Below are 72,089 nucleotides of genomic sequence, written 5' to 3' on the forward strand. Positions count from 1 at the left end.
ATATTAATGCAATAATCTATCGATATAGCCTGTAATTCTTTGTAGTCGACAAACTGCATCCAAAATAACTTTCTCGACAGTTTATTAGAAACTAAACGCTGCTTACAGCTGCTCGGTCAAATAAAATACATAAAACATCCTCACTTCCTATTTAGCACCACTGATGCTGATACTCTGAAGAACTGATTCATTTTTCTGAGCAGGTTAACCAGCAGGTCCGACCCTGGGCCGTCTGACAGTCTTGTGCAAAAACAAAAGTTTTGTTTGTTTTAAAGTCCAGGAGGAAAGGTCTCTCACAGCTCTTATGGATTATAAACACATTCAGTTAATATACATTATTATTATAATATCAGAAAAGCATTGATGCCATATTTCAATACTACTGCACGTGACGAAACAATATTGAAATATGAACAGATTGTACAACATTTAATATTAAAAAATACATAAAAACGGACTAAAAGCGGGAAGTAGCTTATTTGTTAAACAGAGGAAAACATGATGTAGTTCAGACCATCTGTAACAAAACACACACATTATGATTACTGATAACTTTATTTAAAAACCAAATATTGGGGTGGGGATGATCAAATCTAGTGTTGTGAATATACAAAATTGGCAACTGATTGAAAAACATGTTAAAGACAAATTAATATAAAAAAATCAGTATAATTTAATTAACACTTTCTAAAGCACATTAATCTAATTTTAGTCAACACTGTTTTAATGGAACGTGACAACAGAACTGTAATATACTCAATGCAAAGTCACAAAACGTTACAAATAGTTTAGGGGGGGGTTCAGTTGGCGTGGTGTGTGGTTGAGAAACACAGCTTCAGTGTGTAAGGGTAAGGCCCACCTGCAAGAGAGAAAACATGTTTAAAACGGAGACAATGTAAAAGACATTTCATGTATCTCAGCTACTGAGGTGAAATTTTTATTAAAAAAGAAAAAAAACTTACTGGGGTTTTTCATCTGATAATGGTTCATCATAGCTAGAGCTTCCATGGCATCATTGATGGATTCCCACTCCAGCAGCCCAGATGAACTTCTCTCACCTGCCAACACAGGATCAGGACAACAGAAGTGAAGCTGGGTTGGATTAATCGATTTAAAATGAAACCCGCTGCTTGCGACTGGCAGTGTGTTGCATGTAAAAACACCTTCCGTAAAGCTTCAGGGAATCCCAGAGCTTTATGTGGACTGTGGAGGTCCAGAAAGAACAAAACGGGCTTTCCAGAGCTCAGGTTTACAATGGAAGAGCAACAGCGTTGCTGCAAACTGACAGTCTGATAAGCAGAAAAGCAGAAACTAGAAGCAGTCTCAACGCACTGCGCCTTCGCAGCTGATCACAGCAACACGAGTCAATGCCACTGGTTCCACCAGGTGTGCCGCGGTGCGTTTCTGAAGCATCCTGGAAGCGCCGCCGCTTCCCGTTTCTATAAATCAGGGGTAGGCAACGCCGGGCCTCGAGTAGTCCTGCAAATGTTTGGAGTTTCCCTGCTGCAACACACCTGACCATCAGCAGACTTATGCAGAGTTTGACGTCAAGCTCTGCTAATTAGGTCTGATGTGTGTCAGGTGTGTTGCAGCAGGGAAACTCCTAACATTTGCAGGACTGCGCCACTCGAGGACCGGAGCTGCCTACCCCTGCTCTAAACACGTTGGTTCTATTTTTGCCGCTTTGAAACCACGTCAATCTGGAGCAGAGTGGATCGTTCCTCCAGGAAATCAGTCAAAAACCAAAGTGGATCCGGAGGATTTCACACGTAGACTAAATAGCAGAGGTGGGAAATTAAACTGAAAAAGAAACAATTGGTGTTGACACATCAGATGCTGAGCTCAGCTCGATGGCAGTTTATCGCAGATACACACAATCACACACTTCTAGCTGCTCTTATTTAATTGGTTTAGATCAGGGGTTCCCCAGTCCGATCCTGGAGATCTACCATCCTGCTGTTTTTAGGTGCAACCCTTCTCCAACACACCTGGATCACGTAAGTGGCTCGTTGTCAGGCCTCTGCAGAGCTGAATGACATGCAGAAGAGGAATTCAGCTGTTTGACTCAGCTGTGCTGGACAGGGGTTGCATTTAAAGGTTGCAGGACTGGACTTGGGCACTCCTGACTTAGAGGAATTACTTGGCAAGAGTCTTAATGCTGTTTCCATGTAGAAAGAAAATCATGTTTAGTGTCAAGGAGTCAGAATCCTGATCAGGAAGATATTTACGCGTTAAAAGTTTAAACACGTGGTACATACGATCGTTATGGATTATTACTCACTCTTCCCAGTAAAAAGTTTCACACTTGTAGGACTCTTGATTCCCAGTTCATCGCAGATCTAGATGGACAGAAACCAGTTGCCGTGAGAACGTGACATAACATTTCGGTGATGCGCGTGGAGCTCGGACGGCTCTTTCTACCTGGTTGAAGATCTCTTCGGAGATGTCGGGCTGAGCGTTGAAGAAATGCAGGACGTTGCTGGGGTGCTGGATTCGGTTTTTGGCCGCCTGCTCCGGCGAGGTGAAGCGGTTGTTGCGGGATCCGTGGAAGTCCTTAAAGCTGCTGGTGTTGTCCTCCAACTGGTAGCACTGGCCTGGTACGATAGCCTGCTGTTTGGACACACTGCAAGGACAGAGGATTTAGCTTCTTTCCTCAAACGGGCGACGCTTCAGACGTTCTCAGAGCGGCTCTTACCAAACATTTAGTTTCTGTCCGAAGAGGAAGTTGTTGTTCAGGTGGGTGATGGCCCGGTCCACAGAGTAGCAGTCTCCCATTTCCACCATCGCTGCTCCAGGTTTACTCTTCATGAACTTCACCTGGAACGTAGGAGGGGAGAAAATATGAGAAAAATACAAAGCCAGCAAGTCAAACTGCTGATGCGCATCTTTTCTCTCACCCTCTCCACGTTGCCATAGAGACAAAAGATGTTGAAGACCTTATCAGCGTTGATTTTTGAAGGCTCGAGGCCATACACCATAAGAACTGGCGAGTCAGCGTGAGGGCCATACTCGGGTGGCGGCGGCCCGTATCCTGCACTGTACCGCTGGCTACCCCGACCTCGGCCACCCATACCAGGCCCCATGCGATGAGGAGGAGGGGGGCCGTACGGATCATCGTTATAGCCGTGATAACCACCTTGTGGGCCTCCTGAATTAGGAGGAAAAAAAATCCCAGTTCAAATGTTAAGAACCAGTATGCGATCATTTCTCTAACAAACTTTTAGACGCGAGCTTTACCGTAATCAGGTGGGTGGTCTCCCAGAAGAGCCGGCTGCCTCTGCCGTTTGTTGGAATTGGCATTGGGATCTTTCCAAAAAATAAAATAAAAGCAAAATCTCCAATCAAAGAGTTTGTTAGCTGACCGAACGAACAGGTGACTCACACGGGCATGCTTTAGAACAAGGCTGGGAATTGCATGCAACACAGTCTGCAGGCTTCATTTCACTAATCTAACAGGGACATAATGGAGATTTTACTCTGTTGGAAAGATTTTAGCGTTCAGAGCATTTATAAACATCCTACATCTGCCATCCTAGGACAAACACTCACACACCTTGTGAATTGTTCCAATTGCCTTCACCATCAGCATCTGTGCAAGTACACACACACATGTCAAATCCAAAGGAACAGGAAACGGAGTTAAACACATTTCTTCACACGTTAGAGACATTCATGAAGAAAATAAAATATGCATCGATGCAATGAACAGCACCATTTTATTGAAATCTATGAGAACAGAAGTTACAACCAGGATAAGACAGAGGTATAACACATGAGAAGGAGAAAACACAAAGTGTTTGGACTAATTACACAATAGAAAGCAAAGATTAAAACACTTCCAGACTGACTTAACTTTGCCAACAAAGAAAACTGATGTTCATAATAAAGCAGTATGTATAGTTAATAACAGATCGATGAGCGATTAAATATAAATGTTGTCATTATAAAAATGTGGAAGTGGTTTACTGTAAACCAGGGGTGCTCAATACGTCGATCGCGATCTACCAGTCGATCGCCAAGGTACTACTGGTAGATCGCATGACAATAGGATTTGATCCAGTTTTATCAAAACAATCCGTTTTACCTGCGACAGAAATAACGCGGAGGTAGCAACTGTCCGCTTCACGCTTTAACAACGCCCACCTCAAATGTCCGACCAATCACACAATACTTCTCGGAGCCCTGCAAGAAAAGTTCTGCCAGCCTGATGTGTCGAGAAATGTCTTTAAACACATCCGTATGTAACAAGCTTTAGGTCACTGTGCATGCTCAAACAATGGCTCTAAGTGCAGCAAAGCCAACAAGCTACTCAGTTACCTCCAATTTTTCACTTTTCAATTCAGTGCAAATTATCAGAATGAACTCGGGTAATGTAAAAGAAATGTACATAGTTAATTATGTTTTGTTGTGCAGCATATGTGGTTATGCAACATATATCAACATAAGTTGTAAAAATCCTCAATATATTTCTCAATAACTATATGGGTAGATCATTTTGACTGGTTAATTCAATAGTAGCTCGCAGGCTGAAAAAGTGTGAGCACCCCTGCTGTAAACCATCCAGGCAGCGACTTCTGGGATCATATGCAATAACATCTCACCATGCTGCAGAAAGCATCATGTTTATACGGAGTAACTCGCCCTAACACTGCAAAAATCTGATGACATCACAGTAAATTTACTCACAATTCTTCTAATCTTTCTTCTAGTTCCTTTCTACTGTAATATACTGCAGAGTTTATGAAATCTATTTAACTTTTCCTGTTTTATGTTGACATAAACATCTTTTCTCTTTGTTTTTACAGTGATTATCTCTAATATCACACAGATCTGTCCTGCAGTAGCTTTCTGGACACAGACTGAGTTTGTTTTCTCCGGGTTGAGCCTCCAGCTGCAGCTCTGACACTGCTGGTCTGATGGAGGATTACCTCGTTTTCTGAAAACACTCTTTGTTGTTTAACGTTTCACCAAAACAAAGGAAGCAAGTTTTTAAAAATATTTTCTAGACACACTTAAAGAAGCGTTTCTTCATTTCTTGAACATGTTTAGTGTTTGTGTTGGTGTCCCAGTTGCTGGGGACTTTCTGGGGGAGACGCCCTGCCAGTTCAGGAGACATCAACAGGAAGCTGCAGCGCTCAGAAAACCTTTGACTCGAGTTTCAATTGTCATGTTCATTTGGATTTCGCCTCCATTTTCTGCAGAAATCACAGCGGCCTGCGATTGGCTGCCCTGTTTGTGTCTTAAAGCCCGCTTTGCTATCGATCCTGAGGACTGTCATTTCAATCCTTACGTCAAACAAGGCGAATGACAAAAATATCTTGATGCTTTTGCTTCATATCTGTGAAAATTTGGGCCTTTCCATTTACACCGACACAAACGAGGCACAGGGTTAAAAAAAAAAAAAAAGGAGGGAAACAGGAGTCTTCAAGGCTGAAGACCAACCAAGACTGCCGAGTCAACCTGGGATAAACGTTGTAAAGCTCAGGAGTAGAATGGCTGCCGCTGATCCAACTCCCCGCCTCCACAGTCTGCATGTTAAACTATCCCATCTGTTTTCCTCTAGTGCAGATTTCCCAGACTGCAGGGTCATCAGATCAAAAGTAGCTTTTATCAAATAAGTTTGGGATTTTGTTTTAGGTTTGTCCAAAGCAACATGTTTATGTAACGAGATTCATCTGTAGAATAAACACATTAACAACAAACCAATAACTTATCCCATATTAACATCCCAGTTTGACCAGAGGAGCTGATCAGCAGATTGGTGCATAGCTGTTAACATGAAACACCAAAAAACACTTTATTCTCCTTATTTAGAAAGTTTCTGACACCAGTGTACAGTATCTTGGGTGGGGGGTCGTGGTTGTAAAAATTTGGGAACCCCTGTTGCAGTAGGTTGTTTAGCTGCTGCGCAGTGATCAATTAGTTCTGATGCCAGATAAAATCAACATCTGTGAGATAAAACTAATTTAGGTAATGTAACGCTCAACAGGAACCAAGAAAACATGGACCATTTTAAATCAAATGACATCTGTCACCAAAATATCTAAAATACATGTCATGAAAGTGGGATGTGTTGCAGCCGGGGATGTCTAGTAGGAGAAAAAATAGCTTTAAATTGCAGACTGATTGATTTGATCACTGAAGACAGACAGGCTGATAAGACGTCTGGGATCGGTCACCAACGGGAAACTCTGTTACAAGTATCGCTCTTCAACAGAAAAACATAATATATTACATATAATGTAACATTAAATGATCTGGTTTTGTTTATCAGAAAGTGAACATTCATTTTAACTTCCATTAAATTCTTCCAGGAGAAACAAAACTTCCCACATTTATGTCTAAAAGCATCATGGGGGTGAAATTTTAAGTGAACACCAGCCATTAAACAACAAAAAAAAATCCATATTTGCAAATTAAAATTCTGCCTCATTAATTATAACATGTCGATAAATTATTCAGTTATTCTGATTAATCTATGGAAAGAAATCTTTGACAGGAAATAAAACAGAGTCTGAAATGGGACTCAGCCAAGTTGATCAAATCTCACATAAACTCTCCACCATCATGTCAAATCATTCATTCATTTCAGTACTTACAGCACCACACATGAAGCATGGGACACAGTGGGCAGGTAGGGGGCAGTCTTCAGCAGGGATGCTACCCGCCAACCTCTGACTCCAGCCTTAACTCATTCTCCCTCTTCAGTGTTTTGTTTCTTCTTTCCTTCCTTGCATCCCCACCACCAGAGAGAAAAGTACATTCTGAAGTCCAAAGTCGCTTTTGACTCGCTGCCGGCCTGTTTTGGAAGTTGCTATGAGAGGCTCGTTTCCGTCTTACCGTGCTCTGACCACAAAGCAGGGCATTTGCACCATTTGAGAGTGGGCTGTCAGTCCACAGACACACTGAGCCAAACCTGCATCACACGGGAGGCGTTAAAGGCATCACTATGGGCCAGTGCAAAAAAAGGGGGGAAAAAAAACAACGCAGAAACAAGACAAGAACAGCACAGAGAGAAGAGGAGGGAGATGGGGAGGAAGGTACAGGGAGAAACAGAACACCAGAGTCCACAACTGTAGAAAGCTTTGGGAAAGGATCTGTGAGCTGTTTGCCTCTGTGCTTGTATGCTTGACAGGTGTCTGATGGTTGTGTCTTCGTAGGCCCCCCCGATGGTGTTTCTTCTCATGTAAAACTGGCTGCTCACATGATGCTTGTCTGATCGCTTTAATAGCTGTCCGCCGCTTGCAAAAAAAAGCATCTAGCGCTTGACAGTAAGTCATCTGGAATATCTGTGTGGTGATTTTCTGTCACGGCGGCTCGGCTGTGTGTTGCCATGTTGTGTTCGGCGCAGGAAGATCGAGGCGAGGAGTGTTAGCGTCTGACAGACAGAATGGCCTCTTATTTGTTTACTGCCCCCAGTATGTGGTGTCGTCTGTTCCCTGGTCGGGCTGAGTGTGTCTGAAATCTCCTCTGTCGCTCCCTGTGGTTGTGTTAAGGCAGGCACATCCCAACAGCTAGGAGGTGTGACTTACGACCACACACCTGACTCCCGCCCGCATCATCAATGTGTTGTGTCAAGGTGGTGGCGGCTCCTCGGGGTTCTGCAGATGAGATGTGCTGTACTGGCCGAGAGGCTGCGGTAGATGCATATCAATCTATCAACGTCAGACTGTGGCGGATATGCGAGGTGTCTGTTCGCATGGTCTCGGAGAAAAAGGGGCTACAGTCTGCCACCCCAAAAATAAAATGACTTCCAAGTCAGGTGATGGAGGTTTGGGTGACGATGAGCTCAGGATAAAGAAGCGCCGAGCCGAGCTTGTTTTCCGGTATTTGATGCCCCACTGTGTCCAATGTGCGCCACAGAAAAGACTTAAATGGTTTGAGATGGTGGTTGCTGTTGTGCTGCAGCTGTAAAGCCCACTGTGTCTGCATAGAGGTTCAGGCAAGTCTGTATGAGTTTGTAGAGTAAGGACACAAGGAGTACCACTGGGTTGCAAAGTAGCACAAACTACAGAATACAAAGAAATATGCTAAAAATGATGTCAAGCCAAAAAAAAAAAAACTGCATTAAACCTGCAATTTTCATGTAGAAGTCCTGGTTGTGCAAAAGATAAATGACTTTACCTTTCACTAGATGCATCTAGACGATGTAATGACGGTAATTTTGCAGAGGAGGAACTTAATATAAAATCTAGCTTTACAAGTCTGACAACCAGAGGTCGAGGTCATGACAGTGCTTCATCCCCAACTTGGAAAGGGAGAAACAAATTGCATTGCAACGTTTACAGATTAGCACGTTCTTCCAGAGTCAGTCTAAGACAGGGGTGCCCAGTTCTGGTCCTCGAGGGCCACAATCCTGCAGGTTTTCCATGTATCCCTGTTCCAACACGCTTGACTCAAACTATTTATTTGTTGTGCAGAACTTCATCCGCCGTTGGATCTATTTAATGGAAGCCAGGTGTGTTGGAGCAGGGATATACCAAACAACTGCAGGACAGCGGCCCCCCGAGGACAGACATTGGGCAGCCCTGGTCTAAGAACTGTTACAATGCTTTGGTGTTGAGATACAGCATCCAAAAACAGAAGGTATTTTAGAAGACAGTGACCCCAGAACAACACTGCAACAAAACCACATGAAGAAGTGGAAATAAGGAGGTAGGATGGCGCCAACGTGCTGCGTGTCATACTGGTCCAGGACTGTACAGCACTTCAGGTAACTGGCTGATAGCATCATGTCATGAGCTCTAAACAAGAGCAACGAATGAGAGTAATCCTGCAGATTACAGGAGGATGTTTGTCAGAATTATGTGATTTTTGTCAGTGACTCAGAGCATTTTGACGTCTGCAGTAACTCTGAGACATGTCATTACAAATTTGAGACAAAATTTTATTTAAATTCAATTTACTCTATTTTTTTTTTAGATTTTATTGACTGATATATTTTGCATTATCTATTATTATATATTAATTGTCATTGATTTATTTATTTTTTAATTTTATTTTATCCCAGACATTTTCCTGTTTTTTTTGTTTCAATATAATTGTATATAAATTAAGGTGTTGAGGGGTTAATTTTCTACCAGTATGTGACTATAAAAACATTTTTCCCATTCTGTTGGTTTTATTTTAATGCTAGAAAAGATCAACTTTTTTGTTAGCTTAATTAATAGTAATAAAGATGCATTAGTAATTACTTCTTGATCTTCATCACAGCTTTCTGACTCAGTTTTTTTTTTTTTTTTTTACATGTGACGGTCAGGAAGGAAAAAAATTAAAACTTAAAATGAAACAAATGTTAAAACAGATACAAAGCTACACAATAAGTAAATTATGTCTGTAATAATTTGAAATAATATCATTAGTGATTAATATTCCTTTTCCAACGAGGATCTGACAACGAAGCTTCTGGTTTGATGCAGAACTGAAAGAACAATGGACCGACTTACATTTAATTTAAGTTCTAAAGCCAAGAATATACCTGTTTTTAATTACTTTTTGATTACTAATTAATCACTTTTTTTGGTTCATGTTTACAAGTTGCAGTATTTGAGAAACCATTAGGGGCTATGTAGGGACCAGTTTGCCCTGAAGTAAAGTCATGTGGTCTCCACTGGAACAAATGATGTAAACTTTCAAAGACAAGACATTTACGATGCGGCTGCTGTCATTTTACTGTCCTGATCTCAAAATAACCAAATGCTAGCCTCCTCTGTTGTCGCTGCATTTACGTCCTACAAATCCAGTAACTTGATCCAGTCTGAGTTCTCTCAGCGTCAAACACAAGGAGGCCTGAACAGTAGCGCTGAGACAGATGGACACCAACATGACATTAAAAGGCAGGCATGTTCTCGGCCTAAACCCCGCCTCATGACCCGGCACTGACCCTGATAAGGAATAAACAACAGATGGATGAAGTTCTAACATCATCTGGTTGAAGCAAACGGCCGCTTGCCTGAACCTGGTTCTGCTAGAAGTCTTTCTTCCTATTAAGCTGGTGTTACACTCGCGCGGCGTCTGCGTCAGGTCCACGTAGCTGACACTAGGGGTGGGAAAATTGGAACAAAAAAATCAAAAAGGATTTGTTGCTTCACAATTTTAAAAGAATTAATTTTTTGTTAAAAATCTGATTTTTTTTTCAAATAAATAAAAATAATCCATTATAAAATATTTGTAATTTTTATTGATCTTTTTACTTGTCTTCTTGGACATTATAGCAGCAGAATGATGGTCTGGCTACTGTGTTGTTTTTCTAATTCAAATCAAGAAAAATAACGAGCGAAAAAAAAAAAAAAGTTTTATAGATTTTTTTTGTTTTTAATCTACAAAAATCAGCAATATGAAAGAATTGTGAGAATTGCAATTCAAATTTAATCAGCACCCAAAAAATTGGAACTGAATCGAATCGGGACGAAAGCATATCGTCACAAGCCTAGCTGACATGTCTACATACTCCAGCACAGGGGTGGCAGCATCACGTGCGTTTTATTTGGTAAATAACGGCACAAACATCTTTCCTTAACAGAAAACAAGTTTGTTGTAGCAAACTGATCCTGAACAGCGGTGTGTTGTTTCTTTTCTGGATCTGAATCCAAAACCACATCATCACAGACTAACAAACGATTGTGGGCTTCATTTGCCCACAATCGCCTCAATCACAAGGGTTTGCATAGCCAGACTACACATCTGGTCAGCATACAGCGGTGACGGCGCGCAGGTGTATCCGAACCATTAATAGGAAGTTGGTTTTCCTCATGAACTGGCCTGCGTGGGCACTGCTGCTATAAATTAGGACTCATGTGGATTTGAACTGGATCACATTATTTTTGCTTGATTTTATTTTGCCTGTAAGATGTCTTGATGACTTTGTTGTGAATTGGCACCACAGTAATAAAGCTGAACAGATGAGCATGTTAAATGGCAAAAGCTGTGTTTTCCCTCCCAAAATGAACAGTAATACCTACTGATGTACTCCCTGCTTCTAAAAAGTGCTTTTCTTACACAAAGAGATGAAACACATCCAAACCATTTTAATTTGTTGCAATAAAAACGTTGGTCTGAACCTGTAGGCGGTATGCTATGGAGGTGAAATAAATGACAAAGTTAAGTAGATAACCCCATCAAGTGTATTTTTCTTCTACAATAATGGTCCCATGAAATCAGTTTTTTCACATTTACATGAACTTTTTTTTTTTTTAAATGTACAATAAAATGAAGCCAGATTAACCCACAGATCACAGCACACAGGAATGCACGTGTATTTCTGTGCTGATCTCAGGTGTTATTTCATGGGACCTTTACCTAAAGGTGTGTGTAGAGTCTCGAAAAGGAAACCGAGTAGTGCAACGTCCAATTTAAGGCATGATCAAATCTCCACTATGTTTGAAGGAAGGCTAAAGGGTGTGATATTCTGTTTCCTGTAATCCCACTGTGCAGGGATGTGAGATTGTGCAGCTGTGCCATGCTTCACAGGACATGTGAAACTATGTGAAGAATGATGCATCTGCTAATGTCACCGTGATGAGTGATTTGAGCTAGTCACATGCATAAGCCTGTAACTCGGGTTGCCCTCCAGGTTGCTCCTCATGCCCTTACTTTGAGCCTGCTGTGTGGTGAGAAAAAATGCATGAAAACTGTGACAGCATCGCAGGGATACTGCCTCTGAGCACGGAGTTGAGCTGCATGGTGGTACCATCAGTTTGTGCTCTAAGGCAGTACCCCCGGAGGCAGAGAACCCTACCCGTCCCATGTAGTCTGCATGAGAGGAAAAGAGGAAGAAAAAAAAAAAAAAGGAGGGAAGGATTGGGGATTGCATGTTACCTTGGCCACTCAGGTTGGGGTTTGTGTAGTCCCACGTGTCCTGGTCATTCTTGAAGACATTAAGGCGTGCCGGCTGTGGTTAAGATCACATTTCAATTAGGACGCTGCTGTTCTCACTTGAGGTTTAGTCTTCACATAAAACAATCAGAAACTCACCTTTGCATATTCAATCTTTAGAGTGCAACAGCCAGAATAGATGTCTGCTCCATTCAAAGAGGCTTTAGCCCTCTGAGCACTTTGGACTGAGTCAAATGTGGCAGCAATGAGTTAAAGTCAGATCTGATAATATGTAGAGATCTGAGGGTGAATGTGTGATCTAAAGTAACTCATCAGACTATCATACGTCTTAAATATTCATTCTTACAGACAAAACTGTAACTTTTTGTAAAGGATATTCGACCATGGCCTGAACGCCATTCTTTCTGAAGATGACGATCCTCTGAACAGGACCGCAGTTGTTACAAATAGTGTAGAGCACATCCTGTAGACGCACAACAAAACAGGTTAATAACACGGAAACACGTTGCTCATTTCTCTCCTTAATTTCATTCAAACTCATCAATATCTGAAGTATCATGCTTTCCTTGTTTGCACAGCTTTGTCCTGCTAGCATATGCGTCAGATCCGCCCCTTGTCACTGACACAGAGTGTGTTTATACTAGAGTGTAGGGTCTGCAGATGGCAGTAAGGTTGGTAAACTTCACACGGTGGAATTTTTTTTTTATTGTTTGCTTCGGTTCTGACAAGTATTTCCTGTCTGAGAAGAACAATGACAGCACTTGGCATTTAGCCATAGACATAAATACATATGCAGACATATAACGTGCGTTTATATGTCTATGCTGTGACATGTAATCGCACAGACCAATCACAAGGAAGTGCTTCCAAATAGCTGCGTTTGCATGTCAGGTCCGAAGAGGTGCGTGTTGCCACTCAGCGGTTACGGCGATAATACTGACGCAGACGCTGCGCGAGTAGGGCTGGGTATCAATTCAAACTTCAAGAATTGATTCAATAAAGATTCTGAACATTTAGAATTGATTATCACAACTGGATCTGATTAGTTTGGATCGAATATGGTTTTAGGTCGGTATTATTGAAAGGTGTTTTTTTTTGTTTGTTTATTTTCATGACTATGTTGATATATGCAACATATTAATACTAGTATTATATTAACATTCAGCAACAAATTAATGAAGTACTGGAAGTCAAAGATGGCTGTGAGGAGCAGAATGACTGAAGTTTAATTTTCACATTTTCTTTTACCGACTGGTACGTGTTTTGAACGACTTCTTCAGAGAGACGTTTGCGAGACACCATAAGGTAGTGCGGTTCCACTACTTTCATTAGCGGCCTGAAGCCCTCTTTTTCTGCTACAAAATACGGCGCATACTCTGGCAAATGAAGCCCACAATCACCTCAGTTATTTTGAGAGAACGTGCAGAACTGGCTGGTTGTTGTAAAGTTTGCTTGAGTTTCATCTGTTGCGGCCCGGCGGACGGCTCAGACATAAGATCTTGGTGATGTCTCAACATGCGGTTCCTCAGGTTTGTTGTATTTCCGCAAAACTTCACCTCCACTTGGCATGTCTTGCAAATCGTTTCGCTTTCGTCGAGTTTGTCTTTCTGTTAGTCTTTTCTGAGTCCGAAATGTTTCCCGATCTCAGCCTTAAAAGTTTCAGCCGTTTACAAAAGCGGGGTTTGGCTAACAGTGCTAGCGCCTGACACAATGTTCATTGTTTTAAAGTCGTCACACGTAGCGTGAATTCAATGCAAAAAGCCAAAAAGGTTAAAGTTCACTCAGGAAAAATTTCTTTAAAAAAAACTATCTTTAGACTTACGGGTCGATCTTTAGGGATTATTCTGAAAATCGATTCAGAATTGCTGAATCGATCTTTTCAACACACCTCTATGCGCGAGTATTAACTGTCCTTTAATGTGGTGCCCTGTATGAACAACATTTGGAGTTCAATTAAAGATATTGATTACAATAAAGATGGATAGAAATTCCACAGCGATGAAGACAGCTTAGTTTTTTATCAGCCTATCTAGTTTTATGGAATATGAAAATGCTGCATAGCCATGAGCGTATTAATGAGGCTGTTATCTGTGTTTGGCCATCTATTGAAAAGGTAATTTGGTAGTTCGCTAAAATTGTCTAAACCCTTGGCTTTCTGTTTAAATACTCAAGAAATTTATAAATAAATGAACTGACTGTTTGCTGCTAAACTACAAAACACATGCAAATTGATTCCTATTGTATAAATCTAAAATAAAGTTGCAAATATCAGCAACTTAATCAGAAAAAACTATCATTTTACTTCCAATTGCCTTCAAATATAATACTGACACACCAAAAACAAGTTTAAGCTGTCCTGAATTTCAGAAATCTGCATTTTAAAAATATTTCAAAAAGTTAAATTACAAGTATGGGAGTGTTAGAAGCACAAATAAAGTTTGGCCGCCTTAACTTTCATTCTATGTCTCTATATTTATAGAAATAAAGCTGCACAAAATGTCATACTAGTTCAAAAAAGTGAAGTAAATTTGCCAGTGCACATAGTAATGTCACAAGTTAAGGCGGTGAAGCGGAGCAAAGCCTCCGAGTTTAAACATGTCATGACATGCAGCTGCTATAAATCCTGAGTTGCAACAAATCAAAAGCAGCAGTGAAAGAACGAGCCCTTGTTTCTGTCATATAGCGCCAGTAAAGCTGTAATCAAACAGTAATGTTTCCGCACCTTCTAACAATAGAAACAAACCTCTTCACTACTATTTATGTGTCATTATGACACACATGTTAAGTTATTTATGATCACTTCAGTAATATTTTTATGAGAGCATCTGTGCCACACCGCTACATAAACAACTGAGTCACTGCATGCACATTACCGTGGTGATAGGATAGATGGGGTTTATGATTGTGAGCAGGAGCACATTGTTGACGCTCCGGGTGTCATCCGAGTCTCCTGGCCGGGAGATCTTCTGACTAGTGGAGTAATTGATGAAGGCAGGGTGGCCTGCAATATAGACCTGGTTCTCTGCTGCATAAGTAACAGCGTTGCAGGAGCCGTTCACGTCTTCGTACTCCACCAGGGCCTGGCGCTTCTTGGGCATCATGACCACAAAACTGCAAAGACATCGTTTGAGAGGAACTGGTATTAAAATCTGCAGCACTGCACAGCATTTACTGCTCGCATATATCCACATATATCCTTTCACCTGCACAGCAACCTTTATGTTTAAGATGTAAACAAACATGTTGTTCCCTTTAAAGTGAAAGAAAAGTTCATATCTGAAACATTCCTGGAATTTGAGTGCTTGGAATAAAGTCACGCAGCAAAAAATATTAACTAATTACAGTTGTCATAAGTCCTTATGATTGATGCTACTGAAAAAGCTGCTCCACATTCATTTAAATAGAGTCTTTGATAGCTTTTGGCAAAAATATGTGACCCCAAAATATTTATGGACGCCTGTGTAGTTCAGTTTAAAGAGCATAAACAATTTGCACAACATTCTGACTGTATACATGGTATATGGCACAATTAGATTTTAAAAACAGGACAGCTTTGTGGTGTAAAAGCTGACATATTGGAGCGATAAACAAGCAACTTCCATGTTGTGAGTGTGGATAGAATATTCATCATCTGGCAATATGTAAAGTTACTCTTTTATTATGTTTACACTTTTAGTCCTAGCTAGATTGACAACATTAACAATATTTGTACAACCTTTTGTTAATCCTACTATAAAAGAATGAAACAACAAATCATATTTTTGTTCTTAAAAGAATAGGTCTGGGCGATTAATCGGATTTTAATCTCAATTACAATCTGGGTTCTCAAAGATCATAAAAATAAACGGGTGTGATTATTTTTCTCTCTGCAGTTTCCTCTCCTGCTGTCTTCAGCTGCTAATCGAGCGTCTCTGGCGTTGCAGCGCTGTGCTGTAAACTCCTCCCACAGCCGCTTTGCTTTCATTCAGACACTGTTGCCAACTTGGCGACTTTCTCGTTAAATCTGGAGACTTTTTTTGTTAAAAACGACAAATCTATCAACTTTTACTGGAGTTATTAGAGACTTCCTGGTGTTTTGGCGACTGACTTGAAGGCACATATTGTTCTGCAGTTACTGTAAGGAAGGAGCAGCGGGAGCTTCTCCCGTCCTAAAGCACTCCCAGGCGGCCAGTCTCAGTCGGCTCCGGCTGCAGGTCAATGTAGAATAACTGCAGTAGGTTGTGGAAGTTCACCTAAACATAGTTTATACCATTGTCAGTGAGAACTGACCGCATTATTTTTATATAAACGCACACGTAGTTCGATGAGTTAAATCACTGTAATATCCCTCCATTGTGAAGCGTTACCATAGCAACGTGTTATTCAGCTGGTTCAGATCAGCTGTCTTAACGGGTGAATGAGAAAGACGCGCTGTAGTCTGACAGCGGTTGTTTGGCATAAAACGTACATCAAGGCCATTCGTAAAATAGTTTCTATATAAGCGGTAAAAGCAGATTAAACAACTGGGAACCGTGCATAAGACGGTTGTAATGCGTGACACGGAGTTGAGAACACCACGATGCGCAGCTTCGTTTTAAAATAGTGGATAACCGTGTTAAATAATCAAGATCTCAATTTCAGTCAAAATAATCATGATTATAATTTTTGTCATAATCAAGCAGCCCTATTAAAAAATGCTAATTATCTTTCTGCAAAGTCCTGAACAGGATGTGACAAATATAAAACTAAGAATGACATTTGTGTTAAACTTGAAATCCTTTTAATGGGGGTGGGAAAATCTAGTTGAAAATCTGGATTTTTTTTTCCTTCACAATTTTAAAATAGATTTTTCGTTAAAAATTAGATTTTTTTTTTTTTCAAGTAAACAAAAATAATCCATTGTAAATTTTTGTCATTTTTATTTATCTTTTTACTTGTCTTTTTGGGCACTATAGCAGAAAGTGAATCAAAACAATGAACCACAAACTTCAGCAGCCAACCCAGAAGTAAAATCCACAAGTGCTTCCTTTTCTATTTGTAGCACTTACTGTAAATCATGAAATACAACGTGTTCTACAAGCTTTACCAGATTTCAAATGGTTCCTGAAAGCACAAACATTGAGACTCATACAAACCAATAAGACCTAACAGAGCATGGTTAAAAGAGCTTTTATGTGTGTTCAGATTTTACCTTACAGCCCCAAACTCCTGCAGGGCCTCCACCAGGTCTGACTCCATGACACCATCCACCAAACCCCTGATGTGTACCACCGGGGAGGGCAGCGGCTTATGAGGGTCATCGTAAGACTCCTGAAATAAACAACATGTTTCCAGAGTTGTTAGATGAAAAGTTGGTGGAAAAACATATTTTTCTGAGAGGTAGAAGTTCGAAACAAATAATTTAAACGTGTTTTTCACCCATCTCCCTTTAAAGCAATGGGTGTCAATAACTATCGCTACCTTTAAAAAAAAACAAAAAAAAAACAACTTAGTTGTTGTGCAAAAGAGAAGTTATTTGTGGTATTTGCGCACTTTTCCACCGTGCAAAAGTGATATATATTTGTTTCAGCATTGGTAATTATCATTTAAAGAACTGAAAACGATCCCAACCACAAGGCTAGCCGTGTTAGCTGAAGCTAATGGCTAAGCTCTGAGATACGCGCCGCTTTTTACACTTACTTCTTGACTTAAATAAGTACAAACGTGCTTTTAAATGCAGGACAGCGAACTTTCTTCAAGAGAAATAAAGAAAGCCTCACCGTTGTCATTCCTCCGTCTTCAGTTTTCTGTCTTTTGGTAGCTCTGCCGCCTTCTCCGTAGTATCGGCCCGCAGCAGCAGCCATGTTGTCCTGTCCCCTTTGCCGGGCTACTGCTGCGTTCACGTACTGTAAGGAAAATAAATACTACTGGCATAGTTTGGTGTTATCCAAAGTTGGGAGTCTTGAATCTCCAGTAGTTAAAGAGAAAATATAAATCTTCATTCTTTAGATAGATTGGACATGAAAAGAACCAGTAATCACATATCAATGTGGTTTCTTCTTATTCTGATCAAACATTTTCCATCACGTAGTAACTTTAATGCATCCTAATTCAGATTATTTTGAGGTCCTGTGGTAGACTGGATACCTGTCTAAGGTGTACCCTGCCTTTCGTATCGTGATAGTTGGGATAAAGCAGATATAAAAACGAATTAATCTATCAATATTATTTTAATAACTTTGAAATATCTCGACAACCACCATATAGTTTAAATCTATTTTTACGATGTGTATATGAACGCAGCAATAGAGCGTCACACGTTGCTCGCGTTTCTATGGTCATTTCATCTTATCGATAATGCCTGAATGGCAGCCATGCGTTGAGCATTTTAGTGCTCGTTTGAAGTTGACCTGATCTGCGCAGAAGCATCTGCGAGCGCGTGCACTTGAAAGCATGGATTCTTACTTGAATAGATAACATAGACTGTATGATAGTAAACAGTCTGTGTGCATGATTACTCCGACTTGTCCTGCTGAAATGAGCATATACATGGAAGCATCCCTCTGTCTGTTTTTAGATATATTGTGCTTACAACGTAAAAACGCCGAGTGTATTTACATTATAATCTGAAATTGATCAGTTTACTATATATATATATATATATATATATATATATATATATATATATATATATATATATATATATATATATATATATATATATGTATATATAGTAAACTGATCAATTTCAGATATATACACACGCACACGCATTATATATATATATATATACATATATATATATATATGTATATATATATATAATGTGTGTGCGTGTGTTTATGTATGTATATACAGTTGTGCTCATATTTATTCATGCCCTTTCATGAAAGAAGAGAAAAAAAGCTGCCTGTAAAATAAGATGAAATTGACTAAAGTAATGATAAATAAAAAATTTTATGAAAATCATTACTTTTTTTTTTTCTAATTCTGGTTCAAAAGAAATACATATTTTTTTTCAAAAAAACAACAAACAAATAAGATAATTTATTACATATTACATCACTCATAAACTAATATTTAGTTGAACAATCCTTTAATGTTTCCGCTCCAGTCAGGTGTTTTCTGTTCCTCTCAGTCAGACTTCTGCACCTGTTGACAGGTATTTTGTCCCACTGTTCAACAGAAAAGTGCTCTAATTTGTCCAGGACCAATTTGTTTGTTTTCTTTCTTCAATTCAATTAAATGAAAAAAACAGTGTCTTATATTACTAAATTTTTAGTTATTGTTGCTTTTTTTTAATTCTCCAGTTTATTGAGTGACTGTTGTAAATTCAGCCTTTTCTTTAATGAAAGGGGATGAATAAATTAGAAGATAGATGTTATATGTAAGCTATATATATATATATATATATATATATATATATATATATATATATATATATATATATATATATATATATATATATATATATACATATTTAACAACCAGACTACAATGAGTGGCATATGAGTTGGGAATGTTTTATGAAATCAGAATGAAGCTGTAAAAGGTTATTAGTGTGTGTGACTTCCTGCAGTGAAGGAATGCTGCAGAAAAACTGTCAACAACTACAGTTCTTCTAGGTAAAAGAAGCAGTGGGATCGATTAAACCAGGAATTTTAACCTTTTTGAGTAATTGTTGAGTAAATTGTTTGAGTAAAAGATAAATAGCAAAATGAATATGTGTTTTTGCATTTACATTGCAGCCGTCCTCCGTCAGGAAACTAACTTGAAGGTCTTGCTTCAGAGTAATACAACCTCAAATGAACACTAAATGACATTCAAGAGCATAACTTGCAACCAACCACCAGAACTCTGAAACAACATCCTGACCAGACTAAAGCGGCGATGTTTGATGAAAACCGAACAGTTTATTTTCGCAAACGCCTCATGCGATCAAGCACAGAGGTGGAGTGATGATGATTTGGGCTTGTTTCACAGCTTTAGGACCTTGCAGTCAAAATCATCCATGAACTCTTTGTGTGCTAAAGTATTTTAAAGTTCAAAGTGATGCAATCTGTCTTATAGTAAAAGCTTGGCTGAAGTTAGGTGATGCAACAGGACAATAATCAGTAAATCTACAACCGTTCTGCTGGAATAAAGAATTAAGTTAATGGCGAAGTCCAGACCTCAACATCACTGAAATGCTGTGGTCTGCAAACCTCAATAAACTGGGGCCACTTTATTAAGTAGAGTATATCAAAACTCCTCCACAATGATATAAAAGACTGATAATATTATACAGAAAATGATTAATTCAAGTTATTGCTGCTACTGTCTGTACTGTCCAATGAGGATTTATCAACAACCAGTTTGGGTAAGGGATCCAAAAGAGTCGTGATCACTTAAAATGTCAATGTAATTATGACAACTTGCAATAAATTACAATACACTTTAGTCCATATCAGCTCAAATACATTCACTTAGAAATACATTCAATTACACCATTGATAAATAAACAGATAAAGGCTTCAGGGGCGAATGTGCTTACAAGAAATCCAATGTGTCATTTCTCAAATGAACATTTCAGTTTCAAGTCAGCATACTGAATTAACAAATCACCAAATTCAGCAGCTGCTGTTTGCTACAAAAAAAACAAAAACGATGCTTTTGCACCTCATAATTCAGCTCATCTCTCAATCTGCACATCTGTGTTCATCAGTTTTACACCATAGTTGTAGAAAACACTTCTGATTAGCTGCCAGGATCATATTTAAAATCACAAAGGTTCATGCCTACTGACAGATAAGATGAAAGATAGTTTTAACATAGTGTTTCTGTGGTAAGTGCTGTGGGTATAAGCATGCTAATTCACTCAGAGACGTCCTGAGAGACAACTGCTATAACAGAGTAAAATATTGATCTTCCTGCTATTTTCCCACATCAGAGCAGCATATCCTGTACAATCACTTGTAAAGCTCACCTGTATACAAGCAGCTATGACTGATTATCTCATCGAACAGCTAAATTAAACCCAGTCTCTGCAAGTGTGAGGAGGACACAACCCCCCAACTTGAAATCCAGGCTATGAGCCATCAGCTAAACGGTCTCAAGTATATTCCAGTGTTAGGAAGACATGCGGACCGTTATCAGAGAGTCACTGCATTAAATGAAACGAATGGTATCATCACATTGAGTTCCAGGAACTGGAACAGTCCTGCAGTGGAGATGACCTACAGATGTGTGACTCTGTAGTCTGCAGACTATGAACCATGGCAGCAGTTGTGAGTCCCAGTGGTAGTCCCTGTAACAGTACGGTCCAGGTGAATGTCCTGGTGTTTACTCTGCAGTTGCAACTCTCCCCCCAGCTGAGCCCTCTCAGAAGCCTTGTATATGGCAATAGGTCTCCAGGCTGGAGAAGAGGATGTAGAGGAACCAGAGTCCGAAGAAGAGGAGAGAGGTGAGGACTTTGAGGATCCGTGGGCCTCCGAGTTCACCGCCTACGGACGGCCTTCGGCGCAGCATCAACACTCCCATACTGAAGAAGGCAAAAATTGTGAAGAGTGTGACGGAGAAGGCCAACGAGCCGGGATCCACGTGGAAAACCTGCCCTTTTACTTCCCAGTAAACAGCGGCCATAGACCAGGCCACGCCTATGCCCAAAAACACATTAACTGCGTTGCTTCCAGTCACATTTCCCACACATGCATCTGCATACTGATCCTGGGTGGCTGCCACCTTACTGGCAAAGGTGTCTGGGGAAAAAAATAAAACAAAAAATACAGCAGCGTTAACGATGAGGTTATTTACAGTTGTGCTCATATGTATTCATCCCCTATCATTAAAAAAAAGGCTGAATTTACAACAGTCACTCAAATAACTGGAGACTTAAAAAAGGAACAATAACTAAAAATTTGCAAAAATATAATTCAGTTAGAGCACTTTTCTGTTGAACAGTGGGACAAAATACCTGTCAACAGGTGCAGAAGTCTGACTGAGAGGAACAGAAAACACCTGACTGGAGCGGAAACATTAAAGGATTGTTCAACTAAATATTAGTTTATGAGTGATGTAATATGTCATAAATTATCTAATTTGTTTGCTTTTTTAAAAAGATATTTCTATTTAACCAAAATTTTACAGGATGCTGTTTTTATTTTCATTAGCTGTATTAATTTATTATTTATTTATTTATTATTATTATTTACTTTTTTATGTAATTATTGTTCGTCAACATAACATGGGTTCAGTTACAGAAACATTTTCGGTTTCGCAGTTTGCACATGCCCTCAGTTGACAGATTGTATATTTACAAAATAGTGAAAAAATAAAATTTGTTTGCTTTTTTTAAAAAAATATTTCTCTTGAACCAGAATTAGAAAATAATGTAATGATTTTCATAAAATGTTTATTTATTATTACTTTAGTCAATTTCATCTTATTTTACAAGCAGCTGTTTTTTTTTCCTTCTTTAATGAAAGGGGATGAATAAATATGAGCACAACTGTAGCAAGTCAACAAACACAACAAAACCTCACGTACCAGGAAGCGACGTCCCAAGTGCTACAAAGACCACTGCGGTGACAGAGTCTTTCAGGCCAACGGTGCAGCCAAAGTGGGAAGCAAGGTCTCCGATAACGGCTGTTAAAAGACCGATGACGGAGATGGACACCATGAAGCACGCCCAGCCGTTCCAGTACTCGGTGGGCGGGACGCAAGCAAAGAGAATCTTCCAGAAGATGCACAGTATGTGCATGAAGTAGTCGAAGCAGTTCGGCATCCGCTGCTCCTCTTCCTCATCTCCGTCCCCTGTTTACAGAAGACACAGCCATATTTATGACATCATAAATGACTGAATTGTACTAAACATGTAGACAATGGACATGTTCATGGTTTCAAATTGATCATAAACAAGAAAACAACATGTCACTTCATTTCTTTATTTCATTCACAGCATTTCCACGCATGCACGTACGCCACACACTTGCTGGCCACTTTATTAGATACATGTTTTGAATTCAGTTGCTTGTGAACACAAATACCCAACAGCCAATCACATGGCAGCATTTCAACACATCCAGCCATGTAGACGCGGTCAGGACGGCTTGCTGAAGTTCAAACTGAGCATGAGAACGAGGAAAACAGCAGATTTAAGTGGTCGTTCGTCAAACAACCACTGGGTCCAGCCAAGCTATGCAGAATACCACCAGAACACATCGAGCCGGGAAGTAGATGGGCTCCAGCAGCAGAAGACCGCCGGGTGTTTCTCCTGTCAGCTGCCTGAACAGCTCCACATGCAGACGGGAGATGGTTGGTTGAAACAACGTGAAAACACCTTGTATCAACAGTTCAGGCTGCTGCTGTTGTATCGGTGTGTGTGTGTGTGTGTGTGGGGGGGGGGGGGGGGGGGTTTATGGGCTCACTTTTGAGCCCCTTAGTAAAAACGTGGCATTGTCACGGCTGATGGAGGTGAGATGTGCACCCAAATGCAGAGACGCAGACGGAGATTCAGAGTTAAGGCTGGTTTTATTCTGGAGCCACAGGACCACAGGCCACTAATGCATACAGGGGAGTGACTGACCCAATGAATCCACAACATAGAACTGAAACTGAGGGTATAAATACACTGAACACAACAAGACACAGGTGAAACAAATGAACTAAATGAACCCAAGTGAACTAAATCAACAGGAACAAAAGCTAAACAAGACATAAGCGAGCTAAACAGGAAAAACTACAAAATAAAACAGGAAAACTAAGACACAAAAAGTCCAAACCATGACAGGCATAGTTTTAACACCAACAACACTCAGTCGTGTTGCTGACCATGTCCGTCACCGTTACGACCACAGTGTAGCATCTTACTGTAATGCACCATGATGTGGTGGAACGGGACATTCTCCACATGGATCTGCAGCAACTGTGTGATGTTTCCAACATCTACGGCATCAAGAAGAAAGGCAGCTCTGAATGAAAAAGGCGTCCTATCCAGTACTATCAGGATGTACCCCATGGCTGCTGAGTGTAAACAGAGTACACTCTAAAGCAGGCCTCTTCAAACGGCGGCCCACGGGCCACATGCGGCCCAGAACCAACTTCTATGTGGCCCAGCTTGTGTAAAATAATAAAGATATTAATCAAGAACCTTCAGTCGTTCCTACGCTGATAAAGTAGCCTACAATCCTACAGTAATGCAGACATGAATGCAACACTTGGTTGCCTAGCAACACTAACCCCAGCATGTTGTTGTGTTTTGAAGTTGTAAGAGTAGCGCTAGCAAGCATGTCGCTCTCTGTCCCAAAACGCAAAATTGACAACAAAAACCGCAAATTTAACCCAACCTGGACTGATAAGTATTTGTTTATGTTTCTCTCAAATTCGAGCACCAAACCGATGTGTTTAATATGCAATGCATCGAGAAATTTAGTTTAAAATGACCTTTTTATGTTAAAAGTTAGGAGAAAAAAAGGCTCTGACTAGAAATGTTCATTATTTTATTTTGTGCATATGTAATGTGTCTTTTTTTTTTTTTTTTTAAAGAAAAATTTATTTATTTATTTGTTTTTATTTATTTTCCCTTACTTTATTTACTGGCTCTCATAATATTTTTGTTTGAAAATCTGGCCCACCTGAATATCTAATTGAGTAGCCCTGATCTAAAGCTTACAGCTCATAAAGTCATGTTACCCGTAACTCTTCTTGTTTCAGTCTTTTTCCACAGAAATTCTTCATCACCGCTGGTTATGTTTCAGTGACTTCTGACCAGCAGGTTAACTCAGGTTACTGGAGTAAACAGTAAACTTTAAGTCATTTTTATTTTCTTCTAAAGTTCCAACAAAATGAGCAGCTTGTTGACTCATTCATTCATTATTCAGAAATTTTCTCACAGGTTACTTATTTAACAAAAACTGAGAATATCTTAATTTTCTTTTATTAAAACCTTCAAGTAAAATTAAAGTGAACTAGAAAAGCACTCGGAGAGCGCAAACCTCCACCAAGGACCACAGTTCTCCCCATATTGTGACATGCATAATAAACATTGGCTCGACATTTATCGTATCTTTTTTATCCTGTTCCCTTCCTGTTTTTCCATCTTTGATGAAATATTGTGATATTTTCTTCCTAAGTGCTACAAAAACTTCATTAAAATCTGTTCATCACACTTTGAACCCAAACAAACAAACAGATAAACTGCGGTAAAAGCAACCTCCTTGGCAGAGGTAATTACACTTGCTTCCCACTGAGATAGGAATATTAACATTACATCCACACAGAAAGACCAAGCCTTATTATTAAGTTAAAAAGCTGCAGGTGGATGCTTCTTATTAGCTGTAACAAACTGAATTTGTGTACTTTCAAAAATGCTTGAAATCGAGAGATTCATTTTTATTTTAAGAGACAAGCTAATAAAGGCAGCAGCAATCTGGGAGAAATATTTGGGTGGAAATAACAAAAATTAACTTATAGAAATGGAGGAAATGAAAAGACATGTGAGTAAAGTTTGTGGTGTAAAAGTGTAAAACATTGATTTTAAGTCTGTTTGTTTAATTTTTCACCAATGATTTCACTCGGCTGGCCTGGGAACGCCATTGAGACCGACCCCCGATGAGCTGGCGGATGTGACGGGGGAGAGGGGGAAGTCATGGCCTTGCCTGCTAAGGCTGCTGGCCCCCGACTCGGCTCCAGATACACAGCAGAAAATGGATGGATGAATAAATTCACCTCTCCAAACTCACCGTGACCAACAACACTGAACACTTACTGGGGAGACAAATGAGCTGCTTCCCAACGCCGGGGTTTTCAACCTTTTATGAGCCACTATTTTCACTAAAAACGTCAGAAGGAACACAAACCAAATATGCAAAAAAATAAAATAAAAGCCTATTTTGATTATATAAAGTCCATCTTGTCAAATTATCTTTACTAGAAATCAGATAAACACAAGAAAAATGAATTTTATGACTTTTCATTTTACTTTTTAGTGGTAAAATTGGATCATTTCCTGGCACACCTGATGACCTCTGACGACACAGTGGCTGAAAATCACGGCGCTACGCTTCACCATGTGGAGAAAAGACATCCAGCTGAGCAGCAGAGATGTCATGTTTCTGTGACCAAAACTCCAGCCATCAGTAAGTTTAATGATGTTAGTCAGCATGTTGCTGATCTTCCTGGACGGCTGAGGAATGTAAATGAATAAAGAAAGAAATAAAGATAACTGGACAGTTAAGTGTAAAACTGACGAATGCCCGCTGTCTGTGGTGAAGAATTAATAATCAATTCTCAGCTGAGAAAAATACTTTCAAAAGTATTTTTAAAAGTATTTCTTCCGTTTTCATCCAAATACTTTTCATCAAATAAGCTTTTAATAAACCCAATTACTACGAATGTCCTTAGTTTTCAATTTATTCCATTTTCACAGCTCTATTTTTATCCAGCACAGTTTCATAACCTCCTTTTTTATTTAATGTCTACTTCCATGACACGACCTCTACTCAGTTACTAAAATAAGATAAAATTATTAACTTATTGTTAGCCTGAAAGCTGATGACATCATCAAAATGATGGTAATTAAATGCAGTCTTGAAGCAATGTAATATGAGATTGTTAATACTCATTCACCCAATATGAAATCTGTTCATTTTATATGTAGAGTGAATAAATATAAAGCATAATGATTAACTACAAAAAACAACCCCAATTCCAAAAAAAAAGAAAAAAACCTGTCAAATGTAAATAAGAAGAGTGTGTGATGGTCTGCTGACCTCTTCAAGCCATATTGATATTGAAACTGAGACATTTTACAATTTCATGGAAAATATGAGCTCTTTTTAATTTAAGGGCAGCAACACATCTAAAGTTGGAAAGAAGGCAATAAAAGGCTGGAAAAGTAATTGGCACAAATAAAAACAACTGGAGGACGATTGGAGAACTAACTGAGTTAACCAACAGCAGGTCAGTAATATGACGGCGTATAAAAGATGCATTTCTAAAACTTGTGGTATAATTTTAAAAAGTTGGGACGAATATAAATATCCCATTAACTACACTGTACAATATCAAAAGATTAAGAGAATCAAGGGAAATCTCTGTGTGCAGGGGACATGGCGGAAGTTCAAAACTAAAGGCTATGATCTTCAGGTCATTACTTTAAAAACAGACATGATTCTCTACTGGACATCACTGCATGGACTCAGGAACATGTCCAGAAATCTCTCTGTGAACATAGTTTACGCTGCAGGTTAAAGCTTCATCACATGTAAACACAACCCAGAAAGGCTGCCATCTTCCCAGGACCAAAGCTCATGTGAAATGATCTGAGGCAAAGAGGAGAGGGAGCATCCAGCTTGTTATCAGCCTGCATCTCTGATGGGATGGGGTTGCATTAGTGCCGATGGCGTGGGCAGCTTCCACATCTGGGAAGCTCCATCAATGCTGAGAAGTAACATCTGCTCCCATCCAGACAACCTCTCTTTCAGGGAAGACCTTGCCGATTTCAGCAGGACAAGGTCCGAGCTGCCCCCACAAAATAAAAATAAAATGAAATAATAGTGTCGTTAAAATAATAAAAACAGGTAAAACAATTAAAAATAAATAAATGCCCAATAAAATAATTCAAAGGAAAAATAAAACAAATAAAAGACACAGAAGACCACACAACTCACACAGTGTTAAAAGCCCAAAAATAAAAGTGGGCCTTTAGACGAGACGTAAAGCACTCCACTTTTATTTTTTTGCTTTTAACACTGTGTGAGTTGTGTGGTCCTCTGTGTCTTTTAGATGTTTTATTTTTCCTTTGAATTATTTTATTGGGTATTTATTTATTTATAATTGTTTTACCTGAATTATTTTATTGGGTATTTACAACCGGATTCCAAAAAAGTTGGGACACTTTAGAAATTGTGAATAAAAACTGAATGCAATGATGTGGAGGTGCCAACTTCTAATATTTTATTCAGAATACAACATAAATCACAGGTCAATAGTTTAAACTGAGAAATTGTATGATATTAAGGAAAAATATGCTCATTCAAAATTTCATGGTGTCAACAAATCCCAAAAAAGTTGGGACAAGGCCATTTTCACCACTGTGTGACACCCCCCCCCCCCCCCTTCTTCTTACAACACTCAACAGACGTCTGGGCATTGAGGAGACCAGCTTCTCAAGTGTAGACATAGGAATGTTCTCCCATTCTTGTCTAATACAGGCCTCTAAGTGTTCAATCGTCTTGGGTCTTCTTTGTCTGACCTTCCTCTTAATGATGCGCCAAATGTTTTCTATAGGTGAAAGATCTGGACTGTTGGCTGGCCAGGTCAGTACCCGAATCCTTCTCCCACGCAGCCATGATGTTGTGATTGATGCAGAATGTGGTCTGGCATTATCTTGTTGAAAAATGCAGGGTCTTCCATGAAAGAGACGACGTTTGGATGGGAGCAACATATGCTCTGAATATATTTTTCTGCATTGATGATGCCTTTCCAGATGTGCAAGCTGCCCATGCCACACGCATTCATGCAACCCTATACCATCAGAGATGCAGGCTTCTGAACAGAGCGTTGATAGCAACTTGGGTTGTCACTGTCCTCTTTGGTCCTGATGACCTGGCGCCCCAGATTTCCAAAAAGAACCTCAAAACGTGATTCGTCTGACCACAGAACAGTCTTCCATTTTGCCACACTCCATTTTAAATGACTCCTGGCCCAGTGTAAACGTCTTCGCTTGTGGATCTTTGTTAGAAATGGCTTCTTCTTTGCAGAATAGAGTTTCAGCTGGCAACGGCGGATGGCACGGTGGATTGTGTTCACTGACAATGGTTTCTGGAAGTACTCCTGAGCCCATGCTGTGATTTCCTTCACAGTAGCACTCCTGTTTTTGATGCAGTGTCGTTTAAGGGCCCGGAGATCACGGGCATTCAGTATGGTTCTCCGGCCTTGACCTTTACGCACAGAGATTTTTCCACATTCTCTGAATCTTCTGATGATATTATTCACAGTTGATGATGACAACTGCAAACTCTTTGCAATTTTTCGCTGGGTAACACCTCTCTGATACTGTTCCACTATCTTTTTACACAACATTGTGGGAGTTGGTGATCCTCTACCCATCTTGGCTTCTGAGGGACACTGCCAATCTGAGAAGCACTTTTTATACCCAATCATATTGCCAATTGACCTGATTAGTGCTGATTGGTCTTCCAGGTGCTTGCTGTATGCTCAAATGACTTTTTCCAGCCTCTAATAGGTTCTTGTCCCAACTTTTTTGGGATTTGTTGACACCATGAAATTTTGAATGAGCATATTTTTCCTTAATATCATACAATTTCTCAGTTTAAACTATTGACCTGTGATTTATGTTGTATTCTGAATAAAATATTAGAAGTTGGCACCTCCACATCATTGCATTCAGTTTTTATTCACAATTTCTAAAGTGTCCCAACTTTTTTGGAATCCGGTTTGTATTTATTTTTAATTGTTTTACCTGTTTTTATTATTTTAATGACATTATTATTTCATTTTATTTTTATTTTGTAATATTCGACTCTGTGCAGCACTTTAGCTACATTCTGTTCTTAAAAATGTGCTTTATAAATAAAGTGGGTTGGATTGGACTATGAACCACATCCTGCATCCATCACAGGACCCAAACCAAGCTAACTTTATTTATAAAGCGCTTTCCTTTTTTTACTTTTATTTTTATTTATTTATTTATTTATTTTTTTTTGTCTTGTCCAGCATTTAAGCAGTAGCATCATAGACATAATGCTCCCCTTGATATTCTAAATTCTCTTTTTATTTTTCTATTTATTTATTTATTTATTTTTTGCATAATTGTTTGTATTACAAAGTTTGTACTGCTGGACTGGACTGGAGAGAACAGAAGAGGGACAGAAAGAGAATCAAAAAGAAGAAAAAACAGAAAACATCTCGTAGAAAGAAAAAGAGAGAGAGAAAGACAGAAGGAGAAATAGAAAAATAAAGAGCTTTCCGATGGCTGAACAAAGTGCAGGACTGTTGAGCAGCTGGAATCCTGCATCAGACCAGAATGGGACCTAAAACCTCAGCAACTGGTTTCCTGACTTCCCAGACGCTGCTAATAGAAGAGGGGGCGCTGTACAAAGGTAAACATCACCTGTTCAGCTGCCATTAAAATCAAAATGAGCTGATATTTTCCATCAAAAGGTAAAAAATCCACCATGTGATGGACTGGTGAGCTGTCCAGGGTGTACCCCGCCCTTCCCCCAAAGACTGCTGGGATAGGCTCCAGCTTCCCCTTCATCGGATTAAGCGGTTAGGATGATGAATGAATGAAGTAAAAAATCAGATGTTAAACATCTGATTTGGTGTTTAATGTTCAGTCAGAAATAAAACGTGACATTTGTAAATCACTGCGTTCTTATCTTTTTACACAGCATCCCAACTTCTTTTGAGATTGAAGATAAAATAAAAAACCTCTACTTGCACAAACTGAAATACATTTTTATGAAGATAATCAGCATCTTCTCCACATAAATGTAAAGACATCTCATCAAATCTATTTAAAAATAACAAACATTTCATTTCAGTCTAAGTAACATCTGATAATCACTGACCTGCACTGACTGTGACTGCTTCAACGAACTGCTCTCTCCAGGAATGCGTGCCAATCACCACAGCTAGATTTGTGTCCTTGATGAGTTTGTCCACAGTGTTCTGTTCCAACGAAATAAACAGGTCAGTAATCACTGCTTGCATGGATGTGCAGACATTCGACGTGTTCACGCTTCAACCCTTCTGGGAACATTTTCTCCTGCTGTGGTCAGTTGATGCAGACCGAACCAGAGTAGTTCAATAAATAAAACAAACACAGAAAATATGAACAAATTTACCATATTTAAAGTAAACATTTGAGCATCTTTATTCTGATACACAACTTGTAAATATTTGGAGTGAGCAGCTTTGACCCAGCACACACACACATTACCTCAGTGTATCTAAAATCAAGATGCGTGAAATACATGTAAAAGGTTAAAAAAAAAAGAAAAAAGGAAAGGATAAAAACAGGAATGCTACATTCTTGTAAATCACAACAATAACATGCAAGTTCAACCATAAGTCATTCCTGCACACGGAGCATGCTGGGAGAAACCGTACCTGGTCCATCACGCCGTTGGGGGTCTGACGCATAAGGAGGCACCAAGAAGTTAATGAGTTACATTCTTTAATGCTTATTTGTTGCAGTTTTGACAGAAAACACAACTCATAATGAGAACTTACTGAGCAGCTCTTCTTCATATTCAATAAATGCTGCTGGATATTATAATCATACACGTCCATTATTTATGAAGTCAAACCTCATGAAATTTGATGATTTTACTATAAAGCAATACAAATTATGTTTGAAGCTAAACAAAATGTTCTTCCAGAAGGTGTCAAAAAATACTTTAAGCTTCAGTAAACTAAGTATTACCTAAGAGACTGTTGTAAATTTATTGTTCTAAAATCCAGAAAAGGGGAGGACCAAAGACGCTTGTCTTCCCAGGATGTTCAACTGGAATAAACTCAGAAATAAGGTTAAAAAAATTGTAAATCTTTATTTGTATTAAAAAAGATTATTTATTTTTTGAAGATATTTAAAGTTGTGCTCATATGTATTCATACCCTTTCAGTAAAGAAGGTAAAAACAGCTGCCTGAAATTGACTAAAGTAATAATAAATAAAAATTTTATGAAAATCATTATATTATTTTCTAATTCTGGTTCAATAGAAATATTTTTTTTAAAAAAGCAAACAATTTTTTTTTTTTCCACTACTACCGTCAACTGAGGGCATGTGCAAACTGCAAAACAAAAAATGTTTCTGGAACTGAACCCATGTTATGTTGACGAACAATAAAAAGATAAAAAAAATAAATAAATAAATAGAAAAGCAAACAAATAATATCATTTATTACATATTACATCACACACTTAAGGTAATATTTAGTTGAACAATCCTTTAATGTTTCCGCTCCAGTCAGGTGTTTTCTGTTCCTCTCAGTCAGACTTCTGCACCTGTTGACAGGTATTTTGTCCCACTGTTCAACAGAAAAGTCTCTAATATGTCCAGGACACATTTGTTTGTTTGTTTGTTTTTTCCTTTCTGCAACTCAATTAAATGAAAAAACATTGTCTTATATTACTAAATTATATTTTTGCAAATTTATAGTTATTGTTCCTCTTTTAAGTCTCCAGTTTTTTGAGTGACTGTTGTAAATTCAGCCTTTTCTTTAATGAAAGGGGATGAATACATATGAGCACAACTATAACTTCATAAATTGTTTATCTCTATGAAGATCACATATTGAGTATGTAGTGAATTTGTTTGATTGGTTTTTGTATAATTTAAGGTAACTCTACTTGTAAGTATCGAGACGCCATCTGGAGACAGTAATCCATGCTTTTATCACCTCAAGGCTGGATCACTGGAACTCAGTTTTTATTGGAATCAGTCAAAACGCGCTTTCTCGCCTGCAGCTGGTACAGAATGCCTCTGAAAGATTTTTAACCGGCACAATAAAACGCGAGCGCATATGTCTGGTTTTAGCGTCCATTTACTGGCTTCCTGTTCAGTATAGGATCAATTTTAAGATTCTCTTATTTGTTTTTAAGTGTCTTAACGGCCTCGCCCTTCCTTATCTGGCTGACCGGCTGCATCCCTACACACCACAGCATGCTCTTAGATCAGCGGACCAGATGCTTTTAACTGTCCCTAAGACGCTGTAAATCCAGAGGAGACAGAGCCTTTTCAGTTCTAGCTCCAAAAGTCAGCAACAGTCTCCACATCTTCTGATGGATACTTCCAGCAGGAGGATGCACCATGTCACAAAGCTTTTAAGTCAATACGGAGCAACATCTCTGAGGAATGCTTTGTTGAATATATGACACCAATAATTAAAGGCGCCCTGCGATGGACTGGCGTGCTGTCCAGGGTGTACCTTGCCTTTCCCCCAAAGACTTCTGGATATGCTCCAGCTTCCCTGCGACCCTTAATCAGACTAAGTGGGTTGGATAATGAATGAATGAATGAATGAATAATGAAGGCAAAAGGGTCCAACTGGGAACCAGCAAGGTGTACCTAATAAAGTGACTAGTGAGGATATATCTATCGGCCCTCATGTTCATAAACCTGTTCGACTGGCCAATAAGATTGTGGTTTATTTGCAACATGCAGGCGTCTCACACACACCTTAAAATCACAGGACTCGTGTATGAAGACTTCTAGTCTGCTGTGCTCTCCCAGAATGGGCTTTCCCATTTCAGAGATCCTCCTGGCCTCTTCCTCTTCAGGGGTCGGGACGCCTGCAAGGCAGCACAGACACTTGTTTAAAATATCTGCCGTGTCTCTTTAGGAAAAGCAGATCACACACACACACACACACACACACACACACACACACACACACACACACACACAGACGCACACTAAATCTCATCATGGGCTCAAGCCTAAAGCAGAAAACAAGAAAATAACAGTTTGCATGCTTGTGCACACTCTCAGGGTAGCATATTTTAAAAGTACTGTGTGTAGCATTTACAAGGTATTTTTTAAGTATCTTAAAGTTTGTGTTGCCACAGCCTAAGACTAAGTTCTAACTCCAAAAAAGACACACACACACACACACACACACACACACACACAAAAACCTCGCAGGCACTTGCATCTATCCTTTTTCACCTTCCTACATGCATTTCATGCACCTCAGTAACCCTAACAGCACTCCATTTAAGGGAAAAGGTCATTCAGCTGCGTAAGTAAAAGAAGATTTACTTGCTATTAGATGTGGGACTGCTTAAAGCAGAAAGCAAACTCATAACATTTAAACCTTTGCTGCATATATGTGACATTTTCTGGTTCCGTGACATTATTTGACTGCTCTGAACTGTCATCATATGATTGATTTATTGCTGTTTATGGATACAGTTTAGTCAAAAGACAACCAGACAAGACCTGCAAGTCCTCTAGAAGTGTAGAAATCTCAGTTCTAAGATGCATCACGGTGCAGATTAGGATGATTATGCACGTATGAAGTGACAAAAACTAATTAGAAAAAATAGTTAATTAGCTTTTCTCCTCAGAAAAACAATAAGACTGCAGTGATGTTACTACAAGAGAGGGAAAAGTGTAAGAAGCAGGAAAAAAAAAGGTTATATTAGCTCCAAAGTTATGCTAATGTTGCTGAGTTATGTTGGATGATATTAAAGCAAAAAACACATGCAAACAATAAAAAGTAGAAACTGCTTTAAAAGCAACCAGACTTAATGAACAAGATAAAAAGATTCATGTTCTAACAAGGCCAATGGGAGAAATTACATTTCCCAGTTTCACCCTTTGTGAAACTCTGAACCTGAAGGAACATAACCAGTCCTACTCATCAGCCAAGAATTAACAAGGTGCTGTTAACTTTAACCTTTAGCTCTGAACGACTGATCAAATCCGTAGAAACCGTCGGAGCTAATCATCGATATACATTCAGGGTCTCACCAGTCATTAAAGGCCATGCAGCTGCAGTACTAATGGTCAGTACTGGGCATGACTCCAGCTGCAACAAATATCCCATTACAGAACCAGTTAGCTAAAGCTGTGGTAAAGGACTCACTTACAACTGTAGAGCTTGTCTTGTAGACGTTATATTATTCTATAACTTTATTATTACAGTCATCACTTTAATGGAAACGGTAGACGTGCCCATGTAGGTGACATTTACCGTTAAGATGCAACTCTTTATATGGAGGAAAAGTGTTGAATAGAAGAGACATTTAATCTGATCTGCTTCTGCCGACTGCTTGTATTAATTTATTCTTTCATTATTATAATTAAATATGTAATGAATTATGTGTGAATGAATGAGACTGAATAGTAGGGGTGGGAAATTTAATTTAAAAAATCAAATATTGAGGTTTTTTTGCTTCACATATTTGAAATAAATTTTTTTTTGTTAAAAAATTATTTTGTTTTTTAAATAAATACAAATAATATATATAATAAAATAGCTTTCTTTTTTATTGTTTTTATTGATCATTTTACTTGTGTTGCTGGGCATTATAGCAGCTAAATGATGTCTGGCTACTGTGTTGCTTTTTTTTCTAATTGAAATTAAGAAAAATGATGAGCAAAAAAAAAAGTTTGGTACTTTTTTTTGTTTTTAGTCTATATAAATCAGCAATATTGAAGAATCGTGAGAATTGCGATTTAAATTGAATTGGCACCCAAAAAATCAAACTGCGATAAAAGCATATTGTCACATTTCTTCTGAAGATGAAATAAAAATTTCTTCTATAAAATTTCTTCTTAGATGAACTGATCAGATATAAAAGTCTATACAATAAGAGATGAAAAAAGGGAGTGTGTTACTCAGTTTTAGTTTTTATAGTTATGAGTTTTATTGCAGTCGGATTTCGCTTATTTAATGGCATTCATACTGTTTTATTTTAACCATATCTATTTGTTAGCTGGCCCTGGGACTGCAGGTGGAAATGAAATCTTTTCTCCGCTGTAAAAATGTTTTTTGAGCAACATCTCTGACAAATAAAAATAAACGTAACAAAAGAAAACAGGGGAATTAAAACCAATTAAAAATGTCTACTCTACACTTACTAAATGCCAGATGAGAACAAGTGACCAATCCACAGAAAGGAAAAAAGTGACTTTTGAGGATGTAAAAGACACAAAAAAAAGCCTGATCTACAATAGAAACTGCACACATACTGTTCCTCTTATTCTGCAGACAGAGCATGCAGACATCTCATTTAACAAAACCACAAACAGCAGCACTGATAACTCCCACAGACATGGATGCACATTGTCAGTTTGGCAAAACTACACAACAGAAACACACACACAACCACGCAACTCCAACACACACAACAGAAATCTAAAAAAAAAGCATGTTTTTCTTCTTGTATTTCATAGAATATTTGGAAATCGTTTAGATGTTGCTGCCAACTGTTTAAAACTAAGACTTGGGATTGTGTTCTTTGGACCAAGTCTTTGCACGTTCACAATCACAACTGCACCTTTAACACCCATACCTACAGAAAAACAATCTTACCCTGGTTTAGTAGCAACGCTGGGAATAAAAACAGAGCATGATTAAATACAGTATTCAAAATCACCGTTTCCATGACCCATTCTGACCCACTGAAATAAACTGCTGCAGAGTACAGACGGGTAACCGAGTCTTTGACCTGTACTGGATGCACATATCCAATTCCTGCAGCATCCTTTTGCACACTGAGGTTACCGGAACAGGTAATGAACGACTAATGACGGCTGGCTACATTGAAAATTGGCTGCAGAACCTGCCTTGTACCAACACAGATGATAACTTGATACTGAATATTGCTGCAAAACTCCTTTGGTTTGAGTAAATCATAGAGAAAAACCTTCATTTACATCGGTTTATTACCATAACCACAAAATAACAAGTAAAATCTCAACATGTGAAATGCTAACAGACTTACCAGAAAGCCCACGCTTCAGCCATTTAGGGTTCTCGAGCACGACGAAGAAGTTTTCCTGCTTCTCGTACTCCTCCACGTTTATTATGCGCAACTGTAGCGTCTGACTGGAGACATGCAAGCAGCAGAAACACACACATTTTTATTTCTGTTTTTCTTCTAAGTACTTCACACCTTAAACATTCCTCCCTCCTGCTAAGTCCCATCACAAATTGAAGAGGCTTTAATAATTAATCACAATGAAGTTTTAAACAATTCAGCGTTCATGCTCCTCAGTATGCCAAGAGATATCACTAAACTGAATGACATAACGCCTGTTACTGCTGGTTTACATCGTTAGTTCTGCAGTAACGCTGCACGGGAGGACAATGCATGATAAAAGACATATTAAATAGGAGGTCAAACCACTAAACCTTCTAGTTATCTATGATCTATAATTTGTCCCACATGTTACAGAGAAGCATCCATCAACGAGCGACGTCATAAAACATTCTCATGCTAAGTGCACAATTAGTCTTCTGTCCAAACAGATTATTCAGCCTGAAATTTTAATGGGAAAAGGATCTGTCCGTTTAATGGGTGACCGGAAGTTCCCACACATAATCTGAGACGGGGTTAGCTTTAGGTGTCGAGTCGTCAGGTAATTCTGTCTAAAAGGACCACCTTGGGTGAGTGATCGATAACCCGCGGTCATCCTTCAGCGGGTCTAAGGTGGCGTTTTCCCGCAGCCCAATGCGGTCAAAGTATTCTCATTACAAACACACGCTGTGCTTCAACAGTCTGACGTACCACTCTCCTCATCATCCTATTTGTTCATACGCAGATAGTTTATTTATCTCTGAACTGTTTACTAAATGAGAAGATGGAAAAGAGGATGAAGACTGCGCTCCTGTGCAGAGGTTTTCATTATGTTGTTGCCCGGAAAATGTGAGTAAAAGCAGCAGATTTCTGAAACATTAAAACCTAAATCAAAAGTCTAATTAGCTTTAATGTCAATCTTTGATGTGAGCAGCTTGATTCTTCTACTCTGAACCCTCTTTAGTAGTCTTCAAGAGGTTTCTCTAGACCACTGTGGCGTGGTACATTAGTGTGCTTTAGAGATTATTAGGTGTGCCTTGAAAACTTACCTAATTTCATCTAGTAAAAAGCAGCTCTGTGTTCATCCAAACAGGCCCCAGTGAAAGATAATAAAATTCCTTCTTCTTGTGTTTATCTGATTTCTATTCAAGAGGCTTTGATGAGATGGACTTTACATTAATAATATAGACTTTAAAAAAAAAACATTTGGGTTTGTGATGTGCCTTGTGATTTTTCAGTAAAAAAAAAGCGTGTCTTGGCTCAAAAAAGGTTGAAAAACACTGCTGTAGACTTCTTGAAGGACTTTCAAAGCTTCGCTTTTGATGTTTTCTGACATTTTGTTCTGTTTTCTGTCCAGATGAACCCACAATGCTTCAGTCATGTTTATGCTCTAGAAAGAATCCATCACTCCATCAGACCTGTTGCTGCTGATTTTCAGTCCAGTTCTGGTGTCATTTGGCATAAAACAACCTTTTCTGACTGTTTCTCTTCCTCAAGAATGTCTTCTTTACCGCTATCACTGCATGGAGACCATTTCTGATGCAGATGCATCTCTCAGGTCTGGTGTCGGGATTTCCCACCCTGAAGACATCTCTCTCAGCTCCTCCTCCTCTGCTGTACATGTTTTTGGGCCTGTTTTGAAAACATTTGTTTTTCTACTAAACTGTACCCAGTTAACCCTCTGAAGTCCATCCCAGCAGTCACAGGACAGGGGATATACCCGTATTGGCCACCAGTCCAGCGCAGAGGCAAACATGACAACCAACCACATACACTTTCATTTGTCCAGTTTGTCTCAGCTTTTTCACACACACATCACACACCAGGTTTTCAGCTGATAGCGCTTCAGGATGCAAACCTTCCAATGCAAAAATACTCCTCCATTGTCGAGCAGAGGTATAATCTGTATTTTTGCAAGATTTAGCAAAAGAAATTGGAGCAATATAATATCTCTGTAAAAGAATATTTGCAACAAAGTGCCAAAAAGCACTAATTAAAATGTTTGTTTTGCTAAGTTAATCAAAAAATAATTTCCTATAGGTTGGTCCCTTGAGTTGGGTGGTTGCTAAACGGTCAGAAACAAGGACAAAAAAGCTTTAAAATGCCATAGAAAAATAAAAAGAAACTTTTGCTTAAGACCACTTAAAGTTTACAATAAAAATGTGACTGAGTGGAAGAAAAATGTGAAGAAATGCGGGGGGGATCAAGTCAAGTCTTATAGAGTCATGTACCTTTCCTACAAACTGTTTTTAAATCTATTATAGTTTTCCACTGAAATACCAAAACAATATCCTACTAACAAATACTGCAACAGTAGATATTCCTAAAATAATGAACCACAGTCATCTTTAACTTGGTTTTCATTTTCATGTCAGCAACACAGTTGTGACACTCCAGCATCTTGCCACCAAAATACGTAAAAAAAAAAAAAAAACAGCTGCCAACAAACTAAACAGCTGTTAGTTTCTCCACACACTAACACACACATCAACACAATCCTGGACAAAACTGTCATAATCTCAGCAATTAGCAGCTGAGAGGCAGAGTTCACCCTGCACAGGATCACCAGCCGATCACTGCACCAACACAGAGACAAACAACCTGTCGTGCTCAGACGTTCTCCTACGAACAGCTTAGAGCCGCTTCAAACGGCAGCCTGCGGGCCCCATGCGGCCAAGAACCAACTTCTATGTGGCCCAGCTTATGTAAAAGAAGAAACAATTTAATCAAAAACCTTCAGTCATTCCTACACTGATTAAGAAGCCTACAATCCTACAGTTGTGCAGACCTCGAATGCAACACTTGGTTGCCTAGCAACATTAACTGTTGTGTTTTGAAGTTGTAAGAGCAGCGCTAGCTAGCATGTCGCTTTCTGTCCCAAAACGCAAAATTGGCAACAAAAAAAACACAGATTTAACCCCACCTGGACTGATAAGTATTTGTTTAATTTGCCGTCACATTCGAGCTCCAAACCGATGTGTTTAATATGCAATGAGTGTGTGGCGGTGTGTAAAGATTGTGAGGAGGCACCGCATCGAGAGGTTTAGTTAAAAATGACCTTTTTATGTTAAAAGTTAGGAGAAAAATAGGTTCTGACTGGAATTTTTGTTATTTTATTTTGTGCATTTGTGTGGGACTGAAGTTAAAATAGAAAAATAATAAACTACTTATTTTTCAAAATGTAAATATTTATTTATTTTATTTTCACTAATTTATTTTCCCTTACTTTATTTACTGGCTCTGATCATTTTTTTTTATTTTTTTATTTGAAAATCAGCCTCACCTGAGTATCTGATAGAGTAGCCCTGCCTTAGCGGGACCTTTTAACCTAACATGCGTGTCTATGGAGAACATGCAAATTCCACACAGAGTGGAGGAGTTTGCATGTTCCACCTCCTCCAGCCGAAGCTAAACATAACAAGCCAACACTGCATGATTTTTTGTTCGGAAAACTGAATGATGCATCACATTTCTGCCAGTAGGAAGCCTGAATAATGTTCATTTCTGTGTTTAACATTGATCGCAGATGTTTGGGGAACAATTCAGACTTTAAACACAATACCTTCATCACAAAACCAAGGAAGCAAATCTTAAGACTGCAGTTGCCGTAGTTTCTCTGCACATCCCAGTAACTGACTGTGCCTCACCTGGTCTGTTCATTTATGAATTCCAGTTCCCCTCTGGCCTCCTCGTAGTCCACACTGGCCTTGGCACTGCCGTTCTCTGTGTGGTACGGCACCGCCACTGTGCCCCTGGAGCCGGAGTTCCTCACCACAGTCACCGTCAGCGTGCCGCTGTTCTCGCTCACGCGCAGGATCTGCTGCCCGAAGGTGAAGATTCCAGCGTGGTCGTCATCCAGGATGGTGACGGTGGCAACCAGAGGTTCCACCAGCAGACCCCGGGGGGGAGTTCCCGTCCCTTCGCTTCCTCCCTCTTCTAATCTCAGCTTTTTAAGACGCACAAGGAAATATTCGTCCTCCTCAAAGATGTCATCGTCCAAGATGCCCACCTGCAGTGGAGAACACGATGTGGTCACACTCAGCAGCTGCTTTGTACAACATACAGCATCAGAAATATAAGGTTTTCTTTACTTTAATGGTGCTTCAATGCCTTCGGGGGGGGGGTCTACACAGCAATGTGGTTTCTGCTGGTCAGATTGGCAGGTTTAGAAGCCATTAGCAGCCTAGTTTAAGTGGAGAAATCAACACAAAAGGTAGCGAGTCATGCTGTTATACTGACTCTTCTCTCCTTTTACAACTGCTGAACATTTATGAGACTAATCATTTATTTATGTGGGCCATGAGCTTACCTGTTGTTTTATCGCTTTCACATAAAGGAGTATTTATACCTTTTTTATGGTTGTCTACATCCTGCACAAATATGTTTTTAGATTTTTGTTTAACAGGCTGTATTATTTTATTTTCTAACAGTGTAATCACGTCCTTTCTTGTTATTATAAGCAATATTAAGTAATAAAGGAAGCTTTGATATGAAAACAGAACAGATTCGGAGATGCTAACATGAGCCAGTTTCATACATGCTGCTCAAGTAAGGTTCAATTGATCTGAATTTCTTTAACCCATAAAGACCCAACTTATTAAAAACATGGTTAGATAAATTCCATTTTTTCACTATTAAGTGTTTATTTGTCCTTTTAACAAACATAAAATAAAAAAATGATAAAATTATTTGGGGATATTTAATATATATTACAATGTGATATATTAAAATGTTTTTATAGTGCAATCTTCTGCTTTCTGGTGTCCATTAAGAGGCAGAAAACACAATGTGTTTCCCATGATTTTGAGCAAAGTTTGTACCATAAAATGGCAAATTTCTCAGAAACTGAATGTATCATGTATGTCACACTGGGTTCTTATTGGTTAAACAAAGCGTACATCTTCATTTAAAGATCACACAAAGTACTACGTTGAGTTTATAAGTAGCGGTCTACACTTTATTCTTGTCCACTGCTGATTGTTTGTCTCTGCATGGCTTCTAAACCAGGACAGACCTAACTTACATGCAGTACAATCATTGTCTTTATCCATTTATCCATGAAAGAGGAGAGAAGGCGTATTCTGGTCAAGTATATCTCCTGGAGCCATTTATAAATAACATTAGATTGTAAGATCACCAATTAGAAGCAGCAGTTTGTCTTATGAATGAACTTTCTAAAGGTCTGAAAGAAAAACCTAAATATTCCCCTCAGCTGAGCTAAAAAAATAGAAAATATACCTTTTACCTAAAACTGCTTCTGACCACATGGATAAAGAATAAAGAAACACCTTTTAGAGTTAGAGGATAAATAGAGTGAGATCCTACTGTGCAGGTGTCGGCTGGTGAAGGAAGACTTCATCGCTTATGTGAGAAACAGGGATGGATTAGGCTCTGGAGTTATTTTCCTGTCAGTGGGGCCAAATATAGCGTGCAGAACGATTACAGAAAGTGCACTTCTTCAGAAGTCAAACCCAGCATCATAACTTTGACGGTGTAGACTGTCTTTGGAGGGGTTATCGTATGGAAGCTGCACCTCCTCAATGCAGCTAATCCAGGTTTAAACAAAGAGCCATTTGCTGCATGTTACTCTGACCCCTTCTCTGCCTTGTTACGACAAAATAAACATCATTACAGCCTCATAAATACTTATTTTAAAAAAGAGCTCATGTTTTAAAAGCAACTAATTAATCTTAACTAACTATTTTAACACAAAAGGGGTAAAATATTCCACCAGAGTTCTGCTAGAAACTTGTCGATGGCCACCCAGTGTGTCTGGTTAAGGTGCAGCTGGATGAGAATGATATTCTACTTAATGCTGGGAGCGTTATGTAGAAAATAAGTAGTGTTATGACCCTGTGTAGTCATCAGAAATTCATAAATAAATTCTAATTTTGAAGGTGTTTTTCTGTGAAAAATATTTGTTGAAACAAATTCCACCTCTGGACAGAAGGAAAATAAAACAAAAATAAAGTCCTATTTCCCCATGATGTCCAATACAAGCAGCATCTAAACCTCCTGTCCTAAAATACCAGAACCTTACATGGTCCTCATTAGCACCTGGCAGTGAGGAAACAAAAAGGGGGCAAATCTTAAATCAGCAACAAAGATATGTTTTCACCTTGATCTCTTGACGGGTTTCCCCTGGTTTGAACACCAGGGTTCCCTCAGTAAATTCATAGTCGGACCCAGCATTGGCAGATCCGTTTTCTGTACAGTAGTCCACATAGAAGGTGTCCTGGCCCGTACCCCCGTCCAGGATCACCCCCAGGGTCAGAGAGCCGCAGCTCTCTGTGCATTGGTACTGTGCATTTTCAAAATAAATGTGCGAACACGTTGCTTTGTCAGGATCCTGACGTCCTGCACGCCGCTTGTGATCAGCAGCGTGTTTCTTTAGTATGTTTCCAGCACCGATCATCATGCGTGTCGCCTGGACACGGTAGAAGGCGCGGCTCTTCTTCTGGTGAACCAAGGCGGAGTAGTTGGCCATCTCAATCAGCTGGTCTAGGTCTTTGTCTGGGTGTTTCTCCTTCAGGTCCTTCAAGATGCGGACCACCTATCCAAGAGGGGGAGGCAGCGTTAATGCTTCTTCATAAAGATCTACAGTTGTGCTCATATGTATTCATCCCCTTTCATTAAAGAAAAGGCTGAATTTACGACAGTCACTCAAAAAACTGGAGACTTAAAAGAGGAATAACTAAAAATTTGCAAAAATATAATTTAGTAATATAAGACACTGTTTTTTCATTTAATTGAGTTGAAGAAAGGAAAACAAACAAATTGGTCCTGGACAAATTAGAGCACTTTTCTGTTGAACAGTGGGACAAAATACCTGTCAACAGGTGCAGAAGTCTGACTGAGAGGAACAGAAAACACCTGACTGGAGTGGAAACATTAAAGGATTGCTGTGTAAAGGATTGCTTTTTTAAAAAAATTATTTCAATTGAACCAGAATTAGAAAATAATGTAATGATTTTCATAAAATTTTTATTTATTATTACTTTAGTCAATTTGAGCTTATTTTACAAGCAGCTGTTTTTTTCCTTCTTTAAAGGTGGAGTATGTAAGCCCCTTCTTAAATGTTTGCCTACCAGTAAAAAAAAAAAAAGTGCTTTTTGTCATTTGTCATTAATTAAACTTGTAATTTAATAACACATCAAATATGGACAGACTGGAACCTACATGTTCAAAAAACTTTCTAATTATGATTGTAGTTATTTTATTAGTTCTTTTTTTTTTTTTTTTTTAAAATATTGAAAATCTTACATACTCCACCTTTAATGAAAGGGTATGAATAAATATGAGCACGACTGTGCATGATGTAAAATGTTGTGAAAAATACTTTTTTACAGTTTGAGTCCAACATAAAGGGGTGTATACAGAATATTTGATGGAGACTGACAGCAGAGTAAATTCATAACGTATATTTTCATTATTTAAACATTACAACAATCACTGGACCTGACAGGCTGGTTTAAACCAAAACCATTAAGTTATCTAAGAGAAAATGAGACGAACAAAAAGGCAAAAGGAATAATATCCAGGAATAATATTCTTCACCACACATCTCACCTCATCTTTGCTCTGGTCGGGTTCAGTGCCTGTCTGCACAGAGACTGTCACACTGGAGGAGTTTCCAGGACACGCGCTGCCATCTGACAGCTTTCCGTCCATGATGACGTCAATGCCTTTGGGAGCAAGGTCTCCTTCCATTTCCACCACAATGCCGTGCCTTTTGTCTGCGCGGTACCGCTTGTGCATGTATTTATAGAAGAGTAAGCGGCGGTCCGCAATCCAAGCCAAGAGAACGCACACAGGGAAGTACAGCAGCGTCACGATGGCTTCCCACACCTGGTGATGCAGCAAAAGGTGATTTCATCACTTCATCTATTACAAGTACAACCAAATATGAAGTTATATGCACAAAATACTCCACTTCCAGGTAAATGACATGTTTTGATGCCTTTTAATAAAGATTTTTTTTTTAAATATTTCAGCAGCATGTTTAAGACACTGACTGTCAGCAGGGAACAATCCTAAAGCTTTAACATTAGATTTCTGAAGTTATTGCTTTTAGATTCAGGTTTTTGTGTGTGTGTGTGTGTGTGTGTGTGTGTGTGTGTGTGTGTGTGTGTGTGTGTGTGTGTGTGCGTGTGATGATGTGGATACGTAAAAAAGTCCCTAATGTGCCTGATGCTTTTCAACGTGCCTCCTGTGTGCCTGAAGCTTGAAGTTCCTTCACAGATGAGTTAAACTGTTGTAGCGGAGACAAAGTGAGCAGCTCCTCAAATCGACTGACTGACTGTGTCTGATCACCTCACTGGCCGCCACCGCAAACCCAAATGTCAACCTACCTCGTATTAAAACTTAATGCACTGACTGCGTCTTCGGCCTTCATGCCTAACAGCAGGCGCTGCTTGTGAGAATAAATTAATGCAAGAATGAAACTCAGTTGAGTCACATTCAGACACACGTAGACATCTTCAACTACTTTTTTTGACTTTATATTTTTGTTTTACAACTTTTTCAGTAGTTTTGTCTTCTTTCCAATGGGTCCTGCACATTTCCATGAAGACAAACATCCCTGCACAATCTTCCTTCCAATAAATCTGCACTTCAGTGACTGCAGAACTTATTGGAACAAGACTAAAGTGTTGAGGGAGCTGAATTTTAGGAGGTCAGTCACTGCACATGCCATCATATGTACGGTAAGTTTAAAGACACACTACTACTCTTGGCATTTCCCCCCGTCACACACCCCCTATCGATGGCTAATTCAGCATCCATCTGGCATCCTACCTGACCTGTTAGCTCTCTCCAGCCAGCATCTTACAATGACTCTTGTTTTGTCCTTTTCTCTCTTTTAATCTTCTTGCATTTCTTTTCTAAAAAAATGCAGTGTGTTTTCTAGCATGAAGCAAAACTCTGTTGCGACGTTGTATAGTGTCGGTTTCTCAGCCTTGGGTTGCTGCTGAGCTGCAGCAGCTCAAGAAATGTACGTGACAGATGTCACAAGTCCAGGATGCGGAGTTTTATGGTCAGAAAGTTACGTAGTGCGACTTTCAGAACCATGACTATGGCTGTGTCTCGGGCGGTGACGATATGCTTTTGACCCGATTTGATTTGATTCAGATGTTTTGGCTGCCGATTCTATTTAAATTGCGATTCTCACAATTTTTTTGACATTGCTGATTTTTCTAAAACAAAAAAAAAGTATAAAACTTTTTTTGCTCGTCATTTTTCTTGATTTTAATTAGGAAAAAACAACACAGTAGCCAGACCATCATTCTGCTGCCATAATGCCCAAGAAAACAAGTAAAAAGATTTATTAAAACAGTAAAAATTAAAAAAAATTTATGATGGAATATTTTCATTTATTTGAAAAAAAAAAAAAAATTTTTGTTAAAAACAAAAAAATTTTTTTTTTAAAAATACAGGTGTTTGATTTTTTTTTTTTTAAATTTTCCTACCCCTAGCTGTGTCTCAATTTAAAAATTAAAATTAAAATTGAAACTAAAATAAAATAAATACATTCCTTTTTTAAAAAAGTCAACAAAATGTGCCGTTTGCCCAGAAGTGCTAAAACCATTCAATTTAATTAAACAACAAACACACCTCTACAATCCCTGGTGAGATGACCGCCAGTATGAGGTAGAGCCAAATGTAGGCAAAAATACTCCAGAAAGCTGTGATGAAAAACACCCGCAGGTGTTTGATCTTGCGGGACTCTCCATCGGGGACTACCCACACACACAGACCAATTATCACAAACATATTGAAGGCAGCACTTCCCACTATGGTCCCTGGGCCAAGCTCCCCAGCATCAAAGTTGTGTCCACACACCTATCCAGTTAATAGGACAAAAGGAAGTCAAGTTTAAACTTATCTTATTAGTAAAATCATCACATTAGTAAAAAAAAGTATCTGCATTATTATAAAAAGAATACTATGTCACATTTTTAATGAGTGGACTGTAGTTTTACAATGACAGTGTGTTTAAAATGAGTTAAAATACCTCAATGACAGAAAGCAGGATCTCAGGTGCAGAGGATCCCAGAGCCATTAGCGTGAGGTTGGAAACAGTCTCATTCCAGACCCGTACTGTCGTTACCATGGTTTCACCATTGGGTTTTGTGATGGTCACCTCTTTCTCCTGGTTGGATCATTTTTCAGATGGTGTTTACATGGAACACAGAGATCTCGTTATTCATCTGGCATCTGGGAAACAGTTCAGTGATACAGAAGAAGGGTATCCTCACAATGTCTGTGAGTTGTATCTGCACCGTTGATGGAGCGACTGAAAACTGCTAATAGAAATCGTTTTTATAACAGAGGTTCTGAAAGGATAATGCTAAGTTGTGGCGAATTTCCTTTCATATCGGTCATTGTTTGTGATTCTGCTTCTGTACTCTGTTCGCAGCATCAGACTGGGATGTTTGCATGCAATGCAAAAATCTCATTGAGTTCCAACAACAGACAACAGTCTGATAACTGTATCAACTGTCTTAAAATCAGGTTGTGTGATAAGAGTGTTTTTTACATTTATAAAATTTCAATTTTGTCAAAGCAGCTAAGATCCTTAAACTCGCCCAGTTTGTGAATCTTTAAATGATTATTCACTTCCTGTTTGACATTCACAGCTGACCAACACAATGGCTATGGTTACATGAGGTTTTTTTATTCAGAATTAATCATTCGAAATTAAAAAGGGCGGCTGTGGCTCAGGTGGAAGAGCAGTCGGCTTGTAACTGGGAAGTTGGGAGTTCGATTCAAAGCTTCCCCTGACTATGTGCCAAAGTGTCCTTGGGCAAGACACTAAACCCTAAGTTGCCCCCCAATGTGTCTATCATGGTATGGGTGTGTATGTAAGTCGCTTTGCATAAAAGCGTTTGCTGTAGAATAGAATAGAATAGAAATAATTTGGAATTAACGTATTCTCCTACGAGTTTACATGGATGTAATAATTCCAAATGAAGGTTTACATGAAACACGTCCTTACTTGATTCCTCTTTCGGGCGCCAGGTTGGGAAGCGTTCTGATTGGACAGAGGGTGCACGTGACATATGGCGTATACCGGAAATAAACAAAGTTGGCTCCCTGCTTCTCGTCTTTTCAGTCGTAACTTGTAAAAACTACGTAATAAGTATCAGTTCCACTGCTATTTTTATAATAAATGTGAAGTAGCAGCTCAACACGAGCATACTACTTCACTTTTTGCTTCAACTGAGAAGGAGAAGAAAGATAGACCACCGAACACGGGAGGCAAAACAACGCACGTCATCAGGACAGGACAAGGTAACGAGCATGCTCAGAACGACCAGGATTAACTTAGAGTGGAATTAAGGTTTACATGACAGAGGAATTAAATAGTTCAGAGTTAAAATGCCAATAAACCAGCCACTTACATCTGAATTAAGTTTAATTCTGAATAGAAATTTGCATTAGGAATTAAGTGTTTACGTGGTCGTTTTCCATCAGTTTAAAGCAGAATTAACTTTTATTCGGAATTAAACAGGAATTAAAACTCCCATGTAAACGTAGCAATTGTTATGACTTCTTCTGCTTAATGCTGTGGTGGACTCATGTGGATGATAACACTCTTTAGCCTGTATCATTTTATCAGAGGCTTGGATGAAAAAACAAAAACTAAAAAAGGATTCTGAAGCATCACGTTGACCAGGATGTTATTTCTCTAACCAATAAAAGAGATGTAATTTTAAAACCAGTATCAGAAATAAAGAAAGTACAGTAAGAACTATTTCAATTCTCAAGCCAGACATATCAGAACAAGTTACAAAACAAAGTCTTAAATCTGGCAAAAAAAACAACCTCACTCAAAAAAATCACTCATTCTAACTGTAAAGCACGGTAGTGAAGGAGTCATGATTTGGGCATGTTTATAGACACCTTGTACTGAATAAGTTGACCAAGTTCTGTATTTAAGTGTCAAATGTGAGGAGATCTTTCTGACAGGCAAAGCCTGAATGAAACTGGGTCCTGCAACAAGACAATAATCCCAAGCTAGTCTTCAACCGAATGGCTGAAAAAGAGATGAATCAACGTGTTGCAATGGCTACATAGCTGTAGGGCCGGGCAATTAATGCAATTTTAATCTCAATTACAGTCTGGGTTTTCAACGATCATAAAAATAAAAGGGTGCAATTATTTTTCTCTTTGCAGTTTCATCTCCTGCTGTCTTCAGTTGCTAATCGAGCGTCTCTGGCGTTGCAGCGCTGTGCTGTAAACTCATCCCACAGCCGCTTTGGTTTCATTCAGACACTGTTGCTAACTTGGCGACTTTCTCGTTAAATCTGGCGACTCTTTTTGTTAAAAGCGACTAGCAACAAATCTAGCAACATTTACTGACGTTATTAGAGACTTTTGGTGTTTTGGCGACTGACTTGAAGGCGCATATTGTTCTGCAGTTACTGTAAGGAACGAGCGGCGGGAGCCTCTCCCGTCCAAAAGCACTCCCAGGCGGTCATCAACGGCCCCATACACACCGGGCCAAATCTGCATTCTGTATACAGAAACCGTAAAACGCGTCTTTTTTGCGGCTTTAGCAGTGAACACTTAGATTTAAAAAGACGTCAAAAGGCGTCTTTGGCAGCCAATGAGTTAAGAATGTGTATAAACAACAACTTCAATAAATTTAAGCAACATTGTAGGAGAAGATCGTTTCTAACCCCTAGTGAATTATGGTGTGTAGTAGGCTGCACTATTCTGGATAAAATGAGAATCACAATTTTTTTGCTTAGAATTTAGATCACGATTCCCTCACGATTTTTTTCTAATATAAATTTTCATTGCACATATTACCGACATGTCAACTTTGCAACAGCTGACACTGAACATAAAAACAATAAACGTCTCTCTTGTCTTCTTGTACACACACAACCTTTGAATAATTTATAAAAGTAACATTTTTGAACAATATTTTTTCTGTGCATAAGGTGATGAGAGGTAGATATGTTTTTTAAAATATAAACAACAGGAGGGTTGGACATGAAGCTAGAAATTTCACACAACAGTCCTTTGGTTAAATTTAATATTCTGACATTTAACAATGGAGGACAAAAGTGATTTATGCAATGTGGGTCTCAAAGGTGTTCAAAATCGTCTCGTCTTCGTGCCGCTTATCCGGGGTCGGATCGCGGGGGCAGCAGCCTAAGCAGGGAAGCCCAGACTTCCCTTTCCCCAGCCACATTTGCCAACTCTGCGGGGGGATCCCGAGGTGTTCCCAGGCCAGCCGAGAGATATAATCCCTCCAGAGTGTCCTGGGTCTTCCCCGGGGTCTCCTCCCAGAGGGACGTGCCTGGAACACCTCACCAGGGAGGCATCCAGGAGGCATCCTAACCAGATGCCGAGCCACCTCAACTGGTTCCTCTAGATGCAGAGGAGCAGCAGCTCTACTCTGAGCCCCTCCCGGATGACCGAGCTCCTCACCCTATCTCTAAGGGAGAGCCCAGCCACCCTGCGGAGGAAACTCATTTCAGCCGCCTGTATACGAGATCTTGTTCTTTCGGTCACGACCCACAGCTCATGACCATAGGTGAGGGTAGGAACGTAGATTGACTGGTAAATCGAGAGCTTCGCCTTCTGGCTCCTTCTTCACCACGACAGACCAGCGCAGAGTCCGCATTACTGCAGACGCCGCACCGATCCATCTGTCGATCTCGCGCTCCATCCTTCCCTCACTCGTGAACAAGACTCCGAGATATTTAAACTCCTCCACTTGAGGCAGGACCTGACTCCCGACCCGGAGAGGGCAAACCACCCTATTCCGGCTGAGGACCATGGTCTCAGATTTGGAGGTGCTGATTCCCATCCCGGCCGCTTCACACTCGGCAGCGAATCGCTCAAGTGAGAGCTGGAGATCACGACCAGATAAAGCCAACAGGACTACGTCATCTGCAAAAAGCAGGGACCCAATCCTGAGGCCACCGAGCCGGATCCCCTCAACACCTTGGCTGAGCCTAGAAATTCTGTCCATATAAGTTATGAACAGAATTGGTGATAAAGGGCAGCCTTGGCGGACTCCAACCCTCACTGGAAACAAATCCGACTTACTACCGGCAATGTGGACCAAGCTCTGACGCCTGTCGTACAGGGACCAGACAGCTCGCACAAGGGGGTCCGGTACCTCATACTCCCAGAGTACCCCCCACAGGAGCCCCCGGGGGACACGGTCGAACGCCTTCTCCAGGTCCACAAAGCACATGTAGACTGGTTGGGCAAACTCCCATGCCCCCTCCAGGACCCCAAAGAGGGTATAGAGCTGGTCCACTGTTCTGCGACCAGGACGAAAACCGCACTGCTCCTCCTCAATCCGAGATTCGACTATCCGGCGGACCCTCCTCTCCAGGACCCCTGAATAGACCTTACCAGGGAGGCTTAGGAGTGTGATTCCCCTGTAATTGGAACACACCCTCCGGTCCCCCTTCTTAAAAAGGGGGACCACCACCCCAGTCTGCCAATCCAGCGGCACTGCCCCCGATGTCCACGCAATGCTGCAGAGGCGTGTCAGCCAGGACAACCCCACAGCATCCTCCGGGTGGATCTCGTCCACCCCGGGGCCTTACCGCCAAGGAGCTTTTTGACCACCTCAGCGACTTCAGCCCCAGAGATAGGAGAGTCCACCCCTGAGTCCCCCAGCTCTGCTTCCTCATCGGAAGACGTGTTGGTAGGATTGAGGAGGTCTTCGAAGTACTCCCTCCACTGACCCACAACGTCCCGAGTTGAGGTCAGCAGCTCCCCATCTCCACTGTACACAGTGTCAATGGAGCACTGCTTCCCCCTCCTGAGCCGCCGGATGGTGGACCAGAATCGCCTGGAAGCTGTCCGGAAGTCTTTCTCCATGGCCTTGCCGAACTCCTCCCATGCCTGAGTTTTTGCCTTGGCGACAGCCGAAGCCGCATGCCGCTTAGCCTGTCGGTACCCATCAGCTGCCTCCGTAGTCCCACAGGCCAAGAAGGCCCAATAGGACTTCTTCAGCTTGACGGCATCCCTCACTGCTGGTGTCCACGAGTCCAGCGAGTCCTGGGATTGCCGCCACGACAGGCACCAACGACCTTACGGCCACAGCTCCGGCTGCTGGCCGCCTCAGCAATAGAGGCACAGAACACAGCCCATTCGGACTCAATGTCCCCCGCCTCACTCGGTACATGGTTGAAGCTCTGTTGAAGGTGGGAGTTGAAGCTCGCTCTGACAGGGGACTCAGCCAGACGTTCCCAGCAGACCCTCACAACAGGTTTGGGTCTGCCAGATCTGACCGGCGTCCTCCCCCACCATCTGAGCCAACTCACCACCAGGTGGTGATCAGTTGACAGGTGTTCAAAATCTACTTTTTTTAAAGTGATAGTCTATTTCAATGGCAAAATTTAAAAAAGCTAACTTGTTTTTTTCTGTAGTTTTCTTACTTTTGGTTTGTTTTTAGTCAAAGTAAAACATGAACAAATGTTTGCAATAATATAACTTTTTAAACTACTTACTAGACAGACAGTTTAAACTGGACATTAACAATCTAAATGAACCAAACAGAGACAATAGAAATGATGTTAGTTTACATCCCACTCTGTAAGCCAGGGAGGGCTCAGCGGTGGATTTGCACATGCACTATTCATTTTAACTGTCCACGTGGACTTGTGCCGTTGTCCTTTCTGCTCCTCTGACCGGCTGGGAGTGCTTTCTGATGGGGAGAGGCTCCTACTGCTCGTTCGTGACAGTAACTGCTAAACAATATCTGCTTTCAAGTCAGTCGCCAAAACACCAGAAACGTCTCCAATAATGCCAGTAAAAGTCGCTAGATTTGTCGCTAGTTGCTTTTAACAAAACAAAAAAAAAAAAGTCACCAAGGGGGTTTGGAAAGTCACCAGATTTTGCAAGAAAGTCACCAAGTTTTTTCCTACCAGCCGGCATCTGCGTCACGTGGTATAAGGATCCACCGTTGTCATTTGTTGAGGGAGAAAGAGGGAGCGCTTGTTTTGATGCAGGTGATGTCCCAGTTCGAAATGCGGTACATTCGTGGTCTTTTTTTTTTTTTTTTAATCATCGTCATTTGACAATGAGATCGTATACAAGTATGAATTGAGATTGCCATTTTTTAACGATTAATTGTGCAGCTCTAGTGTGTAGTTAGTATTCCACATAAAGCTCACACAAGACATGTGAGACTGTTCATCTGAGGTTGTATTTGTCAAATTTCAAGACCTTGTGAGGGCCTGATGTTTTTCTAAATTATATCCCAATACAAAAACTTTACATACAAACAAAAATGATCATTTCCACAGTGCAAATATAATTTAATAGTTATTTTACATGGCAGATACATACTAAAGTTTTTATTTACCTGTGATATTTAGACAAGAACCTCTTAATTATCACACTCCCCAACAGTATGAGCTCAGTGAAATAAATTACCTGAGATGTGATGACTTCTATTGATGCCATGAAGCGATCTGCGATGATGGACACTCCCAGGAAAATGTACATGAGACAGAGGAAGTACAAGACAGCTCTGCCTGCCTGCTCCTCAACTGGAGGGTTGAGTGGCAGCCACACTGGCAGCAGGATGCCTGGTTTACACATGACAACATCCGAACATGTCCGCTTTCCAGATCCCGTGGTGTTACCGGAGGGCTCGGGCTGTTCATGGCCAGATGCTCGCTCTATGACCTGAGGCCTATAAGAGGTGCAGGGGTGGCCCAGGAGGAGGAGGGACAGGAGGAGGAATGGGGTGAGGTGAACAGGGAGGGGCCCCATGGTGTCCCTGAGTCAGGAGGGGCCTCAGGGTTGGGGTTCACTGTGGGAGTCGCTGGGTCCAAGTATGTCCTGGAGAAGCAGAGACAGATAGTTGTAAGCACACAGCTAAATACTGTATGTATTTATATTTCTGATGTTGATGCTGCGACTACAATTCAATTTCCCTACGGGGATAAATTAAGTAAATCTTAATCTTAATCCTAAAAGATAATAGGACAAAGTCTAAAGATGTACATCAAATTATGTAGTTTCTAACAGGACTCAAATGAATATCTAAAGTATGACAAATGCTCAGACTAATATTATTTAAAACTATCAAATGATCTTTCATGAAGTTATTTTTTGTAAAAAAAAATTAAAAAAAAAAAAAAAAAAAAAAGCTACAAAAGCAACAAAATTTTGGATTAAAACCAAAAATCTGCTAAATTTAAGATGTCTGCATCAGGCTCAGAGCTTCCTAGAGAATCTTCTAGTGTTTGGTTTACAAAATAAAGTCTTACAACATTCATGTTTAGAAGTCAGAGCCAGAAATTAATTTTGTTTGCCAGATTTTATGAAACACATTTTATAGGTTTAAATGCACACATATAACTTAGAAAGTGTACAAAAACTATTTCTCTTTGATTTTAATAGGAGCAACACATTAAAAAAATGCTACCACAGGCAAAAAAGACATGAGAACGTGTGTAAATCTATAAATATGCAGTGAAAGATTTAATTTCAGAAGTTGTCGGTCTTTAAGAAAAAAGATGTGGAAGGGTTCGCTGTGAGAGACCTAAGCTTAACAGTTTAATAACATTACTCAACATGAAGATTAAACTAAGAACAATATAGGGAGAATCATCATCAATAATTCATATCATTATAATTTATAAAAAATATGAAGAGATCTTTTTGTGCAAGAAGCAAAGGAATAAACTGTATATTTTAGCACACCATATTGAAAGCCAACACAGATCTAGGGTCAAAATTAGGTTACAGGGCTCAAGAACATAATAAAAATAATAACAATAATAATCATTATCATTATTATTATTATTGTTATTATTATTATTTTTATAATAACAATAATAACAATTGTTATTATTATCACTCTCATCAGTAAATAATAACAATAATAATAACTGACTCGCATCAGTCAGTCAACATTGTTTGATTAGCAGGTGTGTGTATGACTGATCATGTTTACAGATTTCAGGGAACGTTACAAAATACAGATGGAAAAACAGATGTTTCATGGGTAATTTTACTCTTCAGACATAACTCCGATGCACACCGATGCCTTCTAGTCATCGGTGTGCAATCGTCTGAAACCACATTTAATTCCACATAAATGGTCTTTATTTCCAGTAATATTTTAGTCTTAAAAAGCAGCTACTGTGTCTCAATACTTAGTTTCAAAGAAATGTTCAAAACCAATTTTATAATGTAGTTGACAGAAAGAAACCTCATGAATCCAGGTAGAGGTCCTGTAGCCTTTTCCATCTGTTTTCTCAGAGAGTTACCATGTGGTACAGGAGAGGGCAATGCCAGTCCTGAATTAGCAGACTGGTGCAGAGCTCGACATTAATCGGGATGTGGATCTAACGACTCACGATTCAATTTGACTCGGATTTTTGGGGTGACAATTTTATTCAAATTACAAATTTTTTTAAAATGGATTATTTTTATTTACTTGCAAAAAGATTGATTTTTTTTTTTTTTTTTTTTTACAAAAATATTGATTCTAAAATTGTGTAACAAAAGATAACGATTTTCAATTTTTTTAATTCAATTCCCCATCCTTATTAAACAATGCACAAGACTGCTGATTAGCCTTGATTGGAGTCAGGTGTGTTGCAGCAGGGAAACTCCCAACACTCGCAGCACTGCTGCTGGACACCCCTGATGTAATATTGTTTCGAGAACAAAATGAATTAGGTTGGAATGTTTCATTTTGTCATGTATGCTTCAAAGATAGAAATAAATCGAACTTACAGACCTATAGATGTGTTCCTGTGATTTAGCATATTTCTAAAGATGTTAAACTCATAATGATCGCTATAATCGTAAAATTAGCGATATTTTCTCTGACTAATAGTAGCAAAAAATCCTGACATCTCAACTGTACATATCCTTATTTATTTCAGTCCAAGTTAAATCTGCCAAACAGAAACTAGTTTAGGAGTTAGGATTGTGTCTTTTTCCATCTGTAACTATTTACATCTGTTTCAGTAAATAGTTAATATGTAGTATTTACTGGGGACTTTAATGGGATTTAAGAGTTATTTTAGCCTGTAACTCCGGCCAATGGAGTAAAGCCAATACCAGCCCTACTGCCACCTTCACATTCAGAAAAGGCCGCACAAGTTTAAAACCTGCTTCAGTAGTAAATAGCTAGCATGTTTTTCTAAACAGTCTGAAAAATGTGTTGACAGCAATAAATGATGCCTGTTCATATTTAACGTTAGTATTTTGCTTTTGGTGAAATGTTATTAAGTTATTAAGGTCCGATTTGGAAAGATGTCAACAAACAACTTATTAGGGAGAAAAGTACTTATATCTCTTTGCGCTTTGGGGAAATTGAACACTTTTCTAAATCAAAACAAAGCCTGACACTACCCTGATCATATATCTATAAAATATCTATAAAATAAAAGAATCCCTATGATGTCACACTGAAAAGCTTAGATTTAGATTAAGCTAAATTCTATCAAAGCACAGACACAGACCAAAGCTGGCAGATTGGATGTAATCTCGTCTGAGCTTGTGTGGGTGAGAGTGCAGCACAGCGCTAGAAAGCTTTCGTCTTCTGAGTGCTTGTCATGGACCACAGTGTCCATTCCCCCTAAACAGGTGACATTGTGTGTTGAAACAGATACTGAGGTGCTGCATCTTTGATGCTGCCAGAGCTCAGCCAGCTCATTATAGAGTTGTGATTCAGAAACTCAGCCCAGAGGGCCCGCTGCATCGCATTTCACTTTCCAAGGTCTGCTATGGTTACCACGACCTCAGACAGAGGGCCACCTTACACCAACACGTGCTGGGGGGGGGGGGGGGGGGGGGGTGCCTAAATAAAAAGACACATCATAAACATCCATTTATTAGATCTAAATGATGAAGGCACGGGGAAGTCCTGATGCTTTAGTACAAAGGTGATGACAGCAATTAAAGCACCAATTCTGTCTTCAGTTTAACTTGAAATCAACAATACACTCAGTCTACAAACATGCCAAAGACTCGCCAGTCTTAATCAAATACTTTGAAACATTGTTTCCTAGGCAACAGGACTCCCACATTGCATGTATTCTTTAGGACTTAAATAGACCTTCATTAGTTCTAAAAGCAGGTTTAGTCAGATAAGTAGTCCAGGGTACAGTAGAGCCTTGGTTGATAATGACTGCAAGCTGATCAAGAAGCCGCTACGGGATGGAATGGAAACACAGCTGTAGATTCCAGTCAACTCCTTGTGGCTTTTCTTCAGACACGAAGTTCATTGAAAACTTATACATGGCTTTGTTTAAAGACTGAAAAAACTAGACACTGATTTTTAAAAAAACCTATTTGTTTACAAGCTTTTTTTATGCTTTTGGGGTCAGGGGTCACAAGGAGTTGACAGATATGTGTTCCACTTTTCCTCTTCATGCACAGGAACATTCAGCTAAGTGACAGCTCATCTCCTCTTACTGCCTCTGACACAGCCACTATCTTTCAACACCACCGATAAGTGATTGCCTGGGATTAACTTACAATGATAGGAGTGCCGGCAGAAAAGGAGTTAGCACCTTTAACAGTTTAATATTTCCTGCCTGTACCCTGGCAGCGGGGTACAGTCAGACAAGGGATGTTCTTTCTGACATGCAAAGCACTCAGGCGTTAGGCTGGCATGAATTATTTAAACATCAATAATAGTAAATATATTAAGGCAGAATGACTCACAGTAGCGACTCTGGGCACCTCTAAAGTCTTCTTCACCAGTGGAAATCCTTTATCACCTCAAAATAACTGGACAACAACCCTTCTTGTGCAGCTTTCACTCAGGCAGTGAGGATATGTCTCCATTAACTTGTTAACGCAAGCTTATATACTCATTCATCAATGGATCATCCATTATTGTCAAGCATCTAACAGTCACTGGTGAATATTTGCAAAGAAAAAATACAAGTAAGAGGAAAGTGTTCATTATTTGGAACGCAACTGGAATCTGAGCCTCTTGTGATTAAATGAGTTTGCATATCAGTATTAGTTATATTTATAAAATTCAATAATCCAATATACTAATTTTGAGCAAAAAAATAAACAAAACCAAAGAAGCTGCACGCAGTTGCTTCGAAACATGGGCATTAACACGTACACACACATGAAAATACAGGAAGAAATTGTATTGCTCCAACACATGTATGTTTACTGACATAGATCACCTTTCAGGGATGCAAGCGCTACACAGAGGTAAACCAATAACATCATGTATCCCTTTCACAGCATGCAAAATAAAGCTCAATTTTCAGCCTCTCCTAGAGTTAATCAACTCAATAAATGACCAAGAAAATTCCAGCAACATTCTGAACGCACAGGGTTTTGCACTGTTAATATTTTTAGATTCATGACATTCTGGCTTAGGTTAAGTGGAAGGTATTCAGCTCTGTCCTACGGGGTCCACCGTCCAGCAGGTTTTCCATCCATCCTTACACCAACACAGCTGACGCAAATGACTGACTTTTTGAATCAGGTGTGTTTAACCAGGAATACATAGGAAACCTTCTGGATTGTGGCCTATTTAGGACCGAACTTAGTACCCGTGCTGTAAAGGGTGGTATGCTGAGATGGACTGATGCTGTAATTTATATTGTACTGGACTTTGAAGGAATAACTGTCTACATCATCAAGAAGTGCACTGAAACCATAGACTCTAGATTAATGTAGCCTCCGTGATGTCACCTGTAGGTTTCTGAAGAGATGAATTGAAGCTCAATGGGCGGTTTCCACCATCACAATCTTGGGAGTCTCTCTCCCAGGAAACACAAAAATAGAGAAAGAGGTAGAGCTGAGAGGGGGACTGTGAGGGTGGGGGTGGATGATTGGTGTTTGTCAAACCCCAACCTGCCTGCAACTAAGAGCTAACTGAGCTAACCTGGAGCTAATTAAAAATAATCAACTAAAGGAGGTAGGTGGGCTAAATTAAAACACACTATGTGACACGCCTAGAATTGCGCAAAAACTAAACGTCGTAATAAACAAACGCTAATGGAAACATTGAAACACTACATTGACTCCCCGTACGCTTTAAGATTTATTTTCAAGTTCTTTTATTTGTTTTTAAAGGCACATTTACATCAGCCTTTTTGATTCAAATCCCAGTGCGTTTGCTCAGAAAGTCTGCTTTGTTTGGGGAAATGTAAACATACCAAAACGGATCAAACAAGCAGACTCTGTCCACCTACAAACGCAAGACTTGGTCCATTTCAAGTGGACCAAATACAGAAAGAGGACTACAAAGTCTCAAAAAGAAGTCACTTCCTGCAGTTGGTTTAGCATTGCATTGTGGGTAAATAAAACACAATCGCATTAAGGGTCTTCTGCATCATCTGTTGTTCATACTGCGTCCATTGTTGCAGTGTATTTCTGCAGTATACTTGCATAAGACAAAATAAAAACCCAAAACAGCGATAGTTTCATCTCCATGTTCAGTGGAGGAAATGGAAATTCTGAATAAGTTTTCTTCTTCACGCAGGTCTCCCTTTTGCAGCCCCACCTTTGGTGGAAACGGGTACATATTATTATTATTATGGTTTGACGTGTTTAACCAAAGTGCAGCGTAAATGCAATCTCAGTCTGCATGAATACACCCCCCTACAACTGAGCAGAGTCCCCAATCGGACTGAGTCTAACAGACTATGCTGTTGTGAATGCACCATAAATGTCTTAACGGTCATAAGCCTTCTTATTTATCCACCCTCCTTTTATCGTATCAGACCTCACGGGCCCTGAGGTCTTGTGGAAGTCAACGTTTAATCTTCCAAAATTTTACAGCTAAAACCCACAGGGAGGCTGCATTTGGCTTTTCCCAAACTTTGGACCAGCCTCCCAGAGACCATCAGGACCACAGAGACTTTGATATTTTTAAAAGGAGACTCAATATCCACCTTTTAAATGTGGCTTTTGACTGATTTAATTCTATTTACTCATTTAAATATCTTAACTTATAATAATGTCCTGATTCTTGCGCAGGACATAAAATGAGTTAGTTGTGTCAGAGTCCATTGTTGGGACTGTGAGCTAGTCTGTTGTCAAAACCGCATCAGTGTGACAGAAATTTCCCCTATTTTAGGAACAAGCTCATCAGTTTTGGTTGGCTGGTCGAGTTTTAGTGAATTACCCTGCTCTTAAACACGTCTGCTACTGTCTTTCTCCATGTTTGTTTATGTATTGCCACGTGGATGCCGTAAAGCATATCTTGAAGTAAAATACTGCAGTAAAGCACCTTATCGTGGCATAAATGATAGAGCCTCATATGAAACAATAGACATTTTCTATCGTCCAAACGATATATATCGTCGTATCACCCAGCCCTACTACCAGGCTTTAAACATGTTTATTTTTGCTGTTAAGTTGGTCTTTTTAACATAGGGAGAACTTTTGGAGCTCCCTAGTGGATGAAGGGTGAACTACAAGCTTTGTCACTTCCACATTGGTTGCCAGTGTGGAAGTTAAAGGTGCACGGTTGCCACTTGGGCTTGAACCAACAACCTTCTTGCTGTGAGGCCACAGTGCTGACCATTATGCTAATCATCATGAAGTAACGTGTATGAAACATGCATGACACTTGTATGAAACAAAGTAATTTGTTGTTTATTGATGGATGGATGGACGAATGGATGGATGGATGGATGAACAGATGGATGGATGGATGGATGGATGTGGATCTACCAGGAGAGGAAAACCAAGAAGATAAAACTGCCTCATTATGCGAGTAGCATTACTTTAAACTGAACATTTAACCCAATTTGTATGAAATACCAGAATATATTACATTATAGTACATAATGCATATAGTGTTCAGCCAATAATTACCAGGATGTCTATTTTAGTTCATAACAATCAACTTTACTTTAACCATAATCAACAGCTAGCTGGTTCTCCCAAAGATGGAGAAGCCCACAAACTTTGAGGAGCTTATTTTATTTAATTTTGTCTCAGAAGCCATTGACCTAGTGCAGTATTTCCCAGCTTAGGGTCCCTCCAGCCTAAAGAGGCCACCACAAAATACAGAAGGTAGCTGTCAGGCTAGGGAAACTTGAATGCATTCAGATATAAAACCATAAAACACTTGCTAGATCATTCAAGTCCAGTGAACTGTTGTGTGTGTGTTTTATGGAATTGCAGGAAGTAGAAAAACTAGTGAAAGAGTACAATCTACAAATGTGCAAACAGGTGACTGAAGTGTACTTTACAGACACAAGGAGGCCACCATTTAAACACAGGGACCTGAGTACGACATCATGCAGCACCAAGATAATTGCTACTATGAAAAGCACAGCTGAAATAGTTTCCACAGCAGAATAAACAGTCTAGTTGTATTTTGCATTCCTCTTTAGGCAATATTTACCTCATTATGAACATGCTGAAGGAGAAATGTCATTTTCCTTTTTTCTGATGGTATGGAGATTAATAATCACATACCCAAGCTATGTTATGAGCGTTCTCAATGTTACTGGCTCAGTATCAAAGAATGCAAACAAAAACATCAGGAAAGTCAAAGCACAGGCTGGTGTGCCCAGATGGGCCAAAAATACACGTTCGACATTACATAATTGCTGTAAAAATTATGCTTATAAAAATATTTTGCAGGGGGGGTGGGGGGGGGGGGGTATTGGACTAAAACTAAAAGGAAAAAGTATTGAAAAACTATCACATAAAGCACTGAAAATTATTTGAAAGTGAAGAGCATACAACTTTACATATTTTGCTTTGGTGTAACTATGTCAGGACCCCAGGATGATCATAGGAGTATATAAGAAAATATACAATTTCCTTATCTTAATTTATGAGGTAGTTACTTCTTCAGAGATAAATTGCTAAAATACATCAATTACAACACAATGGCATCTGATCAAGTTACACTCAAATCAAGGCGGTTAGACAGTCTCAGTGTTCGACTGTCTCTCTCTGTTTGCTGTTGATGCAAAGAAAGGAAAAGGATCCGTCCCTTTAATAAGTAACACAGGGCTTTGGCTTGTCAATGAACCAGATGAATCAAAGTGTAAGATAATCCAACTTGCCACACAGGCAGACAGACCGAGCCAAATCACTAGTTTGGCATTAGAAGTATCTTATAAAGGTTTCATTTTAAACATGTGGTTTTGTTTAATTTAAGCACTTTTTTACTTTTCAACATTGTTGAAAGCTCAAGTTACCTTTTGGACAAATGCCCAACACAGTTGAACTTAACACTGGATCTTAGGAAGTCTTGAGTCTGTCTATTTAACAGAATTTAAGTGGGATAAAACAATTAACACAGATGTCTTGTTATGTGCTTAACTAAAGACTGTTCGAATGCAGTAACGCAGCATTTTGATTCATTTAACAATCTCTTTCAAGCCTGAAAGGCGACAGGAAGTGCATGTATCTAAGTCCGTGGGCATGCCAATGCAAAGAGGGCCAGCGTTTGTTAAAGAGTTATCTTATTAAGTTGTTTCCATTGCATGAAATTTTCCAGAGCGGTCCCTGCAAATGTTTAAACAAGCTTGAAGCAAGTTACAAATATAAGTGTAGTTATGCTAGTAACTGGATAGAGGACTGGGGGAAAGATTTGACATCAAGTGTGAAAAAGCAAAACCTGGAAGAAAAAAAAAAAACCACAGACACAAGATGGACTAAAACAACTGGAGCACATGGAGGCACATATGATTATTCTCTGTGGATAAGCAGACATAAACATCATCACACATCTTTTAAATACTTTTTTTTTCATCTAAGGATGATACAAAGAACCGACTTTGATGTTTCCATTGCTTTGTTTCATTCGCACTTTTCTGGTCATGTCATCTGTAACTTAATTCCACAGTTAATGGCTACAGTTACATGATGGTTTTTAATTCGGAATTAATAATTTAAATTAAATCATTTGGAATTAACGTATTCTCCTATGAGTTTACATAAAAATAATAATTCCAAATGAACCTTTACATGAAACACGTCCTCACTTAATTCCTCTTTAGAGCGGCGGATCGGCAAGGGTTCTGATTGGACAGAGGGTGCACGTGACGTATGACATATGACAGAAATAAACAAAGTTGGCTCCCTGTTTCTCGTTTTTTCAGTCGTAACATGTAAAAACTACATAATAATTACCAGTTTTGCAGTTATTTTCATTATAATTTTGAAGTACCAGCTCAACACGAGCATACTACTTCACTTTTTCCAGCAGCTGAGAAGGAGAAGAAAGACAGACCACCGAACGAAACAACGCGCGTCATCGAGACAGGACAAGGTAACGAGCACACGCAGAAAAATCGGAATTTACTTAGAGCGGAATTAAGGTTTAACATGACAGAGGAATTAAATAGTTCGGAATTTAAATGCGAATAAACCAGCCACTTACATCGGAATTAAGTTTAATTCTGAATAGAAATTTGCGTTAGGACATAACTGTTTACATGGTCATTTTTCATCAGTTTAAAGCGGAATTAACTTTTATTCGGAATTAAAGAGGAATTAAAACTCCCATGTAAACGTACGGAATCAGGATTTATGGTAATGTACAGGTATGGGATGTGGGTTTGGAGTATAAACAGTCATCAACCAACTGGGATGCAAATTGATTGTCTATTCAGAAAAACACATCATGCTAATCCACAGCTTCCAGTAAGAAGTACAGAACAAGTTCAGCTGTTACAAGTGATGCATAATGAATCTCGTATAGCTTGGCATATAAATTAACAACACCAGCTCAATCAGTACCACAGAGGGAATAATTGGTTTCCGAGAGGTCGGTGTACATGTTCCACCTCTGTTCCCCTCATGTCCACAGGCTCAAAATTACCTTCAATCTGGACAGCAGCACTGCAAGCTTGGCTGAGCACAAGGCTTAGTTTACAGCACGACAGGCACGCTGACACAATGTTCAATTCCTCAAGTCTGTTGATCTCCTTTCCACCTGTACGCTTCTGTTTCATTCTGTTCAAACCGTCCACTGAAATTTTCTTCCCATTTTATATCTCGCAACTTTTGCAACAATTTACTTTTAAATTTTGAAGACAGCTTGACTCTTGCACAAATTGTGAAATTACAATTACAAAAGTTAAGCTGTCAGATTTTCTGTAAGAAAAGATGTTGTGCAGCAGGTGGAAGAATTAACCCACTCTGGGATACACTTTCTCTAGATGTTTGAAATACATGTTAAAATAAAGAATTTGGGGTGAAGGGATGTGTAATTAATCCAGTTGATTAATGACTACTATCTATCTGTTGGATTAGACCACATCCATGGTCCGATCTTCTGCATAGCTACATGAATATCTCGTGTTTCAGTGTCATGGGAGGGCTGGGTTTATCCCAGTGGCTATCAGGCCTGAAGCTGGCTAACACCCTGGCCAGGTCACCAGTTCATTACAAGACCAACGCAGGCAAAATCTCCTACTACTTAATGACAGTTGAATCTATACTTAAAGACTATTAAAATGGTCAAGCATCCCTGTCTGCAGTTTGAGCTGCATCAGTAGCAAAACAAGCACAACTTCTTGTGAGACAGCAGAGAATTTACACGGCTCTAACAACCTCATAGACTAGAGATGAGGTATTGTAGGTCCTGCAATATAGGAGGTAGATAACCTCAACATGTTCATTTGTCCATCCCTACCTCTATGACCTGCAGATGCAGATGGGAAACCATCGGGAAACTCTTGGAAACCATTTTTGTTTGCAACAGCTCCAATGTGAACATTTACTCAGGACCTAGTGCAATAAAAGCAAGAAATAAAAGAAAATAAAGACAAAAATTGTACTTAAAACTTGAAAAAAAAAAAGGGGGTAAGATCAGTATTCATCTGTTGAAAATTCCTATATTTTTTCATATCGCAATGTAGCATTATATCTAAACACGCTTTTTCCAATATTGTTCAGCCTATCAGAAACATATTAGCTTTGACAGTAGATATGTTATGTTAAAGATAGATACAGTTAGTGTTCTAGATTGATCAAATCTGGGCTCTTGGGTTACATATTAACATTTCAGTCTGAAGCAAATGATTAGAAATCAGTGTTTAAAGTTGGACTTTAGACTTTCAAACCAAGAAAATTCAACCGAAGTCATATTATTCCTGTGTCAGTGCGGTTCTTCCACAGATTCCACTGTGGACTTGGAATTAACCAAACCAGTACACAGGAATAAAAAAGACAATAACACAAAAAAGCACATTTTTACATGACAAAATCCCAAACCGTACAACGCATCAGAAATGCATATAGTTGTCCAACTCCTTGACTAGTACAAATTTGTTACCAGTTCAATAATTTCTAAGTGATAAATCAATTGTGAACGAAAAACAATACTAGTGAGTTAAAAGTGGAAATATTATCACCTATCATGGTAGTCTGAGTAATTTCACCAACCCTTCAGTTGGTGAAATTACTCCCATCCAGTTCTTATAAAGTCCTAGTAAAGCTCTTATACTAACTTTTTCATTCTTCATCTATCAGATTTGTTACCAAATGATTCTAAGACATATTGCGCCACCATTTGGTAAAAGCTTTGCTTAAAACGCTGTTAGTTTAAATCTGAAACTTGTGTTCTGCCCCCTGGTGGATACTTTCTGCATCACATAAATTCTGACATAATTCTATGAAATGCACATTATTTGGGGGTTTGATTTGTTTTGATTTTTTACATTTTATTAAAGGATCTAATATAGGCTACAAATTTAAAAAAAAAATTTAAATGTCAGACTAATATTTCTTAGGTCAGGCATTAAAAGGTTAACAGCTATCAGGCTGCTGAAAAGTAGACGTGAAAAAGTAGACAAGTGGCTTCCTGTTTTAGTGCAAAATAATATTCATGTGCTATAAATGAAAAATCTTTAGTCCTATTTCATGGTTTTTATTCTTTGGTTTTATATATATATATATATATATATATATATATATATATATATATATATATATATATATATATATATATATATATATATTCAGCTTTTTTTTATTTGTATAGTGCAACTTTACAACAATGTCACAGGAAACTTTACACACACATAATTTCAAGCCAATTCATACATTCAAACCTATAATAGAAACCAACTAATTGTATCAAATCATGACTTAAATCAATCCCCCATCCTGAGCATATATATATATATATATATATATATATATATATATATATATATATATATATATATATATATATGCATACAGCTGTGTGTTTCTGCTAGTATTTGCTTTAATCTAAATACATCTAATAGCACAAACTTTGTAATGCAAATAGAACCAATAAACGAGCTAAACCAAAAGAAAAACGTTCACATGTGAGAAACTTAACAGCTCGATGACTTAACCAAGTTTCCAAAAAAAGAACTTTGTTGTGACCGGCTCCTTGTGGGAGCTTTTTCTTTTCATAAAGTCTGCAGGCATCGTGATCACAGCAGCATGACTGGCTGTAAACAAGGGTCCCCTCTTTAGCATAGATGCTACCCTGTGGTAATCATGGCTCTGTGCCCGTTCTTTTTTAGATGTGCTGCTGCCATCAAATACAAGAATAACTTCTATTTTTAACCAGCAAGCTGAATGTCTCACTTTTAATTGTTGATATGTTTCAATCAATGATAAAATATTGATCTGTGACATTTACAAATCATTGCATTTTCATAATTTTTGGTCTTTTTCCTTTTTATATCATCCTAACCTCTTGAGATTGAGAATGTACCTAAACTGAGACACAAAAGAGGAAATGAAATAAAAAAAAATATTAAAATGAAAAAATGTATTGAAAAAAATTAAAAATTTAATTAAAAATGAATTAAATGAATTTTTAAAAATTAATAATTTTTTTAGATTTTTTTTTAGATTTTTATATTTTAATTAAAAATTAAATTCAAAAATAAAATGTTATAAAATAAAATAAAAAAAATTTGAATAAAAAATAAATAAAATTAAAATTAAAAAAATGTAATAAAATAAAATAAAATAGAGATGTGGAAGTATAGACAACTATACAACTGATTTTATTTTTATTTCATTTGTGCAAATTCATCTCCCTTTAATAACTTTTACTCCAACAGAATTTTTCATCAAGGTTGATTAACATATCACTCAGTTTGATTCAAAGTCGATTGGACAACGCTTCCTATTGTTAAATGAGAATAACCCAGAACATCCTGCAAAACCAACTGAGAGTTTCTGATTGAGTTTCACAAGACAAAACTAAGAGTAATATGGCATTAACACACAAAAACCTGCAAATCTAGCAGTGTTTTCATATCAAGCATCATTCTTCTCCTCTTTAATCAGTTTAATCAACCTGTGAGTTGTTCAGATAAACGTGACTGTAAAAGGTTCGATGCAGGTAAACATGGAGAGGCCGCATGTGGCCAGAGGTTAGGCGGACAGAAACGGGTCGGAGACAAACGGCTGACAGCCAGCAGACAGCGGCTGCTGAGGTTTCCATTACCTGAGACACTCTGCTCAGTCACCAGCAGTCCTGTCACCCTAGAAGGAACTGTATTATCAACTTCACCATGAACCCAGACAAGGACACTTGTTATGCAATATTCAAAGTACTTTTAAAAACATATTCATAAACCGGAATATGAAAACTACTCTGCAGTGATATGACAACACCACATGTACAAACACTGCTAACACTTCATGGCAAATTCAGTCTGATACAACTTGACCCCAGTGAGCGATACCTAATACAATTACATGTTCCCCCTCCATGTGACTTATTAAGGAGGAAAACTCTACTTATTACCCAGGCAAAGTGAACATTTTGCTTCTAATGTTCATTTACTGCGTGTCATCACATGCCAGAGAAGCCGAAAGTAAAACACAGAAAGTCAACAAAGTTCATAGCAACAATCTAGCAGAGACCAACACAATGTTGACTAATGTGCAGAAGTACATCAGCAGCCCAGAGCTTACAATAGAAAAAAAAAAGAAAAACAGACCCCCACAAGCACTAACTCTCCTCTCCCACAAACCAGAACGCCCGGTAAATACTATACATTACAGTACAGCACACTGCTGCAACACAAAGCTATGTAGGTTATCTGTTTAACTATTAATTGTCAATGGAGCTAAGATAACCGGGAAACTAAACATCTCTGACTAAGAGCTGTTACACAAAGCAACATCCAGATCTTAATTTATGTGACTGGAGTAATTGGCATTCACTGCTAATGTCACATTAAGCATTAATAACTAAATGAGGCCGCGGTGATCTCGGGATAAAAGGAAACCCATCAATAGACTTCCCCAAATCAAGGAGATGAGGGGGGGGGGATCTGGATCATCTGTACGGTTTTACTGATTGATTGTACGGGAAATGTGAGAGAAACGTAAGGTGTAGTATGGCTCATTGTCCCATGGCACCCACAAATGGTGTGCTTAGCGGTGGCTGAACACAATGCAGCAGCATTGGTTTACTTGAGCCATCACACACACGTTGCAAGTGTCGGTGTCGCTGAACTGTTGTGGTGCATGTCTTGTAATAAAATGTTTTGTTGTTTGGAAGTTTGTCTTCTTCAGATTTGAAAATGATTAGGATATAAATGAAAAATAAAAAAAGTATGTTAATTTATGATTTATGTCATTTGGATTCAAATGCAATTGATTGTTATGATGATTTGGGAGATTTTTATTATAGCTGCTGAATATAAAAACAGCTCCACTTCAAATTAACACTCAAAAATATAAGAAATATTCATAATTAATCATCTTTTATCAGCAAAAACTGAGGATTTGTGCTTGAAAAGTGTTTCAAAACTCATCTAGAATTAAAAAAAAAGCTCCATAATTGCTGCCTATTTCAATAATACTCAATAAAAAGTCTACTTCAATTAGTTTTTGTATTTAAATTCTATAAATTTGTCATTACTTTGTTAAATTATGCTTTATGGATTCCTTCTGTGGGCCACATGTAGCCCAAGTTTTATTCTAATCCATTTAATAACACTAAAACTGGTATAACTTAAGCAAGACATATGAAAAGAACAAGAACAATGTTTAAAAATATATGAAGACAAAAAAATGTATAAATATATATTAATTGTGTTGCTACTGGGATGCACATCTGAAAAGTGATCTAAGCGATATTATCTGCCTAATCTAATATAGTGGACCTGTACTGGGGGGGTGTATCTGCAGTCAACGCCTGCTGTCTTATGCATCAACTTTGAACATGTCTGTGGGCATCTGTGGACACAGGAGACAGGTGAGGAAGGATAGTGTGTGTGGCACTGCCAATCTGCTGAAAGAATAATGTATTTCTGTCAGGTATAATTCAGCTCTGAAGCCCTAAGCAAGAGGATTTATTTAAAAAAATAAATAAATAAATCGACTGATAGTGAACATATCAAAAGTAAAAGTAAACTTTACAAATGAATAATTATGATAAAAAATTATGCAAACTATTTATGTTAAGTTAAAGACATGGTCTATAGATTAAGTGTCTTTAATATGCCTTAATCACACCTTTATTTCATATTTTCTACACACAAACTGCAATCCTATAAGATCCTACATAACTTTTTTAATTACATAGTCGCAGCCATTTTTAACTTTCTTTTTCATAGAAATTCTTTAAATTACCCTCAACTCAGTTTGATAAAGTAGCAAAACTAGAAAGTGCTATTACAAACTGTGTAATGTTTGCAATCACAACTGCGGAGGGATCCGGAAGGCGAAGCCTTTCGGTCGCCCCAAACCCTGCGTTGTGTCTGCCGCAGCGGCTCCTTTCACCTCCTTTCCCGCCGTCTCTTACCTCTAGCTTCACGGCGAGGCTCCACCAAAAGCTGCCATTGCTTCTGAAAGGCTGGAAAGTTAGTAAAACTATCCCGGACTCGACATAGAGCTGGACTTTCCCCGTTAACTTACATTGTCTCTAACTAAATAACGCTTTCTGTGATGCTGCTGGCGGACGCGGCGGATGACGTGATGCCTTCAGAGTGTGCTCGAAAATTTAAGTTTCCCGTTTCTACCAAGTTGTAAAGGTGGTTAAAAACCACGTGGTTCGAACTGGAAATAAAACCAGCGTAACCTTGCAAAATGAGCATTAAATCTTAATAATTATGTAACATAAAAATAAGTTTTATGCAAGCAGGTTTCTTTAATAGATTACACTGCGGTTGTTTTTTAGAGCACGTGAAGGCAGCACCAGCCGAGTACAATGCGCATCTGCAAACCTGATGTTGTGACGAGTACAGGCTCATGTTTCTCCCTTAAAATGTGAGAAATTCTGTTTTAAAATTAAATTCATGATAGAAATGTAAAAACTTTCACAAACTCTTACTTAAAAGCGATAAAAAATTTTGGAAGGAACATATATATTCAGTCTTGTATCTAATTTACATTATGCTTTAACATCATATGTATATTTGAAAAGTGGTTTTAATTTTTTTTTTTTTTTTTTAATTAAATCTGGGTGACATCTTTACACTTCCGTAGTTCTCTAACCCTTACCACTTAATTCTGATTTATCTTCATCAATGTACAAATGATATTTGGGTCAATTTTCAGGCCTTTTGCATCACTATATGGTAAAATCCCTAATGTACAAAGTTGATACTTGCCTCTTTTGCCTCCTAATGGATACCAGGAAGGAGAGGATTAATTTTGACAAATCACACCATAATGAATGGTAAAAAAAAAAGTAATGTTTTTTTTTCACATTTTTAAAGAGCCAAATAAAGATTTCAGATAAAAAAAAAAAAAAAAAAGGATGTTTCTTCACAGTGTTCTTTAGGTTGGGTTTTAAATGGCTAAGACGTGTAATTAACACAGCTCAATACTTAAGAGCATGTTTTTATAACCTAACAGCAGTCATGAATGCAATGATTGTGATTGTGCTGCCTGCTATACCATGCATTAACTCCTCCTAATAATAATACTTTCAGAAACCAAAATAAACACTTAGGATGGAAATGAGGTGTATTTTCATACTGCCAACTGCAGTGACAGTATTTTAAGTTCACTAAAGCCTATTTGAAGGGAAAAAAAGAGAAATAAGTTCTGCTACCAGTTGTGTCATGGCTATCTCAGTCACATGACCTCAAATGCGTAACACTTGTTTGTATGTGCCTCACTGAAGGTTTTCAACCATGTAGCCTACAAATGCAATGAATATCCTCAAAGTGTGCGGATAGATTACAGTTAATTACCTTGGAAAAGTTGCTGTATAAAAACTTATTTTCACCTTCTGGCATTTTTTTCTGCTTTGATGCATTACTTATAATTATGATTACTATTTTTTGACATTTTATCTAATGGTATACTAAGCATAATATACTATTGAACCATATATTATGTATTCATTGTTGCCCCTTGCTATGCTGCATAATTTCATCTTGTACAGTACTGTCTCTACTAGTGTCAAGAGGAAAATCTAACTCATACAAATGATCATTTTTACTGCTGAGTATCATTCAGTTAATAGTACAACACTGTATTAAAAGTGTAAATATTTTTGCCACTTCTTGGTTGGGTTTACACAACAACACTGCTTGTTTAGGGTTAGAAAATAACCATGCCATGGAAACATCTAAATGAGCCACATCATGACACACACTGCTAGAACTCCCACAAGACAGCCTCTTAGTCGCGTTATCATTTAGATGCAGTGACGCTTATGACCACAAGAGGTCGCATTTTCTGTCAACATCCCGTATTTGTCTCCTGAACTAAGGCAGTATGGAGATATTTAGGCAGTTTCCTGATTAGTGCTAAACGCAGGCAAATACATGAGGATAAATGAGTTTAAGTGCTCTAAAAAAAACTGACATTTCGCTTTTCAGTATGACCAAAACCATAAGCATATAGTTGAAAACTTTTAAGTGGTTAAAGTGAAATGTTTCAGGATGCTCAAATCAAAGCACTGTCCTGAAACTGATTAAAAATCTTTGATATGGTTTGATTATATGTGCAAACTATTGGAGCACATCCTTTTTAAAGAAGCCGGAGGAGCTTTGCCTTGAAGAGTGGGTAAATATTCTAGAGTTTCACCAGAGAGATGCCCTAATAGATGGGCAGAAATACTAGAGTTGTAAAGCGAGGAGTACAAAGAATTTAACTTTTGGAAGGGTGAATTCTCATCAATGCTGTTAGTTGACCTTAATCACATTTTTCCAGGTATTTTAACAATTAAAAAAATATATTCTGCAGCTTAAAACTTGTTGGTATATTTAGTTTAACAAATGAAACGAAACAAGAATCCATCTCAGTTCCAAGTAAACGGGTAAGAAAATTGTTGTATAAGAGGCGAGTACGTTCATACGGCAGTGGATCAGGAATTTCTTCACTACCACAAAGTATACTGGACAAAAAACAATGCATGGTTAATGTATGCGGTGTCTATTACTAGCAGTAATTCAGAGTAAAACACTTTCATTGCAAGTCTTTATTTAAAAATTATCCAAAAAGCACTTGGAAAAGACTTTTAACTAATTTCAATTATTTAAATCAGGGGTGTCCAAATCCAGGACCCTATGAAGTTTTAGACAATGACTGATGAATTTGAATCAGGTGTGTTGCAGCATGGATGCATGGAAAACCTGCGGGATTGTGGCCCTTAATGACACTGGAGAGGACACCCAGGATTTATATCATCTCAACCAAACATATATCTATATGTATATATATATATGTATATATATCTATATGTATGTATATCTATCTATCTATATATATATATATATATATATATATATATATATATATATATATATATATATATATATATATATATATATATATATATACATACATATCATATATTATTTTGCTATATTTTTTGACCAAACTTGTATGGTTGAT

At 38.8% G+C, this 72,089-nt stretch overlaps 3 protein-coding genes across 3 annotated transcripts in view; all 3 read right to left on the minus strand.

The window, feature by feature from the left end:
• Positions 1 to 156: 156 nt before the first annotated feature.
• LOC306761401 (heterogeneous nuclear ribonucleoprotein L-like) lies at positions 157 to 17,676 on the minus strand. The gene is made up of 14 exons (XM_079247535.1): positions 17,574 to 17,676; positions 17,006 to 17,124; positions 14,709 to 14,946; positions 12,211 to 12,298; positions 11,974 to 12,068; positions 11,818 to 11,890; positions 3,554 to 3,589; positions 3,238 to 3,306; positions 2,898 to 3,148; positions 2,696 to 2,817; positions 2,422 to 2,623; positions 2,282 to 2,339; positions 963 to 1,058; positions 157 to 859 (listed from the first exon to the last, which is right to left on the minus strand). The coding sequence occupies exons 1-14, from the start codon at positions 17,655 to 17,657 to the stop codon at positions 801 to 803; spliced, it is 1,590 nt and encodes a 529-aa protein (XP_079103661.1). The 5' UTR covers positions 17,658 to 17,676; the 3' UTR covers positions 157 to 800.
• A 3,477-nt stretch (positions 17,677 to 21,153) lies between these two features.
• Positions 21,154 to 53,087, minus strand: slc8a2a (solute carrier family 8 member 2a; the record flags this gene model as incomplete). The annotated part of the gene is made up of 11 exons (XM_079247223.1): positions 21,154 to 21,530; positions 22,318 to 22,584; positions 30,366 to 30,465; positions 32,980 to 33,092; positions 36,255 to 36,358; positions 39,977 to 40,338; positions 42,448 to 42,882; positions 43,899 to 44,177; positions 45,942 to 46,169; positions 46,342 to 46,479; positions 52,746 to 53,087. The coding sequence occupies 11 exons, from the start codon at positions 53,085 to 53,087 to the stop codon at positions 21,154 to 21,156; spliced, it is 2,745 nt and encodes a 914-aa protein (XP_079103349.1).
• A 19,001-nt stretch (positions 53,088 to 72,088) lies between these two features.
• LOC306761341 (F-box only protein 50-like) overlaps position 72,089 on the minus strand; it is a gene marked incomplete at both ends in the record, with an annotated part of 3,458 nt that continues 3,457 nt past the window's right edge. The window contains one exon of the mRNA XM_079247466.1: position 72,089. This exon is cut by the window's right edge and continues 158 nt beyond it. Coding sequence (XP_079103592.1) covers position 72,089 — 1 coding nt within the window.

This window comes from Telmatherina bonti (genome assembly GCF_933228915.1).
Source record: "Telmatherina bonti genome assembly, chromosome: 10".
Classification (NCBI taxonomy): domain Eukaryota; kingdom Metazoa; phylum Chordata; class Actinopteri; order Atheriniformes; family Telmatherinidae; genus Telmatherina; species Telmatherina bonti.

Bases quoted from the DNA above. Each gene is read 5' to 3' on its own strand.
- LOC306761401 (XM_079247535.1), bottom strand. From the start codon at position 17,657: ATGGCTGCTGCTGCGGGCCGATACTACGGAGAAGGCGGCAGAGCTACC. The intron at 12,069-12,210 runs ATCCTTTACAAA...TTGCTGCCACAT, and splicing joins CGTTCAGGCCATGGTCGAAT to TTGACTCAGTCCAAAGTGCT. The intron at 11,891-11,973 runs GTGAGTTTCTGA...TCTTAACCACAG, and splicing joins TAAAGATTGAATATGCAAAG to CCGGCACGCCTTAATGTCTT.